The sequence below is a fragment of the Solanum dulcamara genome, chromosome 2 (genome assembly GCF_947179165.1).
Source record: "Solanum dulcamara chromosome 2, daSolDulc1.2, whole genome shotgun sequence".
Classification (NCBI taxonomy): Eukaryota; Viridiplantae; Streptophyta; class Magnoliopsida; order Solanales; family Solanaceae; genus Solanum; species Solanum dulcamara.
The window spans coordinates 30,593,104-30,665,192 of NC_077238.1; the positions used below are offsets into that span (position 1 = coordinate 30,593,104).

At 38.4% G+C, this 72,089-nt stretch overlaps 1 protein-coding gene across 6 annotated transcripts; it reads right to left on the reverse strand.

Moving 5' to 3' along the window:
* Nucleotides 1–13,717: 13,717 nt before the first annotated feature.
* LOC129880485 (protein phosphatase 2C and cyclic nucleotide-binding/kinase domain-containing protein) lies at nucleotides 13,718–54,659 on the reverse strand. 6 transcript variants are annotated; one of them, XM_055954535.1, is made up of 17 exons: nucleotides 54,421–54,655; nucleotides 52,759–53,953; nucleotides 35,927–36,058; nucleotides 35,600–35,773; nucleotides 35,338–35,463; nucleotides 35,041–35,103; nucleotides 34,775–34,857; nucleotides 34,071–34,302; nucleotides 33,646–33,959; nucleotides 33,388–33,475; nucleotides 33,235–33,301; nucleotides 32,736–33,013; nucleotides 32,587–32,652; nucleotides 19,529–19,615; nucleotides 16,839–16,969; nucleotides 14,811–14,964; nucleotides 13,718–14,590 (listed from the first exon to the last, which is right to left on the reverse strand). In XM_055954535.1, the coding sequence occupies exons 2-17, from the start codon at nucleotides 53,788–53,790 to the stop codon at nucleotides 14,345–14,347; spliced, it is 3,273 nt and encodes a 1,090-aa protein (XP_055810510.1). In that variant the 5' UTR covers nucleotides 53,791–53,953; nucleotides 54,421–54,655; the 3' UTR covers nucleotides 13,718–14,344. The 6 variants fall into 6 exon arrangements, 5 of the variants coding, with proteins under 5 accessions (XP_055810510.1, XP_055810508.1, XP_055810511.1 ...); XM_055954533.1 differs by having other exon boundaries at nucleotides 35,600–35,830; nucleotides 54,421–54,654; XM_055954536.1 differs by lacking the exon at nucleotides 19,529–19,615 and having other exon boundaries at nucleotides 35,600–35,830; nucleotides 54,421–54,653.
* Nucleotides 54,660–72,089: the final 17,430 nt, after the last annotated feature.

Below are 72,089 nucleotides of genomic sequence, written 5' to 3' on the forward strand. Positions count from 1 at the left end.
CACGAGTCAATAGGCTCTACATATATTACCTTTTATCCTATAGAAGCCTTAAAAAGGCAATAGCTCAACTATTACAGGAGTTCTACCATTACGAAGTGGATAAGAATTATGGATTGTACTCAGAGCTTTACGAATGGAACTATCCCCAAGTTCCATATACAAACAATTCATAACTTATATATAAGACATGCCAAAATAAAGAAGAATAGCTTTACCTACTTATGCCAAAAACATGCCAAGAGAAGGGATAAGCTTTACATACTTATTCCAAAAACATGCCAAAAGAAAGCTTCACATACCTCTTATGGCTCTTTATCTCATTCGTCTTGTCGTCCTATGAACCTAAGTAATATAAAAAGCAACATGAATATTAATAACCCTTGGCTTTCCAGCATCTTAGGTTACGTATGAGTATTCATAGAACTCAACTCTTCGCTTGCCTCCTCGATTAGTTCTTTAACTAGTTTAAAGAGTTACTGAAAATTGGGCAGCATCTCCTCTATAATATGCCCTATCCAAATTCCCAATTACATACCTAATTACTACAGCCACCCAACAACAACAACCTGCAGCTCATATACAAGTAAATCATGGCAACATTACACAATATAAACTCCACCCAGCTTGTTGAAAATTGTAATACCAAAATAGGGTTTCTAGTCTTTGTTTCGCAAAACCTTAATTATACGAAATGAGGGGTCGTGTGAATTCAACCAGAAGCACCCACACCCCTTTTAAAATACATTTAGTCCCTGCAACACATCACCACACACCTGCAGAAGCACCCCACACGCACAATACCCTATTTCATCTATAATTTAACTACGACCACTATACTTTCGATTGTTTCTATCATCAAGCATCTCCACGACTTTTTTTATACTTACAGCAGTACAAAAGGTATATAATACACTACATAAAAACCTCATAAAGTCAAAATTTAAAGGAGAAGTCTTACCTTACCCAAAATTAGCCACAACACACCAAAACTCACCTCAGAACTTCTCCAGTCGCGCTGAAACTGGGTGGACTGTTTGCTGTCCTTTTTGGCTGCAACAAGTCATGATGTTATACTTCTAATACCTCCATATCATCGCGGTATATGCTGGATAATTAATTTACAGAACGAAATTGGGACTTACCTATTTTCTCCTCCTAGCCGCCACACTTTTCTCTCTTAGCTTAGGGTTTTCATTTCTTTGTGTTGCTGGAGATTTTGGTGATTTGCTGCAGGTTTTTGGATAATTAACTGAAGCTAAGAGTCATTTTAACATGTATATATGGGCTGCCTTGGAGGTAACACATGTCATCCCCTTAGGGTGACACGTGTCGAGCCATAATTGGCCACCGTATCATGCTGTCAACTAGGGGCTGCCACATGGCAGTAGGGTCCACCCCCCAAGTAGCTACATCACCTACTTGACCCTAAGTAGGTGCATCACTTGCTTGCTTGAGGTGCTGCCACGTGTTGCTCCTCCATTGGCTGCCACGTATCGCTCCTCCATTGGCTGCCACATGTCGTCTTTTTCCCTTCCTCGTGGGTTCGTAATCTCGTCTTATTTTAGGAGACTATGGAATCCATGCTACGTAAGCTTGGTATATCCTTAATCAACTCAAGTGTATAAGACTTCTAAATTAGTAGCTTATGTAGGTAAATCGAGTCCTACGACTCATTACTTGGCCTCCAATTCCTTCCGGATTCTTATGACTCTATTTCCAACCTTCTCTACTATAGGGTAGCACATTCTCCTTTCCTTAGAGTCATTTGATAGTGTCATAGCTTATCCGTCTCACATGATGACTTCTAAGAACCTTAAGAGCCTTCCCAGAACTTAGGAAGCTTACGAAGCATTCCAAGGTACCAAAGTATGGGGTGTAACATCCTTCCCCCATTGAGAATATTCGTCCTTGAATGTAAACCAAAACCTTTATCCGGAACTTATACCGATTATACGGAGAGGTTCTCTACCTCATTGCCATAATATATACTTTTATTGAGCAATCAATATCAGAGCTCCAGGGGTTAGGATTATTTGTAGACGTAGGAAATAGGTACGGATACTTGTGTTTCATGTTCTCTTCAGCTTCCCAGGCCATTTCTTCACGATTCTCATTCTACCACAGCACCTTGACAGAAGCTACGTCCTTAGTTCACAACCTTTTACTCTACCGATCCAATTTAGTGATAGGTTGCGCCTCGTAGGATAACTTTCCTTTCATGTAGACCTCACCCACGAAGAATATTTTGGGAGGGTTGCTTATATATTCGTGGAGTATCGATCTGTGAAAACGGAATGTATTGCTTCAAATCGAATGGTAGATCCAACTCATAGGCAGCTTTATCTATCTTATGAATGACCTGAGAAGGACTAATGTATCCCCTTCTTGCCGACTCTAGGCTGTTAATCGATAGCTTGTCCCTGAATAAGCTTCACTTTATCGATAATTTAGTGGATCACATCTGGGCCTATCCATTTATAAGTCAGAATTTCTATCTCCTGTAATTGGTCATTCAACTTTTGATACTTGATCTTGTTCAAGCTACTTCACAATTTCTCTTACGCCAACTTGTAATACTCTAGGTATATTCCACTGTGCCTTTACTCAAATCTTCTTTCTAGTTTTATTACCATGCATTATATTATAATCCTTACACAACGTGTGTAGGTACTTAGAGCAATTTAGAAAATGCCTAAACATCGCTATACTAGCGGCTTACCCCCCTTCAGTCGAGGTTAGGGCTCCGCCATGGCTTTTGTCCTTAATACCGATTAGATCTTAATAGTTCTGCCTTAAACCATCTTATACTTTTCTTGCATAAATTCTAAGTATGGCAATCACATTGCTATTACTGACTTCTTTTTATCGAGTAATCACTTGCTCTTACTCTTAGTATGCCAATGCTCGTAGGCTGCACAATTATTCTTGTGCCATTTGCACGAGGTGCGTTCAGATTTAGTCATAATCTTTTCTTCTCTTGGCTTACTCTGTTCCATATGTTCCATTGCACTAACACGCACTTACAATCTCTTTTTGTCATACTGGTTTCGTTCCCTTTTTCACTTTCCAGGGGGTCACCCATCCTAGCACTACTCTTACCCAAGAATGCTTAAATTTGGAGTTTTGACGGAATCTAGTGCATTAGTGCGGGTATAATTGCGTCCATCCCTTATGGCTCATTTGAAGTTTAAGCGTTCCTATTTATATACGATAGCGTCAGTTTATTTTCTCTTACGCTTGTACTTCTCTTGTCCACTTCCCCCCTTTTAGGGTGTATCCATGTCATCCTCTATTTATTTTCAGCTATTCACATGTGAATGATTCTACTCCAACCTATTTAACGTGCCACATCATAGCTACATTTTCTGTTAAATCATCCATACGTTAGGTTGCCTTTATAGGAAACCCTAGCACAACTATAGGGTGCTTTAGTATTCAGAATATATCCTATAAAATCTCATCTAATGGTTGATACTCGAGTAATATCCATCATGTAGCAGTGCATTCAAAACCACATTCCATTCATCCCAACCAGTAATTAGCCCGTGCTCATAATTGGTTCAAATTCTCCATTCGAGAGTACTCATACTTTGATGGTCCATGTTTCAAGCTTCGTCATTATACTAACTTTATTCCAGTGGGTACCACCTATCCATCTAATAATCTCGTAATGTAGCAATTGTTCTGCAAATCTTTCAACTATAACTTGTCATAGTTTATCCCTATGTATCAATTCAGGCGATGCCTTACTATATTGTTTTATCCCGATCAATCAGTCTTCTCTAAGTCGTCTTCTTTGGTCTATAGGTCCTTCCCAACTTCGTTCTATTATACCTATATCGACCTTCTAGTTTTTATTGCCATTAATTCGGCAATTAACTCATTTCTCGAGGTCAGCCATACTCTTTAGTCAAATATCATCATTGTTGTGAGCACAACCTTTCAAGACATACTACAGCCCTGCATCTCATTCTCTTGTTATTTCTGGGAAAATTTGGGCAGAGTTTCCTCTGTATTTCTTACTATCTCAACACCTGCACACAGAAAATAACAACAATGTCTCACAGGGCCAACATATACATTCACATCATATCATATCGCAGCCACACAGGGCTCCCAATATCAATGCACATATATTCCAGAAGAAAATTGATAATATACCTGTGACCACATTTAATGATGCCTCCTTATCCCGTCTGCTGGTTAAGGAGTAAACGCGATTCAAAGGAACGCTAGAACTAGAAGTTCTACCACGGCCTCTATCATGGCCTGCTGGCGTCTGAATACTCTGTCCCACAGGGCGCATAGACACGAATGAAGATAAACTAGCAACTGGCCCAGTAGGCTGAACTGCACTTCCTAGGCTACCCCTGTATGGACAATCCCTCATAACGTGGCCCTGATGGCTGCATGTAAAACAAGTATTTGTCCCAAAATGACATTTCCCAGAATGAGCCTTATCACAACGAGGACAATGAGGCAAGGGTGGCCTCGACTGATGTGAACTGCTTTTCATCTGTGAGTCTGAAGCCCTACAGCTCTGACCAGCTCCTGAATACCATGTGCTATAAAACCTCCTACCTACGACCTGTGAGGGTGCACTCTAGGCTGGCTGGGAAGGGTATCCACTATACTGTTGAGGCTGCCCGCCTCGAAAGTCACCATAATAACCAGCTAATTTAGTCCTCTTATGTTGGCCTCTGTCAAAATCTCTCTCAAGTTGATGTCCCCTGTGCCAATCCTCCACTCCTTGTGCATACGCTTGTACCCGAGAAATATCCATGTCTTGCTGAGAAGCCATGGCCATATAGCTATCAACCAAGTGATGATCTAGCCCCATCACATATCGATGCACCTTATCAGCCATATCGGCCACAATAGTGGGTGCATATCTCGCCAATGAGTCAAACTCGAGGCTATAGTCTTTAACGCTTCTACCATTCTGCCTCAGCTGCAGGAATTTATCAACTCTAGCTCATTTAATTTCTGGAGGTAGAAAATGGCCAAGGAAGGCTTCCACAAACTCATCCCAGACTGCTGGAGGAGCACCCTCGCCCCTTGATAATTCCCAGGACTCATACCAGTTAACGGCTACGTCATGCAGCCGATATGAAGCCAACTCAACAAATTCAACCTCAGAAGCCCCGAGTACTCTTAATGTGCATTGCATCTATTGAATAAACTCCTGCGGGTCGTCTGCAGGCCTCGACCCATAAAACTCTACAGGGTTACAAGTTAAGAAGTCACGAACCCTCAAACTAGTATGTCTATCAACATTATCCGCTCCTAACCCACACTTTTGAGCCTACTCTGCCATTATTCTGGTCAGCAACTGCACGACATCTCTCATAGCCTTATCTTCCGAATCGGGCAGTGGGGCTGGAGGCTCAAGTACTGGAGCTTCAAGACTTGTAGTTATTGCTGTTCTAGGCTCCTCTGAAGGTGGCGACATAGTAGAGCTCGTCGATTGCCGCACAATCCCTGGCATAGATTGGGAATGCGCCCTAGTAACTCTCGGGGTCTGACTAGTTTCCCCTACTACAGACTGGCCCTTTTGGGCAGTTTTCGCTTTTCTTGGAGGCATCACTGTAACCATGAGGATATGTTAGTGAGAGACCATCCTAATAACATAGCTCTATCGCACGATGTGAGATACAGAAGAACGACAACATCTTAAATGTCCTATAGCCTCTTGTTTATAGATGTGGTGTACAACACACCGATAAACAAGCCTCTACTAGACACGGTCTGTAGACACTCCAAGGACGAACCACTCTGATACCACTTCTGTCATGACCCAACCCCGTAGGCCGCAACTGGGGTCCAACCTAGACCCCTCCTATGCGTATCTATCAGCTACACCTAAGTTGAATCGTGTGTGATGTCAAACTATACCCAAAAGCCTCAATAGTTGAAATTTTTTTCATGTACATATAGCCTCTTTCATTCGTATCATATCATAAAAGGGCATGCAAGCCGACGAGGCTGTCATAAAATAAAAACATTTACAACCTGCCATATAGGCACAGTCTAGACAACTTATAAACAACCCATATATACATATATCTACAGACCTCTAAGAATAGTAGCAACAACATATGGCAGGACAGGGCCCCCGTCGTACCCCTGGACAATTAAATACATACATATTACATGACTCGTATCAAAAGTTAGGTTTCGAAACAGTAGAGCACTCCTAATATAGCTGATGGAAACCCTAAGCTGGTGGATCTCCAAACTGAACATCTATACCTGCGGGCATGAAATGCAGCCCTCCGAAGAACGAGGGGTCAGTACGATATATGTATTGAGTATATAAAGCATAAAAATACATAACTGAGCTGACAACTGAAGTAGGGATGCAGGAAACAAATATAACAGTTAACGAATTTCTCTACCTGTATCTTATGACATGAGGGCATGTATACCTTCCTTACATACCATACCTGGCCCGCTATGGGACTTGGTGCTATAAGTGTGTCACTATATTTCCACATGCATGCCTACAGACTATATCTGACCCTTCAGTAAGGGACTCAATGAAGATGTCATTTCATCATTTATCATGTTCGGCCCTTCATGGGACGCGGTGAATGATCATTGCATCATATATCATGCCCGGCCCTTCATGGGATGCGGTGAATAATCATTTCATCATATATCATGCCCGGCCCTTCATGGGATGTGGTGAATTTATTTTATCATATATCATGCCCAGCCCTTCATGGGACGCGGGAAATTTATCATGTCCGGCCCTTCATGGGACACAGAGAATTTATCATGCCCGGTCCTTCATAAGATGCGGTGAATTTATCATGTCCGGCCTTTTATGGGACGCGGTGAATTTATCATGACCGGCCCTTCATGGGATGTGGTAAATTTATCATGCCCGGCCCTTCATGGGATGCGGTGAGTTTATCCTGCCCGGCTCTTCATGGGATGCGGTGAGTGACATATTAACAACCTGCACGAGTAAAGTAATGAGGAACCATATGCAATTAGTTCATCCTCTGAGATTCGGTATAACAATCGTCATGGATTATCATTTGAGGATCAAAACTATCATCGCCTCACGTATCCTCTAACTTCCATTAGTGGCCACATCGATGGAGTCTCAGGATTCCTAGGCTTTTATTAAGGTAATACCAAACAGCTTATACAATCAGAGACACTTGTCATTATAGAGTTCTTAGGCATGAGAGCTCACACATTTAATTAGTATTCATCATATAGGGACTCGAGGGTAGCAGTTCAACTACTTTAAGAACTTCGATATTAAGAAATGAATAGGAGTTATAGTTCATGCTTCCCATGCATTCGGTTACTATTTTATGTATAGAAGGCTTGAGGGTGATAGCTCAGCTACCTTAAGAGCCTTAGCATTTAGAAGTGAACACGAGTCAATAGGCTCTACATATATTACCTTTTATCCTATAGAAGCCTTAAAAAGGCAATAGCTCAACTATTACAGGAGTTCTACCATTACGAAGTGGATAAGAATTATGGACTGTACTCGAAGCTTTATGAATGGAACTATCCCCAAGTTCCATATACAAACCATTCATAACTTATATATAAGACATGCCAAAATAAAGAAGAATAGCTTTACCTACTTATGCCAAAAACATGCCAAGAGAAGGGATAAGCTTTACATACTTATTCCAAAAACATGCCAAAAGAAAGATTCACATACCTCTTACGGCTCTTTATCTCATTCGTCTCGTCATCCTCTGAACCTAAGTAATATAAAAGCAACATGAATATTAATAACCCTTGTCTTTTCAGCATCTTAGGTTACGTATGAGTATTCATAGAACTCAACTTTTTGCTCGCCTCCTCGATTAGTTCTTTAACTAGTTTAAAAAGTTACCGGAAATTGGGCAGCATCTCCCCTATAATATGCCCTATCCAAATTCCCAATTACATACCTAATTACTACAGCCAACCAAAAACAACAACCTGCAGCTCATATACAAGTAAAACATGGCAACATTACACAATATAAACTCCATCCAACTTGCTGAAAATTGTAATACCAAAATAGGGTTTCTAGTCTTTGTTTCGCAAAACCTTTAATTATATGAAATGAGGGGTCATGTGAATTCAACCAGAAGCATCCACACCCCTTTTAAAATAAATTTAGGCCCTGTAACACATCACCACACACCTGCAGCAGCACCCCACATGCACAACACCCTATTTCGTCTACAATTTAACTACGATAACTTCACTTTCGATTGTTTATATCGTCAAGCATATCCATGACTTTTTTATACTTCCATCCATACAAAAGGTATATAATACACTACATAACAACCTCATAAAGTCCAAATTTAAAGGAGAAGTCTTACCTTACCCGAAATTAGCCAAAATAGACCAAAACTCACCTCGGAACTTCTCTAGTCGCGCTGAAACTGTGTGGACTATTTGTTGTCTATTTTGGATGCACCAAGACATGATTTTATACTTATAATACCTCAATATCATCACGGTATATGCTGTATAATTAATTTATGGAACGAAATTGGGAATTACCTATTTTTTCCTCCTAGCCGCCACACTTTTCTCTCTTAGCTTAGGGTTTTTATTTCTTTGTGTTGCTGAAGTTTTTGGTGCTTTGCTGCAGGTTTTTGGATAATTAACTGAAGCTAAGAGTCATTTTAACATGTATATATGGGCTGACTTGGAGGTGACACGTGTAAGGCCCTTAGGGTGACATGTGTCTTGCCATAATTGGCCACAGTATCATGCTGCCAACTAGGGGCTGCCACATGGCAGTGGGGTCCACCCCCCAAGAAGCTACATCACCTACTTGACCCTAAGTAGGTGCATCACCTGCTTGCTTGAGGTGCTGCCACATGTCACTCCTCCATTGGCTGCCACGTGTCATCTTTTTCCCTTCCTTGTGGGTTCGTAATCTCGTCTTATTTTAGGAGCCTATGTAATCCATGCTACGTAAGCTTGGTATGTCCTTAAGAAACTCAAGTGTATAAGACTTCTAAATTAGTAGCTTACGTAGGTAAATCGAGTCCTACGACTCATTACTTGGCCTCCAATTCCTTCCTGATTCTTATGACTCTATTTCCAACCTTCTCTACTATAAGGTATCACATTCTCTTTTCCTTGGAGTTGTTTGATAGTGTCGTAGCTTATCCGGCTCATATGATGACTTCTAAGAACCTTAAGAGACTTCCCAGAACATAGGAAGCTTACGAAGCATTCCAAGGTACCAAAGTACGGGGTGTAACAACCCTTCTTCATGAGATGGCTAAATGGTTGGCATCTTCCAACTAGATTTGAGATAAACCTCCTAAAGTAGGCTAACTTTCATTGGAGACTTTTTAGCTCATGAATGTTTCGAGGCTCGGGCATATTCGAAATAGCATCAACTTTATCTTGATCAATCTCAATTCCTTGATGTCGCACAATAAAGCAAAGACACTTTCTAGAAATCCAAAGGCACGTTACAATGGATTCGTCTTCAATTGGTAAATTCAAAGCAACTCAAACACTATGCTTAAGTCTTTCAAATGGTCGCTCCTCTTTCTTGACTTCACCACAAAGTCATCAACATAACATTCAACATTTTTGTGGAGCAAGTTATCAAATATATATATTTTGCATAGATCTTTGATATGTGGCGCCAACATTCTTTAAACCAAAAGGCATCACCTTGTAGCAATGCAGATTTGGTTGTATTCGAATGAACCATTCGTGAAAGAAATCACCTCTTAGCTAATCGTAGCATCAATCATCAGCTCTAGAATGGGAAGCGGAAACTCATCCTTTGGGCATGCATTAGTGAGATCTCTAAAGTCAACACAAACTCGAATTTGGACATTCTTCTTCCTCTCGGGAATAATACTTGAAATCTATGTAGGGTATTTGACTTCACAAATGAAGCCTGCTTTAATGAGTTTATTAACTTCAATCTCAATCAGTGGAACCAAGTCTAGCCTAAACCGTCTTTGGTACTGCTTAACAGGGCGAGCACCATTCTTTACTGCCAACTGATAGATTTCTACTCTAGGATTCAAGCTAGGCATTTCTTTATAACTCTAAGCAAAGATGTCCCTATATTCTCTTATTATGTTCATATAAGTAATTTCTTCATCAGCTTCTAGAAAGGCACTTAGGTAAGTTGGCCTTGGATCGTCATTGGTGCAAATTTTAACTTCCTTTAAGGGATTTATTGTGGTCTTCACTCCTACTTTAAGTTCGGGTGGATCATCTCCAACATCTTCCTTTTATTGAGGATTTCCATCTCCAAGTTTAACTCAGACGTAGCTTCCTTCTTTTTTTGGAGAGGGGGTGTCATTGTCATTGACAGATATATGATAGCATTAGGCAATATCTCCCAACTCTCCATCAATCTTTATTTAAGGCGAGGTATTATGCTCACTCTAGAATGTAAAATGATATGAGGAGCCTACATTTTTTTTATCTTCCTCATGCTGCTTGGTGTAAACCACAGTGTGAGTCTTCACCTTCAACTCCTCTTTACATAAAATCAATTTATGAAGTCAATAATTGGTTCATCCTTTCTTTGACGGGTATTCGTGAGTTCTATCATTCTTACCGTACGCCTTGTGCTATAGAAATAATTAAGGAACTCATGCTCTAGTTGCTCCCAACTATCAACAGATTTGGGCTCGATATTTGTGTACCAATCAAAGGCATTTTCTTATAGTGATCGTATGAACTATTTGACATGATAGTCTCCATAGGTCTCAAGATTATTATATGTCTCCACAAAGTGTGCAACATGTTGCTTTGGATTTCCTTTGCCCTCAAATTGTTGAAATTTGGGAGGTTGATAATCGGCAAGCATTTTAAAGCTATCAATCCTTGTAGTGTATGGCTTGGCATACATATGTGAAGACTTGGTGAAGACTTCATACTTATTTTTGATGGTACCTTCGATGAACTCCTTCAATTGATCGAGTGGTATCATACCTTTAGAAGAAACTAGCATCTCCTTGACTGGCGGTGCTTGCTTCACAGGATTTTCAATATGTTGAACTTCTATACACTTTTCAAGTGCATGGCTAAATTCTTCATCCAGTAAGCCATCTATTTTGTTCATCAACTTATTGATTTGAGACTCTTGGTTTTGATATTCTTGGTTAATCCTTCAACCATATTTGCCAAGTTCGCAAGTTGTTCTTCCATAGATAAAGCGTTAGTTACCATTGCTTGCATGATCATTAGGGATGTAGAAGAGTAACATGGATTTTCGTGCAAGTTAATCTTCAAAGGGTTCGCATCACGCGACATATGTGAAGAGGATTCTTTGGTTGAATCATAGTATTTCTTTGCAGAAAAGTTCTTGGAACCATAGAGTTCAAGTAGCTACAGTCTTCTTGATCCTTTCAGCAATAGTACTTCCTCCTTTTAAAGCATTTATAGAGGAACCTTCACCTTTTGGAGTTAAAAGACCCAAAAATAGGAGTCGATATGGACGACACTTGAAGTGTTTTTTGTCCCAGCATAGTGGTCTTACTCCTCGTAACATCTCAAAAACTTCCAAAGGTAACACCAAGGATTCTTTCTACATCAACAGAGAACTTGGAATCAACAACCTTGGAGGAAGTTAATTGGGAGTTGATCTTTTTGGAAGCCATTTCGATATTGTTTGATGCTTAGAAAGTTGAGATCAGAGGTAGAGATTATCCCACTAGGCATGCCATAATTTGTAGACGGTAAAATTCACGTCGAAAAAATAATAATCAAGACTAGAAAAGTATCGCAATAATCATAATATTTAATTTTAAAATATGAGTGTTACAATCTCTATGAATCCTCTGATTCATCTTTCCAAATATAAATTCAAGGGCTTGTAAGCTTGATCTTGAATTTGGTTGAACTTTATGGATTTGATCTTGACTTATACTTGAATTCAAGGGCTTTTGGGCTTGATCTTGATTTGTGGATTTGATGAACTTGATATGGACTTGTTCTTGAACTTGATCTTGATCTTGACTTGTACTTGAATTCAAGGGCTTTTGATCTTATTTTTGAATCTGGTGGTCTTGATCTCGAGTTGTTCTTGAACTTGAATGCTTAAGTGCTTGAATTCTTGAACTTGTAGCTTGTAGAGAAAGCTGCAGTGGTTGATCCATGAGTTCTCTCTGGCTTCTTGTTAGAATTTTGGTGTTATTTCTGAATTATGAGGACCCCTATTTATAGTTATGGAATAAAAGATTTGTGATAAGAAAGGTTTTCCTTCGGCCAATTAAATTTAAGTGACATGACATATTGGACTTTAGCAAAGTGGGCTTGTCATTTTGACACATGACATGATCCTATAGACTTCTTTGTTTGACTTGGCATGCTACATCATTTGACACGTGACACCCAAAATGGGCCTCTAGGAGGAGATGATATTGAATTTAGTAAAGTGGGCTCATCTATTGTAGCCCAAATCAATAGACTAGCCCAATAAAATCAGACTTTAATTAAATCTGTATTTATTGAACTTAAATAATTAATCCAATTATATTAATCCATCATATTTTTTGGACTAATATATCTTGAATTTAAAATAATTTAAATAATTTTATAATTTTATACTTGATAAATTCTAAACGATTACAATAACTTTTAAAATTCTACAGATATGTTATTAGAATGAGGTTAACTGTCATTAATTTGATTAATATGGCTGATTTTTTATAATTGATATATTAATTAAGAAGAGGAATAAGTCATCAAATTGAACGTTAAATTTCATCACAACTAATGCCTAAAGGATATATACATGAAGACAATGCATCACGAAACATTATTGTATATACATTAATTTAAGAAGTTAATTTAGTAATTACAACCACTAATGGAAAATGCCGAAAACTAATACTTCCTCCGTTCCAGAATAGTTGATCACTTTTCATTTTGTGTAGTGCTTAATAAATTATAAATAAGAAGATAATTTTATTAATTCACCCCTTAAACCTTCTTCGAAACTTTACAAATAAATGTGAACACTTTCAAAAAGAATTAATTACAAGGGTAACATAAAAATAATTAATTAATGCTTTCTTGATTTAATAAGGTGGACAACTAATATAAGACAACTATTTTTAGTACAATGATCAACTAATATGAAACGGATGGAGTACTTATTATAATGTGGAATATGGATCAACTTTCTGAAATGAGACAATGGATGTTGGAAAGTTAATACCACGTATCAAATTTAGTTTAATTAAATAATTTTGATAGGTTAAGTTTTTATTTTTGATATATGATGAAATAATATGATGATTAGTGTTTGTATAATAGTATAATAATTTGATATAATTACTATTTAATATTTAATTTATTAGATGTTTTATAATTTTTTAATTTAGTATAAGCATAAAACGACAATTGAACTTTGCACTTTGAAGCTTCCCACCTTTAATAAGATATGATGATTAGAGAAACAAGTCATCCTAGTCTGATTATGAAGTCTGGTGAAAAGTAGGCAACCCAAATCAGGCAGAGGTGGTAATAATATTTCCCCATAACCTTAGCTTAGCAACAGAAGTAGGGTTACAGCAAGAGTACAACTACTATAACTAAATCTGCATCATGCTAATATGGGCTATTTTGCAAACAATAACTCATTGCATTTACAATAGCTTCTAGTGATATAGCAAAAGTTAGCTGAGCTAAAGAATATGCCCATCAATCCATTTGTAGTTGGTTCTCTCAGCCAACGAAATTCCATCAGTACATCAAAGTGAAATTTGTCGATTGCCCATATCACGCTTTTGGTGGCCCAAGACAAGTTAAATCAGCATTACTTAATACAAGGCACAGGAAACCTCAAATAACTAGAACAATAGGTTCAAAAACAAAGCAACACAGCTCCAATTTGGAGAAAATTTACAGAACAAAAAGCTCTTCATTTTTTTTTCCAAATATAAGACCTAAAATCTCATAAACTGGTGCAACATAGCTTCTGGATGGGAAGCTTAACACTCCAGAAGCTTTAAGTGATACATCTGTTTTCTTTTTCCTTTCTTTTTCTTTTTTGATGGGGTGGGATGGGAAGACTGGTAGGATGCGTTAAATTCATGTTTTCTGTTTGATTTACGTATTACGTATTTACATAGGCATGGTAAATTTTCAAAAAGAACACAAGTATGAACCTTATAATCCAAGAAAAGCAGCTAGACATTTTCTCTTTAGGAGAGCCACATGGTTGATGAACACGAAAACATGATCTAAATGCACCACCTCACTCAGTTCATTTGAATTGAGTCTCCAAAAGGGGCAGTTATGAAACAATAAGCTGGTCAATTTTGCAGGTAGCATCATCCTGGAATTTGATGGGCAGAACTACAATAAACACGTGCTACCAGTCTTGAAGCCATTCTGGAGTGTTAAGCTCCTCCAAGTCATGAATAGGGGAATGTAGGGAAGCTATGTTCTCATCACCATGGTTTTCCAAGCGTTGACTTATACGAGAGAGAATCTCTGCAGGAACAGGACTTCGATGAGCTGCTATTGCTTTCCAATCAACATCAAGAAACCAGGGATGACTTTTGATAGAGTCAACACCTTGGCTTCCGAGTCTTAGCTTTTCGTCAACTTGAAGTAACTGGAACAAAATTTATGTTAAGATACTGGGAAAGATACCAAGAAATTGGAGAATCTGTATAATAAAAAAGATAAAGAACCAATAGCCTTCTGTAGGTTTGAAGGACAAAAAAATGGATAAGAAAGTAATGCATTTCTAAGTCATAATGTATAATGAGTCATTTTTTCCAATTCCAATCCTCTATGTATAAAGCAATAAACTCCTTTAGACCTGGTGATACCTTCGTAATGAGATCAACAGCTTCTGGGCTGAATGTATGTGGAAGTGTCAATTGTCCTTTAGCAATCCTTGCAAATGTAAGTTCACTCTCTCTCCATGATCCAAATGGCATTTCCCCTTGTAGCATGAAGTAGATCAATGTTCCCAACGCCCACCTGCCGATTTCAACTAGCAAATGTCAGTCAAGAAAACAAATTGGAGAAATAGCTTGTGCCACAAAATAAGCACTCACGGCATTCTGAGAAAACTATATGTAGCTGAAGACTAGAAGAAGCATGATATCTCATAAAGTTGCATCCTCAAAAAAGAAGTGTATCCAGTGAAACAACTAAAGACACTTCCGAAGACATGATAGTCAATGCAAGTGTTAGAAGACTTTCCAGTTCTCTTCCGGAGAGGAGGACGGGGGGGGGGGGGGGGGGGGGGGGGTAAAGCACTAGGAAATTTGATTTACTCTTGAAGAAGAAAGACACAGAGGGAAAGTAGGAAATGCTCGAGTAGGTGGCCTTACAAGTCACTCATCATTTTCTTCCGGTTAACTTCATTTGCAGCAGCTTCTCCCTTCACAAACTAACCAACCTGAGACATTTGTTCCTTCAAGGGTTTTGAGAATTAAGTTACTGTTAAATTAGGTCTTTGGCCTAACTCACCCCAAAAGCTAGCTCTTGAGGGAAGGATAGTCCAAGTCCATATAAGGAGACCAATTTCCCAACCCTTTTCCGATGTGGGACTTCTTAACACTCCCCCACATGCCCAAACCTCATTAACTGGAGCATGGACAATATAATATGAGGGCCCAACATTGGTGAACAAAGAATTGGGATGGGCCTAGCTCTGACAACATGTAAAGATGGATCTTGGGCCTAACTCACACCCCAAAAGCTAGCTCTTGAGGGGAGGATTGTCCAAGTCTGTATAAGGAGTCCAATTTCCCATCCCTTTTTCGATGTGGGACTTCTTAACAGTTACATTACTTCTATGTGTTTTCACTATACACCTTCATCATTTTGAAGCTTTTGGATTGTTTCTAAATGATTTTCTCCATGAAAGAGCAACCTACCTAACTTCATCATCTCCGCAATGATTTTCAGTTTTTCACCATGAAAGAGCAACCTACCTAACTTCATTATCTCCGCAATGATTTTCACCATGAAAGAGCAACCTACCTTACTTCATTATCTCCTCAATGATTTTCACCATGAAAGAGCAACCTGCTTCACTTCATTTATCTCCTCATTCCAAATCCCATAAAACAAACAAGAGAAGACCATACAGGGCTGGATGCAAGTTTTCCTTCCAAACACTGCTCTAACTCGAGTGAATAATCTCTCGTGAATGAGTAATCTTCATTAGATTAAGAACAATTCTAGAGGCAGTAACGATCCTATTGTGCATGTCTTCATGGTACAGCTCGGTAACTGTAAAGTTAAACTCATACTGCATGACCATGATGTCATGGGTAAGAAAAAATTTACCCCTTACATGTATCACACAAAATATACACATGCACACAAACCACTCACTACATAGAAGATAAAACAAAATGATAGATTCACATTTGTAATCTTACAGTCAGAAGAGACGGGACACTTGTCATTTCAAGATTCACAACTTCCCGATAATTTCCATCTTCTTAAAATAATTACCATAGCATGATAACTATACACGTCTTTACAGTTGATCAATCAGACTAAGAATCTGATGTGGTAGTACGGGATGCATTATTAGCCTATGGTAATTATTTCAAACTATAACCAACTGTATTTTAGACATCACGATAGGCAGAATATCACATGCATCTTTGTAAACCTTCTCTTAAACATTTCAATAATTAGGGCAATTTCAAAACGTTGCACTAATTGCTTTCGATTGCATTTCTCCTCTGTTAAACTAGGTTTCCTCAGAATAGATCCAAGATAACCAATTCTTCATCTCCATAATTGCAAAATCCTTTAATTACTGAATTAACATTTTTCAGTCATATGAAGTACTTGAACAAATTTTGCCTGATATGAGAGTGGGATTTTACCAGTCAACAGCAAAGCCATGGCCTTTCCCTTGGACTATTTCTGGAGCTAGAGAATCTGCCATTCCGCATATGGTAAATGTCCTCTCATCCAACTCAGAAGAAATCTTCTTAGCAAATCTGAATTCCACTAGCTACAAAAAACCAATAGAGGAATATCATTATTGAAGAAAAGTAATTATCTAGCAAAATACTCTCCAGGGTCATTTTTAGATGAAAAAATCCAAATGGTCCCCAATGTACAGTGGTAGGTTTATATTGGTCCTTAATACGTACCACTGAATACAAATCATCCCCTAAGTGGCTAAGTATGTATAACTGACGGAAAACCTCTGAAACTAATGGAGAGAATTGCAAACATTTAACTGAGCAGCAGTAAAAAAGTAAAATAAGCAAACAAACTAGACTTCTTCTCCAATTGACCCGATTCAACTTAAATGTGGGACAATCAAAAGGACCTTAATTTCATAGAACCTAAAGTGAAGTTTACTTTGCTTATCACTAAAGTAAATTTCTTCAGTTGGTCACTATTAGGACACCATTATGTCATGAAGTTGGATGATGATAACTCTTAAGAGATACCTATTATAAGTGTATTTGTATGTATCTAAAATACAACTCTAGTGCTCCGATATAAGTTGTACCACAGAGCTGCGTTATTATCAAACAGAACACAGCTTCTTGACAAACACATATAGCGTATTTCAATATGGTATCAGATGCCGTCATGGCCACTTCTTCTTCCACCTCGCAAACTCCGATCAATGTTTTCTCTCCCTCTGCTCCCACCCCTCTTAGCCATGCTCACCAGTTTATTTCCATCAAGTTAACTTCTACCAATTATTTATTTTGGAAAACTCAATTGTCCCTTTCTCCACGGCCAAAGTTTATTAGGATATGTTGATGGTTCTTTTCCGTGTCCACTATCCCATATCATCATTCAAGGAAAAGATACTCCTGAAATTGATTCCCGTCATGCCCAATGGGTCCAACATGATCAACTTATATTGAGTTTGCTTATATCTTCTCTTTCGGAAGAGACCTTACAAATTGTTATTGGTTTCGCTACCTCCAAACAAGTTTGGGATGCTCTAGAAAAAGCTCTTTCTTCCCCCTCCAATACTCGGATTCTCAATCTCCATATGTCCCTTCAAAATCTCAAACAAGATGATCTTCCCGTCACCCAATATCTTCGAAAGGCTAAACTTATTTCTGATGAATTAGCTGCTGTCGGTAGACCTCTCTGCCTTGCAGTTCTTAATATTTATATTTTCAAGGGTCTTTGTTCTGACTTTTAAGGACCTTGTAACCACTCTTTCTGCAAGGACTGAACCCGTGACATATAGTTTGTTGCTAAATCATGAGTTCATTAATGGAAAAACCTTATTGTCTCTCACTATATCACCCCTACCAAACAGTGATCAACCTGACTCTCACTTCAGTCAATGATCCAACACCAACAATCGTTCTCATAATAATACCTCTAATTATCGTAGGCGTGGAAGAAACTCTAGAGGAAGAGGTGGAAGAGGTGGCCATTTCTCATACTCTCGAAATAATACGAATGGGCAACCCTGGCAGAACTCTTTTGACACCAAACCTCGCTGCCAAATATGAAATGGAAACAATCACTTAGCCGACAAATGCTTTCAGCGTTACAGTCACAGGATTAATCCTTCTGCATATCTCTCGCATCATGCACCTATCCATTGACTCAATCTTGGTTCCCGGACACTGGAGCAACACACCATGTAACACCAGATCTCTCCAACATTCATCAAGCAGTGCCATACAAAGGGGCAGATCAACTACAGGTTGGCAATGGTACTGGTCTACCTATTCATAAGACCATAACACTGGTAATTCTATTTTTTCATTCACCGAATGATAAATCCTTCCGTCTCACTAATAATCTTCATGTTTCATCCATTACTAAACCATTACTTTCTGTTCAACGTTTTGCCTATGATAATAAATCCTTCTTTGATTTCACCCTACCCATTTTCTTGTTAAGGATCAAGCTACCAGGAGGGTTCTTCTTTCCAGTTCGAGAAAAGATGATCTCTACACTCTACTGCTCAAGCTCTCCTCCTCGTTTCCTCCATCTGCATTTCTTTCAGCAAAGGCTTCTCAAAATTGTTGGCATATTCGCTTGGGTCATCCACACAAACGAGTCCTCCATCAAGTTCTACAACAACATGTTTTACCGCTTTCTAGCTCTAAGTTGAATAATATTTGTAGCGGTTGCCAACTTGGCAAGTCACAAAAACTAACTCTTTCTATTAGCAACAATAAAAGCTCCTCATTTTTACAATTATTGTTTGCAGATGTGTGGGGACCTTCTGTCACGACCCATCCCCATTGGCTGAGACTGGGGTCCGACTTGGACCCCCGTATACCTAACTATTAGATATGAGTACAATATACTAGCACCCCAGTGGGTGGTAATACTTTCGTATACATGTAGCCCCTTTCATTTGCATCATACCATGAAAGGGCACGCAGGCCAACAAGGTTGCCATAACATATCAACATTTATAACACATCATTTAGACACAGCTGAAACAAACTGGTAATTAACCCACACACACATCTACAGACCTCTAAGAGTATGAGCGAGAACATATGGCGGGACAGAACCCCCTCCATACCCCTGAATAACAAAACAAATATATACATCAAGGGACCAGTACCAAAACTAGGCTCCGATACAATGGAGCTCCTCCCAACTTGCTGATTGGAGTCCTAAGCTGGTGGGTCTCCAAAATGTGCGTTTGTACCTGCGGGCATGAAACGCAGCCCCCCCTCCCCCCGAGGAAAGAGGGGTCAGTACGATATATGTACTAAGTATACAAAGCATAACGTAGCATAAATGGAAGCATATCTGAAATAGAGGCTCAGGAGATGAGTATGTTACTTAAGAAACTACTGTACCTGTACCTTGTGAATCATAAAAGCATGCATGCTTATATCATACAGTATAGCCGGCCCTTTTTGGGGACTCGGTGAATTATATATCTGTAGGACCATCACAGGGCCCGGCGCCATCATCACCTTATCACACCACATCATCATATATATACATACATACCCGGCCCTCTAGTGAGAGACTCAGTGAGTCAATCATGTCATTGCATTATCATGTTTTCACATGGCGTACCCGGCCCTTTAGTGAGGGACTCGGTGGATAATGTAGTGAACTGTGCACAATTACGTACCCAGCCCGGGACTCGGTGAAAGAAGTGTTACAGTATACACAAGTGGAGTAGTGAGTAACCATATACAATTTAAATCATTATCAGAGACTCGAAAGTATAAGAAGATCAAGCTATCGTTTGAGGACCAGAGTAGTAGTATAGTCATCTCAAGTGCCCTCTAAATGCCATTAGGGGCTATATCAATTAGAATCTCGGGGACCCTAGACATGTACTAAAGTAATGCTAACCGCTTAAGGACTCGGGAGCAAATGGGACGGAGATCTGCCCGAACTTAGTCCAGTCCTATTAAAGATGGGGGCGAATCAAGCAACTCTGATAGATAGATGGGATAGGAAGGAAGAACCGCTGATAGCATTTGCAGTTGAGCACTTGTCTTCACATAGTCCTTACGACTAGGAGCCCGTTATATTCATTATTTCCTTAACATATAGAAGGTTCAAGGAAAGTAGTTCAACTATTATAACAGTTCTGCATCCAGAAGTGAATAAGAGACACTTAGGAATGGAATCACCTCAGCAATCGTATCATCTCTTACTTATACCTAAGAAATGCCAAAAAAGGAGAAAGGATAGGCTTTACATACCTCTTATGGATCGCTCTTAACAACGTTCGCCTCGTCGTCCTTTGAACCTATTTAACACGAAAGCAAATACGACTATCAACAACCCTCGACTTTCCAGCGTCTTACGTTACATTCGAGCATTCATAGAATTCACTTTCTCGCTCGCCTTTCTCGACTAGTCCCTTAATTAGTTAAGCAGTTGACGAAAATCGGGCAGCACTTCCCCTATAACTTGCCCTATCCGAACTTCCAATTACATCCTCAATTACTACAACCAACCAACAACAACAATCAACAGCTTATACACAAGTAAACTATTTCAACATTACACAATACAAACTCCAAACAACTCGCTTAAAACTACGATACCAAAATAGGATTTTTAATCTCTATTTCGTAAAACCTTTCATCACACGAACGGAGGGTCGTGTGGCTGCAACCAGCAGCACCCACACCCTTTTTAGAACACTTTCTAGCCCTGCAACACACAACCAAACACCTCCCATCCGCAGCACCACAATCACAACACACTACTCGACTTCGATTTAACTAAAACGGCTTCAATTTAGTTTGTTTCTAACGCCAAGCATACTGATGCATTTTTCTTACTCCCAGCTTCATTTAAGACATGTAATACAGTCCATAACAACATTATTAACTCCACTTTGAAAGGGAAGACCTTACCTTGTCCAAAACTTGCCAAAATTCACCTCGGAAATCCTCTTAACGCGGCTGAAACTTTGTGGTTGTTTGTTATCCTTTTGGTGCTGCTCCAAACCATAAATTTACATTACTAACACCTTCATTCCATCGTAGTACACCGTGGATAATTACTTCACGGAACGAAATCGGAGAACTTACCTTTCTAGGCCAAATTCGTAGCTCTCTCTCTAGGGTTCTAGTTCTTCTTTTCCTTTGTTCTCTTTAAATTTGTTCCAAGTGTAGAGGCTGAACTTAAGGAATTAGTCATCACACATGTATATATACACCTCCTTAGGAGGTGACACGTGTCAACCATCCCCCATTGGGCCAACGCATCTATGCAGCCAATCCGGGACTGCCATGTGGCAGGTGGGTCACCTACTTGACCCCAAGCAGATGCATCACCTTCTGCCACATGTCAGCTTCCCTTTCTGCCATGTGTCGCCTTCTCTAGCTGCCACGTGTCGCCCTCTCTTGCTGCCATATGTACCTCTCACGTGCTGCCATGTGTCAAGTAGATGCATCACCTACTTAGTCCAAGTAGGTGCATCACTTGCTTACTTCTTCTTTGTGGTTCGTAATCTCGTCTTACTTTAAGAACCTATGTAATCCTTGCTACGTAAGGTCGGCGTGTACTCAAGTAGCTTAAGTACGTAAGACCTCCGACGTGATAGCTTACACAAGTAAGTCGAGTCCTACGACTCGTTGCTTGGCCTCCAACTTCTTCCGAATTCTCATAACCCTATTTCCAATCTTCCCTATTATGGGGTATCTCATCCTCCTTTCCTTAGAGTTATTTGATAGCGTGGTAGATAATCTAGATCACCTGGCACTTTTCAAGAGACGTAGGACAATGCCCCACGGTGCGAAAGTACGGGGTATAACACCATCTCCTTTCTTTCTTCAGAAGGTCACCGTTACTTTCTTGTTTTTGTGGATGACTAAAGCAGTATAGTTTGGGGTTTTCATTGTTTAAGAAATCAGATGTTTCACATATTTTTCTTCAGTTTAAGTCACTTGTTGAAATCAATTCAATACAACCATAAAAGCTATCCAAACAGATGATGGTGGTGAATTTCGTGCGCTTACTCCAATCTTAAATAAACACGGGATAGTTCATTGCCTTTCATGTCCCCATACTCATGAACAAGAAGGAAAAGTAGAACGAAAGCATCATCACATAGTTGAAACGGGTCTTAGTCTAATGGCGCATAGCTCTACTCCGTTAAAATATTGGCAATTTGCTTTTGAGACTATTGTTTATTTATTTTATTTTTTGATGACCATGGTGTGTGGGCCAGCTTTCGCGCACCTCGACTAATTCCATAGAATACCTACCACCTCCTATCAGTAACAAATATCAGGTAACTTTGTCTACCAAGGCTAGGACAGATGGGAAGAATCACCTAGTGTTTTTTTGTCTCGGCTGAGTTTTGAACTGGAGACCTCAGGGTTCTTAACTACTTCATTGACCACTAGGCCACACCCTTGGGTGCCAAACGGATAAGACTCTTGTTTATCTAATCAATCGTCTTCCTTCTCAGCCTAATAATGGTTTTTCTCCATTCACATTAGTTCACAAATATCTGCCTGACTATCGCTTTCTTAAGGCATTCGGGTGTCTTTGTTTTTCCCATCTACATCCTTATAACAAACATAAGTTTGAATTTCATACAACGCCTTGTGTTTTTCTGGGCTACAATACGAGATATTTTGGTTATAGATGCGTTGATCCAAAGTTAGGTAGATTGTATTTGGCCCGTCATGTGCGCTTCGACGAGGACCAATTCCCTTTCTTCTCAAACTCACTACTGGGTTCACCTCCAAGGCACACAGGCCAGCCCAAATCTCCTTGGCTCTCAACTCCCATTCAAATTCCTATTTTTTCTCCCACATCCCCTGCTCCTAAATTACCCAACGTGTATGAATCAACCTCAAACTCAGTGTCTCCAACTTCCTCTCATAATCAAGCCATTATTCTAGTCCAAACTGTCCGGTCGTCCTCCGCCCCTATTGATTCCAAAATAGTTGCGTCTCTTCCCTCCATACCACTGGTTGTTGATCTCTCCGCAATTCCATCTCTTACTTCTCACCCTATAACTATTGCTTCGCACACCGCCAAACCTAAATAGGACTCACACCATGCAACTACGCACTATGCCACCATCCACCAACCTTGTTGTTGCAACGTCCTCAATAGTTCCTCCAACCAATGAACCAACATGCTTCACCACTATTAACAAGTTTCTAGGGTGGCATGATGCCACTTGCATAACAAAACATGGTCTCTTGTTCCTCGCAGCCCTTCGATGAATGTTTTGGGGTGCAAATGGTTTTTTCAAATCAAGTTCCGCTGGCATTATTGAACGCTATAAGGCCAGGTTAATGGCCAAAGGATTTAATCAACAAGAGGGGAACGATTTCTTTAAGACGTTTAGTCTAGTCGTCAAATACACCACAATTTGAGTTATCCTAACCATTGCTTCCTCTTATGACTGGCCTTTGCGACAACTTGGCATCCAAAACGCTTTCCTTCACGGTGACCTTTGCGAAGAGGTATATATGGCCCACCCTCCCAGTTTTATTCACCCTCATCTCCCTGATCGTTTTTGCAAGTTGCACAAGTCTTTATAAGGACTCAAACAAGCCCCTTGTGCATGGCGTTTAAAGCTTCATAGATTACTGTTGGACATGGGTTTCTCCAGCTCAAAGTCTGATGCCTCTCTTTTTGTCTATAATTCTAACGGAATCAAGGCCTACATGGTTGTGTATGTAGATGATATAATATTTAGTGAGAGTGATTCCACATTCTTGGAGAATATTATTCTAAGACTGGGTTCTGCCTTCTCCATCAGAGATCTTGGACCCTTGAGTGTCCTTGGCATCCAAGTTGCACATACAAAGGCTAGACTCTTGTTTCAGCATCACTATATTTCTAGCTTACTAGCTTACTGGAACGTGCCAAAATGCAGCTATGTAAGCCATTGGTGACACGAATGCCTACATCTACGAAGCTTCACAAAAATTACAGCCCTTCTTTTCATGATCCGTCTCTATACCGACACATTGTGGGAGCTCTTCAGTACCTCACTCTCACCCATCTAGATCTCTCTTTTGTAGTGAATAAAGTATGTCAATATCAATGTTATCAAAGGCAAAAAGCGCAAAATAGCTCTAAAGTCCGTTGGGGCTTTAAGCACAAAGTGCAAATAAGGCATGGGCTTTAATTAAAAAAGGTGCAAAAGGAGAAAAAATACAAATATATATGTTTAGTCCAACATTGATGATTATAAACATGAATGACAAAAATATGACAAATGAAATTGAAAAAAAACATGCTAAAGTGAAATATCAATTGTTTAGTGTCACTTCTTCAAAAGAAGACTCATTGGCAAGGAAATGTTTGCCTTAGAACCTTGACGACGACACTAAAGCGCACATAAAGCAAGGCAAAGTACTCAACACGTTTTGAGCATCGTTTCAAGGTTTAAGTTCGCTTAAAGTGCGTCTTGGACTACACTGGTCAATATATGCATAATCCTTCCATATGTTAGAATAGGAATAGGTGTACACAATCCTACTTAGAATAGCAATAGAAATAGGAATAGTTTATAGTATCTTACTTGAAAAAGAATTGTTTTATAGTATATAAATAAGGTCTTTGTGTAATATTGTTCTTACACAATTCAATAATATTTTTCTCAAATATTTCTTACATGGTATCAGAACATTGGTGAGAAAATTCAAAGGTAGAAACAAGTCACCGTGCGTCAATTTCTGGTGTTGTAAGGATTGATTTGTGTCATCTTTTGTTCTATGGGTGTTGTGCGAAAACCATAGGGACACTGTGATCCATGCCCAGCCAATTGGTTCCAGAGGTGAGGACCACAAAGGGGGGTCGCATGGGCAATGCGCACATGGCACCGTCGGGGTTTCATGGGCGATGCGCGCCCCCGGCAGCGCCCAATCACCTCTAAATTGAAAGAGAATTCATATCTCAAAGTGATCACATAACTGAAAGTTTGAACCCAGGAATAGCCCTCAAGTATTGCAAAAGCGAACACCTAATGGTCGCGGCTGGGACTACAAGACTTCCCCCTTTTGAACTAGCGATAGCTTAACAAGTTTTGACTTTTCTGAGTGGATTGGTCGGGTCTAGAGCCATTCTCATAGTGTCAGCTGAGTGTCGAACTGTTCAACCTCTATATCTAGCTCCAGCACTGGTGTTGTGCCCTGAGCTTTGCCCCGACCTCTGTGTCGACCACGATCCCATGTGAACGGCACTTGCACATGGGTTAGTCAATCCTAAGGGTTGGGGGAACCCCGATAGATAGCGTGTCTGTCGCGACCCACTCCGTAGGCCTTGACTAGTGTCCGAGCTGGGCACCCATACGTACCCTTAGCCCCACTTAGCATGTTAGCAGAAGAAACAAATGTAGAAATCAAAAGAGGTCGCTAAGGAGCACATGAAAGCAGATGTAGCACACGAAGGCCGTCACGGAACATAAAAGTCTAGAACACATATACAGGACCCACAGAACATATACATAACCCACAACATAAGTCTACAGACCTCTACAGAACGATAGTCTAATCATAGGACGGGACAGGGCCCCATTGTACCCCTGACCAACGTATACATATAGGCTACAAAAAGGTCAGTACCAAAATATGGGCCCCGAACAAAGGAGCACTGTCAAACAGCAGAGTGGATATCCTAAGCAAGCGGATCGACAACTCAAATGTCTGTACGTGCGGGCATATAACGCAACCCCCGAGGAAAAGGGATCAGTACGGAAAATGTACTGAATATGTAAAGCATGGACTGTAATAAATAAAGTCATAACCAGAACAGAATGTGCAGAAAATGAGCGAAATATCCAGAATGCCAAAATACTTATCACAAACACAGATAATGCATGCAGAAAAACATGTCATATCCGGCCCCATTACGGGACGCGGTGAACAAAACGTGGTCGCCGTCCCGTCACCGGCGCCACAGTACAGCATACCTCTAGAGTAGGATTTTCTTAATGAAAGATCGTTCTGAGTTATTTTCTATATTCAAAAGTTTCTTTGCTGAAATATAAAATCATTTTGGTGTTTCTATTCGTACTTTTCATAGTGATAATGCCTTAGAATACTTATCCTCCCAATTTCAGGAGTTTATGACTCACCATGAAATTATTCACCAAACATCTTGTTCGTACACCACTCAACAAAATGGTGTAGCAGAAAAGAAGAATAGGCATCTCATTGAGACCGCTCACACTCTCCTTATTGAATCTCATGTTCCGTTGTGTTTTTGGGGAGATGCAGTCCTTGCGTCTTGTTATTTAATTAATAGAATGCCCTCATCCTCTATTCAGAATCAGGTTCCACCTTCCATACTATTTCCTCAGTCACATCTTTACTTTATCCCCCTGTCTTTGGGAGCACATGTTTTGTTCATAACTTAGCCCCAGGGAAAGATAAATTAACCCCTTGTGCCCTATAATGTGTCTTTCTTGGTTACTCTCGAGGTCAAAAAGGGTATCATTGTTATTCACCTGAACTTCATCGATACCTTATTTCCGTCAATGTCATATTCTTTTAATCTCAACCTTACTATACATCTTCTGATCATCCTGATGTATCTGAGGTCTTACCCATCCTCAGGTCTTATCTGTACCGACATTTGAGGAATCTACGGTCTCTCCTACATCTCTAGTTGTAGTACCACCACTCCTGACTTATCATCATCGTCCGCGTCCAGTTGTAGTCCAGATGATTCATGTCATGTGACGGACCCTGTTCCTATTGCGGACTTGCTTCCTACTAGCCAACCAATTGCACTTCAAAAAGGTATATGATCCACTCGAAATGCTAACCCACATTATACTTTCTTGAACTATCATCGCCTATCCTCACCATATTATGCACTTGTATCATCTTTGCCTCTATTTCCATTCCTAAGACTATAGGTGAAGCACTTTCTCATTCTGGATGGAGGCAGGCTATGATTGATGAGATGTCTGCTTTGCATACTAGTGGTACTTGGGAGCTTGTTTCCCTTCCTGTAGGTAAACCAACTATTGGTTGGCATTGGGTTTATGCAGTCAAAATTGGCCCAGACGGTCAGATGGATCGACTGAAGGCTCGCCTTGTTGCCAAAGGGTATACTCAGATATTTGGGCTATATTATAACGACGCTTTCGCTCCCATGGCTAAAATAGCATATGTCCTTCTTTTTCTATCTATGGCCGTCGTTCGTCATTGTACTCTTCATCAGTTGGACATTAAGAATGTTTTTTTGCATGGTGATCTTGAGGAAGAAGTCTATATAATGCAACTGCCTGATTTTGTTGCTCAGGGGGAGTCTAGTACCTTTGTATATCGATTGCGTAGGTCACTCTATGGTCTGAAACAGTCTCCTCGAGCCTGGTTTGGGAAGTTCAGCACAGTAATTCAGCAGTTTGGTATGACCCGCACTAGAGCTGATCACTCTATCTTTTATTGGCATTTTGCACTTAATCTGTGTATTTATTTAGTTGTTTACGTTGATGATATCATTATCAACGGCAATGATCAAGATGGAATAACTAATTTGAAGCAACTTCTCTTTCAGCATTTTCAGACTAAAGACCTCGACAGACTGAAGTATTTTCTAAGTATTGAGGATGCTCCATCTAGATCAGGTACTGTTATTTCTCAACGCAAGTATGCCTTAAACATTCTTGAGGAGACAGGAATGACAGGATGTAGACCCATTGACACTCCTATGGTTCCGAATGTTAAACTCCTTCCAAGATAGGGGAGCCACTCAGTAATCTTGAAAGGTATAGACGGTTGGTCGGAAAGTTGAATTATCTCACAGTGACTAGACTTAATATCTCTTTTCATGTTAGTGTTGTAAGTCAGTTTATGACTTCACATTGCGATAGTCATTGGGATGCAGTTATTCGTATTCTGCACTATATAAAGTCAGCTTCCGGTAAAGGACTACTTTTCAAGGATCATGGCCATGAGCACCGGATATACAAATGTTGATTGGGCAGGATCACCCTCGGATAAACGTTCTACATCCGGATATTGCGTTTTAGTAGGAGGTAATTTGGTGTCGTGGAAGAGTAAGAAACAGAGTGTGGTTACTCGATCTAGTGTAGAAGCAGAATATCGAGCAATGGCTGTGGCAACTTGTGAGCTAGTTTGGATCAAACAGTTGCTGACAAAACTAAAATTTGGAGAAACCGGTTATATGGAACTTGTGTGTAATAATCAAGCGGCCCTTCATATTGTATCAAATCCAGTGTTTCATGAAAGGACTAAGCACATTGAGATTGATTGTCACTTTGTCAGAGAAAAGATACTCTCAGGAGATATTGTCACAAAATTTGTGAAGTCAAGTGATCAACTTGCAGATATCTTCACCAAGTCCCTCACGGGTACTCGTATTAATTATATTTGTAACAAGCTAGGTACATATGATTTGTATGCACCAGCTTGAGGGGGAATGTTAGAATAGGAATAGTGTACACAATCCTACTTAGAATAGGAATAGAAATAGGAATAGCTTATAGTATCCTACTAGGAAAATGATTGCTTTATAGTGTCTATAAATACGGTCTTTGTGTAATGTTGTTCTTACACATTTCAATAATATTTTTCTCCTATATTTCTCATACCATAAATCAGTGGGCTGCTGTCAAAAGGATATTCCGATACTTGCAGCACACTAAGGACATGTATCTCCTCATTCCCAAGTCTGACACTCAGTTACTTCAAGCCTTTACGGATGCTGATTGGGCTGGTTCATTGGATGATCGAAAATCCATGGGTGGATATGCTATCTTCATAGGATCTGCTTTAGTGTCTTGGTCATCAAAGAAGCAACATACAGTCACTAGGTCTTCAACTGAATCAGAATATAAAGCTTAAGCCGATGCCGTTGCGGCGCTAACTTGGATTCAATCACTCTTATTTGAACTTGGCGTTTCTCTGCCTAAAGCTCCTATCTTATGGTGCGACAACATTGGTGCTGCATAATTTTCTGTTAATCGTATATTCCATGCTCATACCAAACATGTGGAAATTGATTTCCATTTTGTAAGACATAAAGTGGCGAGGAAAGACCTACTTGTGCAATTTATCTCTTCCAAAGATCAGCTAGTTGATGTCTTCACCAAACCGTTGCCATCAGCCCAAGTTCAATTGTTAAGGGACTTGGTTACCCACCTTCCATTTACAAGGGGAGTATTAGGACACCATTATGTGATGAAGTTGGATAATGATACAACTCTAAGAGATACCTATTATAAGTGTATTTGTATGTATCTAAAATACAACTCTAGTGCTCCCATATAGGTTGTACTGCAGAGCTGCGTCATTATCAAACAGAAGAGAGCTTCTTGACAAACACATATTGTGTATTTCAATAGTCACAAAATTAAACAAAACATAGAACTATCTGTAGTATAAGTGCTTCTCTTTCCCTGTATATAAAACGAGCCTGTAAGCTATTCTTGCCGGCAAACTGCTTGGTGAAATTGTTTCTTGACTGGCAGCGTAATAAGTTCGAGTTATTTTTGTTGATGCTCATCAAAAGGGCTACTCTGCAGTGAGGGTGTCAAGTGAGCCCCAGTGTCCTGGTCCCACTTCGACGGGAAGGTAGGGGGATCAGGGTGGGATGAGGAATTGGAACTGGGAAGACCGGTCTCGGTTAGCCCATCAGAATTCCGGTCCTGTTATAAAAGGAATTCTATTTTAAATCTGACAAAAACAGTTGTTACCCACCAGCCCTTCAGAAGATATATCTGTTGGAAACGGCCCCCAACCCCCGCAAACACCCCCCAAAAACCCCTAAAATTTATTTTAAATCCACAAGTTAAAAGAATTACACTTTTCCTTTATTCTCAACAATAAATACTCCGTTTTCATTTCACACAAATCTTCCTACTGTCTCTCTAATCTCTCTCAAAAATTGCCATAGTATTGAAAATTTACTATGTAATTTGCAACTTCCTACTCCGTATTGAAATATTATATATGCTATTAATTATTTGGAAATTGAGAGTGAAATTGGCAACTAGCTTGGGGAATGAACAAGTTTCAACTATCAACCTCAATTATACGTCAGCGTTTGGTACACTGGTTCCATCTCGAAAAGCAAAGACACTCGTTGGCGGGGAACAACTTAGACATTGCAGTCTTATTCAGAGATTGAATCAAAGCGGAGAGTAGAAACTTTGGCCACCTAGAGGTTAATGATGAAGACGACACAATTTATAATGAGATCCTACCAATAGGAAGCTGCGACGGTGAATGCGAGGAATTTCACAAAGATATTTCAATTTTAATGGAAGAGCCTCATGAAACAATAGCACAATTGGAAGGAGTCTCTAAAGTTATGTAATTTTCTTTCAATGCAAATTTTACAGTGTAATTTGCAACTTTTGTGCTTAAAATACAATGTTGCAAATTAGAAATTGTATTAAAAAATATAAAGTTCAAATTTTATAAATTGTCAAATAAAATTAGAAGCTCTTTTTTAAATTAAAATACGGGTCAAGCCCATTAATTAAAAACAAATTAAAAATTAGAGGCTTTTAACCTTCGAATTATTTCACTCTTGTTCAAATATTCCCATATTTATATACAATTTTTTTAAGTTAAAAAAGATTACCCCAGATCCCCTGTCCTGCCCAGTCCCAACCCACCCCATCACATCCAGATACAACCCGGCCCACCAGGCACTGGGATGTGGGCCGGTGCGGCCCGTTATACTCAATCTTGCCTTTTCCCCTACCATGTCCTTTCCTATCCCGATCCCCCTTACTCATCCTGTTCCATTCTGTCCCACCTAACAGCCCTACTCTGCGGCATTCCAAAGGATTACCTTTATCTGGTTCCAGCAGGGAATTCAAGAGATGAGCAGAGGTATTACTGCTACAGGATGGATCTGCTATGGCAGTAGGCTAGTAAGAGGTCCTATTGGAGCTCTCATTATTATTTTTGAGCTGCAAATCACTAATCTCACCAACAACTCATTCTTTGAATGCTCCTCACTATGCTAGCACAACCGTCAGCTTAACTAAATACGTCAGTATGTCATTGTTCTTCCTCCATTGAATCCATTATGATTGACATAAAACATTTTTAGCTGTAAAACATAAGTTTTTCTCCCTATCTTTATATCTTGGAACGTTGGTTGGCTCAAGTATGATGGCAAAGAAGTTCAGGGTGGTGTATCAGGCAACACCATTGTTGGAGAAGAAGATTTTTTTTCTTTTATTTATTTTGGTTTTCACTTTAGATTTATTGAGCCGAGGGTCTTTCGGAAACATTCGTCCTACCTTGGTAGGAGTAAGGTCTGCGTACACTTTACCCTCCCCACTAAAATTGTCCACTTTTTACATATATAAAGGACATTATATTCACAAGTATACGTTAAAGAATGAAAAAAGTCCCTCATTGGCGGTCAATAAGATGGGTGATCTCCTTATAAGGCTTGGGCAATCCCCCTACCTTTGAGCTAGCTTTTGGGGTGTGCGTTAGGCCCAAGACCTAAATTTTATAGTATATATGAAAGACCAAAATAAACCTACCACTATAACTAGGGACCATTTGGAGTTTTCACCCGTTGTTTCACGAAATAGTTATGTAGGTATTATATGTTGGAGTTATGTGGTTCAGCAGCGAATAACAAAGCATGTATCATTATGCGATGACAAAATACACAACAATTGTTATGAAATGAAAAAAAAACATAGATTCTTGTGCAAAGATTGTAATACCAAAGTGAAGATCTAGCTTTATCCTAGTATTGATAATTCACACATTTCTTGCTCAATTTTAACTCCCAAATAAAATAATACAAAAATCTCCAGATGTTATGCAAGTAGTAGTAATACATAATTTATACCGGAAAAGCAAAGGCTATAATCGTCATGCAATATTGGAAGCCTATTAAAAATATAAAGATTTAAAAAGGACAACGCGGTGCAGGAAGCATCCTGCATTCACACAGAATCAGGAGAAGGATCACATCCCAAGGAGTTATCATGTAGGTAGTCTACCCTGACACTAGCATCAGTGGTTGATTCCACGGCTCGAACCCGTGGACCTATCGATACAAAGAAAGGTTCCCCTTCATAATGAAAAGATCTAGATTGGTATTGATTTTTCTTATACAACAAACCATGCAAGCCTAGATTATAATAGAACCTTGCCATTTATAATCATCTACATAAGAAAAACTCTGAAGGCAATACACTATAAGAGCAATATTTACCTGAATATGGCCAGTTTGGTCTAACATTAGTACATCAGGAGAAACACCTCTATAAAGTATGCCATTCTGATAATGGAAGGAAAAAGGAAAAGAGTTAAATTTTGAAATTACCACGTGCTTATAATAACTAGGACCAGGAGTCAACTGACATTGTGCAAGTCTTCCAGAGCAATGACAACTGATGCAGCACAGAAACGTGCTGACTCCTCATCAAGGGGGTTGTGAAGTATTGCTACCACAGAGCAAGCCAGGCATGTGTCCAGAACTATGCCAGCATGAATTTCATCAGCACAAGTACATAAAACTTGAGGTACTGAAGCTACTGTATTCATTTGCTTCAATAGATTCTTCTCTTTTAATACTTGTGCTTCTTTCCCAAGCATTTTAATTTTTTTCTTTGAAAACCTCTTCAAGCTAAGAAGTTTATCTGCAGAAAGACGAGAAAAATTTTCATTCCTTAACTGAATACAATCATCAAGAATCTAGTATGTCCACAAAATGTTGCTAATAGGTATTACTGGTCAGACAAAAAATAAAACCAAGAGAGAAAAGGCCCCCAAAGGAATGTGTTCTGCATGTATCAGCATTAAAAACAAAGAGTACTAATGAGGTCATAACAAAACAACAGATGAAATGCAGAAAAACAACCTGAGTCTCTTAGACGAACTAGGCCAATCTCACTGCAGTCCATTGAATATAAGCAAGTCTGCCATTCCTGGACAAATAGCTAATAAATTCAAACATCTGTCTAATAACAGGTTTTCAGAAATACATTAGGAAGAAGTAAAAAGAATCCCTCACCAAATCAGCAAGCTGCAAATTTTCAAGCGTCAAAGTGTCGAAGCTTTGGACAGATTCTGAAGAGAGAATTGTTTGGTGGCCCTTTGCCCTACATAAATGTTAGCAAAAACATTTTTTAGTCATAGATACAAAGAAAAAGTAAAGCCTGAAATCACTTTACGTCATACATCTATCAGAGCCAAAATGTAAAACAAAGAATGTAGAAGCGCTTTTTCTTTTGCTTTGGTAACTTTCTGTTTCGCTAGATTTTTGCCATACCTAAGATTATCCTGTGAGAGCCTTGCCAAAGGACCCACAACTGAATCAAACTTCTCCTTAGTTAAGATAGCACATACCACATCACCCACAGCAATGACACTCAAAGAGGCAATGTGTTCCCCAAGAAGTGTCCATTCCCCAAAGTAGCTCCCTTCACTCTTTCCGACTGTTATGCTTTTTTTGTTCTGTATATCATCCTGCTTTTGGTTTTCACACATGAGACTTGATGCATTTTCAAATTTCACTAAATCCATGTCAAATGTAATTTTTACAACCCCTTTCTGGATAATATATAGGCCCAAAGGTTCCTGTTTCTGCAAACAAATCCAAATCATCTGTAAGAGAAAGTCGCAAGCAGAGGGCAGTTGTCATAATTAAATGGAGTAAACTGTAAGCAGGCAAGGGAAGAAATTTAAAATAGGTACCTCATTTACTATTGTCTGTCCATCAGAAAAGGGAACTTCTGAAACCATATCTGCAATATGACTTAGTTGTAAAATTGTCAATCTTGATAGAAGATCTACAGAACGCAGAAGCTTCAATGAAGACAAATTAGAAAACTCTGACACGAGAATTCCTCTAAAATCTTCTCGTTTAAGTTCCCACAAAATTCCATTGGTGACAGCACGAACAGAAGCTTGGAGTGGTTTATTGTACCTGTAGTAAAACTGAATTCAGCACAAAACAGAGATAGCCAAAATAATTCTACAGATGATTCAAAGAGCGGAGAGATTAATCAGCTGTAACTAATAAACCAGTACTATGGTCTTACAATATTTATGAACCACACAAGAAAGATATAATGACCAAACAAGTAAGTCGGTGATAGGACACAGCACTTCATTTGAAAAAGAGAAGGGACATATTGCCATTGCTACTTCAGATTGTGAGAGGATACAAAAAGAACTAAGAAAACTAATATATCGGTGCAAAGCTCCAACATAGCATAAACTTCAAGGTACCACATTATTTGTTCAGTACCATACGGCTTTCTCTGGGAGTGAAAACTAGAGGGGAATATATAACAGTTCTGCAAATAGACGCTCTAGCTCGGTATTTCATTTTACCCTCAAGAAAAGATTTCAAATTTGAATTTTAATGAATCCAATGGAAAGAACAGATATCTTACATCAGAGCCAGCTCCCCAAAGGATGACAGCTTATCAGCTGTGTACTGCTGAAGAACCCTAGGAACTTCTCCGTTTTTCTCATCCTGGCATTTGCAATGCAAAATTGAAGGCTTCAAATTATATCTGACGGACATTAATTGGGACAAGCTTCTTTTCATGATAAAAATGAATCTGATGATTTCAAGATTTGGCCAGAGACTATGGTGAACTATGCACAGTCAGTTTGATGCCATTTAAACAAAATCAAGTGGAAAAACAACTCCCACCTGTGTTGCTAAGACCTCAAATTCCCCACTTCCAATGACATAGAAAGAGTCACATTCTCCACCCTGCAAAATATTGATCGTTTGGTACTACTGAGAAATATCGGAGTGTCAGAATTTAGTGCACTAGAAATTGTAAGTCTAAGATCACATGTTTCTTCCTCAAACATGAAATACGAAAAATTGAAATCCTCTAAGAACAATAATACAGGACAATTTATAAGAAAACTGTGCTTTTGATTTTGGAGCTTCTTTAACAATATTATATTGCTATATCAAAACTCTATTAAGAGGATTTACCTGTTTGACTACAATGTCTCCAACTTGAACTTCAACTCTTTGCATACAATCCAACAAAACTTGACACTGAGAATCGGTAAGCTTTCTAAAAAGAAAATGATCATGCAAAACCCGTTCAATCTGTGCCTGTGAAGCAGAGATATGATTTTCTTTTCAACCATGAGATCAATTAAAATGATAACAATTGAGGAAGTGGGTTATAAGATTCTTTCTTTTCCAGAACAGCACATCAAACGGAAATAGATAAAGAAAGAATGGTTACTTCTTCTTCCCATGTCTTCCTATGGGCTGGAGATGGGGGGACCCATATCTGCCCATTCTCTAAGGAACTCTCAATAGCACGCAGTCGTGCCCGTGATATATCTTGCCTGGCACGTTGAATCCCAGAATTCCAGTTCATAACTGATGGAGATTCTGATCCAGATAATTCTACAACCTGAGGCAATGGTGGTCGTAAAACAACATCAGAACTTATTGATTGACCAACCGCAACCTGACAATAAAATAAATGTAATAAGTGAACATTTAAATTACAGAAAGTACAAATGATTCCGAAAGAGAGAATATCAAAGGAAAGAAAATATCTTACATTAGTCAATCCATTTACTTGTACAACTATCACAGTAATATCATCTGTACGAGTTTCATACTGTAGCCAAAGACGGTATGACTCAGCAACAATTGCAGCACAAGCGTCACGTGGATCCTTATACTTCGCGACCTACAAGGTCATTGAGAGAATTTGGATTATTAACAGGAAAAACGCAAAAACAGAGAAAACACTGTGCTTGTATCATGTAGGCATTCTCAACTGATCTTAGGAGACTTGTTGAGGTGGAGCACATGGAAATATTACAGACAGAGAAAGCATACATGAGAGCAAACTGGTGTTATACAACAGAAAGAACAATATCGAAAAATGATGATTAACAAGCCTACGAGTATATAACTAAAATTGTCAGTTAAACACCACGTGTACCCACGGTAAGGCCTAGTGGCCAATGAAGTGGCTAGGGAACCATGAGGTCTTTAATTCAAATCCCAAAAGGCAAAAATCTCTAGGTGATTTCTTCCTATCACCCCAAGCGTTGGTGGATAGAGTTACCCAGTATAGTCGAGGTGCAGGCAAGTTGGCCCATACACCACCTTATAAAAACATATAGACACAGGATACCTCAAAGGAAAGCCTGTGGGATCCAAAAGATCTTTTTTCTCTTAAGAAAATTATCTTAGCAGTTTTTTGGTTTAAACATCAATAAACTGTTGTCAGAACTGTGTTAGTTCAATTTTTTTGAGTAGCACAAACAACTGCTTCTGGACCTCTTAAGATAAAAGTTATATCATTCCTTTAGTAACAGCAAAGCAGTAGTATCCCCAGCTATGTATTACTTTTTGTTAAAGGTAAAGTTTTATATATATGTATCTTCTTGATGCTGTTATTAATACCACTTACTTTATTAAAAAAAATGTATCAGCAGTAATAGTATGCTTATATAGATCACTGAGTAGACCAAACGTAGCTCTCACAAATTGTGTAGAGAGCTAATGAAATCAACTGCTCCTTCTATTTCATCTTTACTCCAAAAAGAAAGTAAAGAAATACATAGAGATATCTACATAATTAAGTACGAAACTCCTGTTCTGCAGACTTTTGCATAGATTAAGGTAAATTTTCGCTTCTGCAACTTTAGCAGAAATATCCTTCTAATAAATGTTATTCCTACCAAAAATGACCACATGATTATGATTACACTACATCTAGTGTTGTCGAAGGAGAAATGCCTATAAAAGTAGCAGCTTTGCTGCCGTTTTAAGTGCAAAACTAAAACGCGAGCTTTAGTGAAGAAATATAAAGTAATGCCTGGGAAAAAAGTATAAACTGTGAGAAATATAGGAGAAAAATATTATTGAATTGTGTAAGAACAAGATTACATAAAGACCCTATTTATAGACACTATAAACCAATCATTTTCCAAGTAGGATACTATAAACTATTCCTATTTTTGTTCCTATTCTAAGTAGGATTGTGTACACACATTCCTATTCTAACACTACCCTTCAAGTTGGTGCACACAAATCAAATGTACCTAACTTGTTACAAATATAATTAATTCGAATTCCAGTGAGGGACTTGGTGAAGATATCTGCAAGTTGATCATTTGACTTCACAAACTTTATAACAATATCTCCTGGGTATCTTTTCTCTGACAAAGTGACAATAAATCTCAATGTGTTTAGTCTTCTCATGAAACACTGGATTTGATGCAATATGAAGGGCTGCTTGATTATCACACACAAGTTCCATATGATCGGTTTCTCCAAATTTTAGTTCTGTCAGCAACTGTTTGATCCAAACTAGCTCACAAGTTGCCACAACCATTGCTCGATATTCTGCTTCTACACTAGATCGAGCAACCGCACTCTGTTTCTTACTCTTCCACGACACCAAATTACCTCCTACTAAAACACAATACCCGAAAGTAGAACGTCTATCAGAGAGTGATCCTGCCCAATCAGCATCTGTATATCCGGTGATATGTTCATGGCTGTGATCCTCAAAGAATAGTCCTTTACTGGGAGCTAACTTTATATATCGCAGAATACGAATAGCTGCATCCCAATGACTATCACAAGGAAAAGTCATAAACTGACTTTCAAAACTCACAAGAAAAGAGATGTCAGGTCGAGTCACTAGGAGATAATTCAACTTTCCAACCAACCGTCAATACCTTTTAGGATTACTGAGTGGCTCCCCCAGTCCCGGAAGGAGTTTAACATTCGGATCCATAGGAGTGTCAATGGGTCTACATCCCATCATTCCTGTCTCCTCAAGAATGTCTAAGGCATACTTGCATTGAGAAATAACAATACCTGATCTAGACCGAGCAACTTCAATACCTACAAAATATTTTAGTCTACTGAGGTCTTTAGTCTGTAAATGATGAAAGAGATGTTGCTTCAAATTAGTGATACCATCTCGATCTTTGCCGGTGATAACGATATCATCAACGTAAACAACTAAATAAATACAACGATTTGGTGCAGAATGCCAATAAAAGATTGAGTGACCAGCTCCACTACAAGTCAGGCCAAACTGTTGAATTACTGTTCTAAACTTCCCAAATCAGGCTCGAGGAGACTGTTTCAGACCATAGAGTGACCTATGCAATAGATATACAAGGGTATTAGACTCCCCCTGAGCAACAAAACCAGGTGGTTGCTCCGTATAGACTTCTTCCTCAAGATCACCATGCAAAAAAGCATTCTTAATATCCAACTGATGAAGAGGCCAATGACAAACAGCAGCCATAGATTGAAAAAGATGGAGAGATGCTATTTTAGCCACGGGAGCGAAAGTGTCACTATAATCTAGCCCAAAAATCTGAGTATACCCTTTGGCAACAAGGCGAGCCTTTGTCGATCCACCTGACCGTCTGGGCCAATTTTGACTGCATAAAACCAATAGTTGATTTACCTGCAGGAAGGGAAACAAGCTCCCAAGTACCATTTGTATGTAAAGCAAACATCTCATCAATCATAGCCTGCCTCCATCCAGAATGAGAAAGTGCTTCACCTGTAGTCTTAGGAATGGAAATAGAAGACAAAGATAATACAAAGGCATAATGTGGTGAGGATAGACGATGATAACTCAAGAAAGTATAATGTGGGTTAGCATTTCGAGTGGAAGGTATATCTTTTTGAAGTACAATCGGTTGGCTATAAGGAGGCAAGTCCGCAGTAGGAGCAGGGTCTGGCACATGACATGAATCATCTGGGACTACAACTGGGCGCGGACGACAATGATAAGTCAGGAGTGGTGGCACTACAACTGGAGATGTAGGAGAGACCGTAGATTCCTCAAAAGTTGTTAGATAAGACATGAGGTATGGGTAAGACCTCAAATACATCAGGATGATCAGAAAATGTATAGTAAGGTTAAGACTCAAAGAATGTGACATCGGCGGACATAAGGTATCGATGAAGTTCAGGTGAATAACAACGATACCCTTTATGAACTCGGGAGTAACCAAGGAAGACACATTTGAGGGCACGAGGTGTTAAATTATCTTTCCCTAGGGCTAAGTTATGAACAAAGCATCTGCTTCCAAAGACACGAGGGCGGATAGAGTAAAGACGTGACTGAGGAAACAGTATGGAATGTGGAACATGATTCCAAATAGAGGATAAGGGCATTCTATTAATTAAATAACAAGACGCAAGGACTGCATCTCCCCAAAAGCGCAACGAAACATGAGATTCAATGAGAAGAGTGTGAACGGTCTCAATGAGATGCTTATTCTTCCTTTCTGCTACACCATTTTGTTGAGGGGTGTACGGACAAGATGTTTGGTGACATGACTCACAGTCTAAACTAGACAAACTAGGCACCATCTTTTGCAGCTTGGATAGACTCGAATATCCAAAACGTTTGTGAATTAGGTCTGAAGGATCTGTAATGGAGCATGTTGTAAAGGAGTTTGAAGATGTAAGATAGTAAAGGCCTTGTGATTCATGCCTTGTGCCAATCGTCAATCCCGTACTGCAGTCTTGCATGAGAAAAAAATCATCAAAAAAGAATATGCCACAATGTAAGGCACGTGTCAAACGACTAACGGATACCAGATTCAAAGGAGAGCTAGGGACATAAAGAACAGAGTCTAGAGTAACAGAAGATAAGGGTTTGGTTTGCCAACCCCTTTTGGTTTTGTTTGGATTCCATTAGCTAAAGTAATAGCCGGAAGAGATTGTGAATAAACAATATCAGACAAAAGTGATTTATTACCAGAGATATGATCGGAAGCGCTTGAGTCCATGACCCATGAACCAAGAGTACTAGATTGTGAAACACAAGTGAAAGAATTACCAGCAACAGAAACATCAGGTTGTGAAATCGAAGCTACTTGTGGTGATGTTTGCTTATTTGCTCGATACTTAAGGAACTCATCATATTCTGTATAAGCAATATGAGCATTATTGGATGATTGATTAGGTTGAGCCACAGATGCTACTTGTGGAGATGTCTACTCACTAGCACGATTTCAAAGGAACTCATTATATTCCTTTAGAGCAATAGGATCATAACTGGGTGGTGGACCATGCAAAATATAACATATGTCACGAGTGTGCCCAAGTTTATGACAATGACTACACTTGGATCGAGGTTTTCCAAAACGCCCTCCTGCTCGCTGATTCTTCATAGATTGATATGTTCGTTTTTCTATGGTTTGAGATGCAAGAGCAAAGAAGTCAATGGTGGGTGATGAGGTTACTTTGTGATTGGGAGGCCCGGCAAGACGAAGTAGATGAGAGAATAACTCATCAATTGTAGGAACTACAGGACTAGCTAGAATCTGATCACGCATTGAATCATGGTCAGTAGGAAGTCCAGCAAGTGTAAGAACTAGAAACAACGTCTGTCTGTGCACTTGTTGTTTTCCACATTCGTAGTAACTAGCATCAACATTTCAAATTCCTCCATGACTGCTTGTACCTGTCCCAAGTAAGTAGACATATCGGAATCTTGTTCCTTTAAGTTGGTCATTCGAGATATCACATCATAGAATCAAGCTATGTCATTAGTGTATAAAGCACGAGCCTTTTCCCAAACTGAATAACACGTCTGGGATGGGCGAAACAAGGGCATTAACTTGAAATCGATAGATCGCCATAGGAGACTACATAATTGAACATCAACCTTCACCTATTGTGCTTTGACTTTTGCATCTTCCTCACTAGCCTTGGCCTTTTCATCTACCTTACAAACATTATTGGTTAAGTGATCTTGGACGCCTGGACCTTTACACCACAGCTCAACTGAGGAAGCCCAAGCTATATAGTTTGAGCTTCCCATTAATTGTTCCGAAGTAATCATAGGGCTTGAACTTTCTATATTTTTAGAGCCAAAAATATCAATCCCAAAAGACATTATGAAATATATAAATATATATAGGAATTTGGAAAAAACATTTGGAGAAAGTTCATTCGTCGAAAATCGGAAAGACAGATCTAACTTCCGAAATCTGGTCTGGAAACCCTGATTTCACCGGAAACTCAACGGAAACTGGTTGAAAAATTGCTAGAACCCTAATTTTAGGACTTGGATCTGGACAAAACTTGCTAGGGTTTGATCGGAATGACTAGACGACCCCAATCGAGAAAAAAATTCAAAAATAACTGATCGAAGAAGCCTCACGCACCAATGAGTAAACAAAATCTCGCCGGAAAATTTCACCTTCGAACAGCACGTGAGGTGTTGTTTTCCGATGGTTATGGCTGGGGTTTGGTCGCCTGAGCTTTCCGATCTTTATAATGATGTTGGTTTTCTCACAACACCCATAGAACAAAAAACTGACAAAATTCAGCCCCATCGCGGGAAAAATAATTGACACATAGTGACTTAAAGTTTCTGACCAACGCTCTGATACCATGTGAGAAATATAGAAGAAAAATATTATTGAATTGTGTAAGAACAATATTACATAAAGACCCTATTTATAGACACTATAAACCAATCTTTTTTCAAATAGGATACTATAAACTATTCCTATTTCTATTCATATTCTAAGTAGCATTGTGTACACCTATTCCTATTCTAACATAAACAAACAACAATTTTTAGGAACGGAATTGTAGAACTACAGTTAACATTAAAATTGTGTCATTACGTTTAAATACCTTCTAAAGTTTTTATTCAGATGAAAAGATGCAGCTTCTAATTTGACTTTATTTATAATCGAGAAATCTATTATTTATAGTTTCAAAACTCGGCGGATAGTTGGCCCTCATCTTCATTCTCCACTTGTATATTAGTCATGGTTCACCAGCAGAATTCAAACTAGTGAGGTGTATCTACCACACATACAACATTGTACCTTTACCATTAATCCAAAACCTTAGGGCAGCTTTTAGTTCCAATCTAATGACAATATTCTTATGGTATAATTTTCTAGTCTTAATCAACAAACATATCTAACATATATTTAAAGGGTCGATTGGTTGGGAACAAGTTATTCCGAAATTAATTATCCCAGGATAAGTTATCTCGAGATAAGATATTCCACCATATATATGGGATAACTTATCCCATCACTAAGGTATAACTGGTGGGATAAATAATTTCAGAACTACCTAATACCTCCAACCAAACGCAGGATAAATAGTCCTGCATTTTATCCCTTGGATTATTATACCTTAAACCTCACACCAAATGACTCCTAACAGTTAACATATCAATTCGCAAGCTATATTTATTGATTATTAATGTCTCTTCAAGATAGAGAGTGTAGTGATGAGTGGTGCCTCTTGGTGCCTATATGGAAATGTTGGTTGAGCGAGCCCCCATTTTGCACAGCACCTAAATTTAGGTCTTATGCACCAATGTAATCCAAGAAGAAAAGCGAAAAATAGAAGTGTTGAGGTCTACTGGAGCTTTAAGCCCAAAGCACAAATAAACCATGAACTTCAATGTAGTAAGTTGCAACTGAAGGGAATGATAAAGAATATATATATGTGCAGTTCAAGAAAATAATAATTACAAACCCAAACAAGCAATAATATGGACAAAACAATGAAAAACTACAATTAGGTGAAAGATTTATCGTTTAGTTCTCCTATGTTCAAGACAGAGTTCATGAACTTAGAGGTGCACTTTAGTACCTCGGTAAAGCTTTGCTTAAGCGAGGTGTTGCACACAAATTTTGCATAAAAATATAGGCTTAAACGTGCCTTGAGCGAGACATGACAACAATATTAAGTAACCTTCAAAATATGAGCCTTTTAGCAACACTAATTATGTCATCCTTTTTTTGAACAGGAAAAAGAAAAAGACTGCATCTTTTCCTCTCTAAGAAGTCCACATTTTCAAGACTAGGACCTCCTTTGATCATTGCCGTTGCTAACTGAACGATGAACTAACAAATGCAAGAAACTACTTCCAGATCTAGAGAGATAGAGCTGATTGGAAATCCATTATATATGAATGAAAAAGAAGTCGTAAATATTGTTAATAACAATTTCTTTGCATGACCCAAGAAGGAATTGCTTGGACGAGAATGGGAAAAACAACATTCAAATCATGTTTTGACTCCCAGCCGAGGCAATAAAATGTGAATAATTCTTATCTATCTAATTTTTTATGGACAAAGTTATCGGGTACCTTCGATGATGGGAGATAGCAGATGTGCGAAAGCTAGTTTGGGCACTACCAATTTATATACAAACACACAAATGAAGACATTTTTTTTATGACAAAGGAAACCCGCAACCGCTACATTTTGGGTGCGCATAGGGTAAAACACCTGCTCATATGCAATAGCTTGCAAACCACATAGGAGAGGTAACCCGCACTAGGCAAACCCGGTGCGATGAGCTCAACCTAGAAGGAAACCCCTTGCTTTCGCTGGCAAGGGATTTCGAACTTGAGACCTCCAATACGAAAGTCCCAAGCCCAAACCACTGGGCCACCCTGAAGGGTCACACATATGAAGACATGTATGTGTGTGTATACATATGTGTCTTTGTGTGTGTTCACACACACAACAAATATATGTAGCCCCTAGAAAATTTCGAACATGTTTAAACACACTTTACACGTGGTTAGCTGCTACAACAACAACATACACAGTGAAATTCTACTAAGTGGGGTCTGAGAAGGATAGAGTGTGCACAAACCTTACCACTACCTTGTAGAGGTAGAAGGATGTTTCCGAAAGACCTTCGGCTCAAGTACATCAAACTCAAGTAAAGGAAGAAGAAAACAATGAAAAAAGAATGTAAAATGGCAAGACCTACAAGGGTACGACTAGTATTACGACAGGCACTAACAAGCCTAAACAGTCACAAGGCAAGACAACACTCTACCCTACCAACCTTCGACCCTACAATAAATAACTGATAATGTGTTATAACGATGAAAGTATGATTGGTAGATGATTGGAATGTAATGGAAGTGTTTTGGAGCTAATCAGGAAGTTCAAGAACAAGAGTTAATGGAAGAGGTAAGAAAGTCTTAGCAATTGAAACAAGACATGACTTTAAATACATCTCATGATATATGAATTTGCCATGATTTTGGAAGAAAAATCATAGTCCCAGAAGACTAATTTCCAATGGCTTAAGTGTATCGTCATTTTGAATTTTCTAGACAAAGTTATGAGAGTTCTACCGAAGGGTGTCCCTTATTACATGCCTTCCTTTATTACAATGAGTGCAATGTAAGCGGAATAACTGATGTTCCCCTCTTAAATGTCCTCTCTTATTACAATGAGTGCAATGTTTATTGTTCCTCCATTTTCCTTTCCAGTATCCACCTTAAAAATTGTTAGTTTGGACAACCATAATAGATGCATCATAGGAATTTACATGTGGTGGTGCAAATGTGATGCGTAGTAATCTTGCAAATACTTTTGGACAGCCATAATAGATGCATCATAGGAATTTACATGTGGTGGTCCAGATGTGATGCGTAGTAATCTTGCAAATACTTCTTCCAAAGTAGGAACAAATGGGCTAGAAAGGATTTGGTCACAAACTGAGGTTAGGCCTGCTCGCAACCCAATCAAAGCAAAGACCATAAAGAACTCGTCTCTGTGTCTCTTGATCATCCAATTTGTCAGTAGAAGGCATAAGAGAATATAATTTATCCTTTAAGGATCCTACCTGACCCAAATAACTTGCCATGTCTTGTTGATTCTGTTGTAGATGAACAATATCTGACACAACTTTGTATGTGTTGTATATCATTTGTATACAAAGTTTGGCTTTGTTCCACACTTTACAACAAGTCTTAGAAGACTGAAGCAAATTTAACAACTTAAAATTAACTGAATTCCACAGTAAGACTACACAATTGTGCATCTATTTTAACCCATGCAGGTCTATTAGCTATCGAATATTACTACTGTTTTTGAGCAAGTGATCTTCAAATCCTTGACCTATAAACCACAAGTCAACAGAGGTTGCCCAAGAGGTGTAATACCATTACCATCTAACTTTACTGTAGTAATTGCAAGTGATGCTATAGAGGAAAGAATTGACTTATCAATTTGATGATCAGTTTGGTTGAACCTTTTTTTTGTCACAAAAAGAAGTCCCAATGAAACAAAGAAGTAAAAGTCTTTAACAAATCTGGGAGATTGATATGTGAGAAAGAAAGAAGTAAACAACCAGATGTACGAAAAAATATTTTTTTCTTCTAGACGAATATACGAAGATTCAGAGAAACCAAAGAGAATCAATTGAATCAGAATAAGAGGAGAAAAGGAAAGAAAGAAATTTAGAAAGAATTTAAATGACCTGGAGAAAGAGAGAGGTGAGACTTAACAGTGTTCTAATATGGTAGATTCAGCAAACAGTTATTCAATCCCTCCCTCTTTTTTTTTTAATTTCAGTTTTTGTTACTGAAAAAAATGAACATTCAAAGAAAGGGCTAAAAAATCCGGTGGCTCTGATACCATGAAAATTTAGGAAAAGAAGAGGAGATATTGGGAATTGAATTGATTGACTATTCCCTCATGTTAATGGGATTAAATAGTTGTTACAAATAATGTAAACAAGGAAAGAAACTAATAAAATATTACATAATTATAGGAATTAGGGAATATTCTCATATCTACACTATCTAATTATACCATATCTTAACATTCTCATATCAATATTATCCAATTATACCATATTTAACAATTACTTATTTCATATATGATGAGATTGATGAGCTAAAATTATGTTTTATTACTACCTTTGTCCCAATTTATGTGATATAGTTTGATTTGATACGGAGTTTAAGAAAGAAAGAAAGACTTTTGAAACTTGTGGCTTAAAATAAGTCATAGATGTTCGTGTGACTACAAATCATTTCATTAAGGATAGAATTGACATTTCAAAGTTAAATTGTTACTAGAAGTGTCATTCTTTTTGGGACTGACTAAAAAAGAAAGTGAGCCATATAAATTGGAACTGTGGGAGTACTTAATAAAGTTGTATAAATTATTGCATGGGATGCATGGTATCGTTGGTGCGCTAGCTGCAGGCTTATGGCATCAGGTATTGATCACACGGCCCTAAAGTTTTTGTGTGTAAAAAATTTATGTGTGTTATATATATGAGCGCATGGCCCCTAAGGTAAAACTCATGGAAAATGTAACACACCGTATCTCCAAAACAAGATTTAACCCATCAGACGTATGTACAAAAGTGTGGTGACCAACTAAGGATATTAAGGTCAAAACATAATTAAAAGAATTAGGATGAGTGTGGAAGTACTTTGGAAAAAAGGATAAAGTTCTGAAATGATTCAAGACTTTAAAGTGTGATAACGACAATTAGAAATAATGCTTTAAGTAACAAAAGAGGTTATGAACTAGAACTATATTGCACTGGCATGATCACAAGTATAGGCGGTGTATTGGAAGTGATTTAAGGGCTAAGGGAACTCGAGAACACAAGTCGAGTTTGGAAGTTTTTCTACGAGTTAAGTTTGCGAATGAGCTCGCACAAGATCCAACTTCAAACATCTCCCGGGATATAAGGAGTTAAGAGTTGAGTTACCTATCAAATTAAAGGTCTACTAGTCTAGTTTCCAAGTATCAAACCGTTCGTCAATCCGACCTCAGTACAAAAAGTTATACACATTTTACTACAATCATGCGCAGTGCCCAAGTGCATGCAATGGACAGGTGGCACATCCATGGTGCCTATAATCAAATCCCAAAAATCGACTTTTTATTCATGTTTCTTCATCTTCTTCACCTTGATATGAACCCTAGCAGACCTAAATACCTCCTCATCCATATCTTCAAGTAAGTTTATCTTCCATGGAATCAAGTATCTTTCTCATCCTAGCTCATGAAAACATACCTTAGATATGTGGAGTTCTTGAAGGTTAATTAGTTTCCCACAGTGATTTGAAGTATTTTGACCTGGATTTATTCTAGTGGCCTTTTGACAATAGTTTATGGGCAAGACTTACGAGATGGTGATCAGAAGTTGCGAGTCAGAGTTTTGCCATTTTTGGTAAATTGAATTATTGAGATTGATATATGTATTGGTTGTTACAAGGTTGGAGGGAGGATGAATGGCCTTGTAGGAGGTGGTTGAGCCATTATTGTTAATGAGATAGCTTAAATATGAAAAACGTCATGAATTGAGAATTTTGCGAGCTTGCCGATCATAGAGTGTCGTTATCTTGTATTTATGTGGCAAAGTTTCTTGGTTAGATACTAATGTTAGATTATTATCTATCATTCTTGTAGATTAACATATTAAAGGGAGGTCGATCCTTCATAAGTTGTTCTTAATCAAGAATTGAGGTATGTAATGACTAAATCCTTTCTTCGCCGCTAAGACACAACCCCCATATCATACTTCCCCTCTTATATGAATCGATGAGGTCTTATATGCAAAACGACATAAGCCACTAGAGTTACAGTCAAATCTCTTTATAGTGGCAGCATTTGCCTGAAAGTTTCATGGTTTCTATTGTTATACCCCGCACTTTTGATACATGGGAACATCTATTTGGCTTCTCCAGAGCTACCATGTGATCCATGACGTGATCAAATAATCCTAAGGAAGGGAGGATGAGGTCGTCCCAAATTTTGCATAAGCTAGCTCTATGTGAGTAGTGATGGTTGGAAATAGGCTTGGAAGGATTGGAAAGGAGTTGGAGGCCAAGTAGTGAGTCGTGGTAATCGACCTACTTGCGTAAGCTACCGACTTGGATGTCTTGCATAATTAAGCTACTTGAGTACATGTCGAGCTTAAGTAGCAAGGATTACATAAGTTCTTAAAGTGAGACGAGATTACGAACCTATGGAAAAAAAAGTAAGTAGGTTATGCACCTACTACAAGTAGGTGATGCACCTACTTAGAAAGTGGGCCCTACCAAGCCACGTGGTAGCAGCAGGTTGGAGCATGGAGGGGACGGACCTATAGGAGTTGGACACGTGTCACCCTTAGGGTTGGACACGTGTAGGGGCTGGATATGTGTCACCCTTAGGGGCTGACACGTGTCACTCTTGAAAAGGGTGTATATAAGCTTGAATTGATGACTAACTTGTTCATAAGTTATCATTTTCTCATCTTCCACTTACAAACCCTAGAGAGAAATAAAGAGAAGAAGAAGAGAGTTCAAAGCCATGGCAAGGTTCGGCCATGGCTAAGGCAAGGTAGGGTCTCCTTTCTTATCTCCTTCTAACTTAGAACCCTAAAGAGAAAAGGAAGAGAGGGCCACGGCCAATGGCTGCAGTAAGCTTGAGCCAAGAAGTTTGCTCCAAAAATTATTCTCTAAGGTAATTTCGACCCATTGGAAGGTGATTAGCTATGTGGGTTTCATTTCTCATCGTCACACTTGAAGAATTTTGGAGAGAAAAGAGAAGAGAGCTACGACAAGAGCTAGCAGCAAGGTAAGGCTCGAATTTTGATCCGTGAATTAATTACCTAAAGTATTCTTCGATTAAGTAACGGTGTTTAATAGCGTAAACTAATTATTGGGGAAGCAAGGAGGTCAACGTGAACCTACAACTTTCGACAAGTTTCGGAAGCTCGGTTGCTAAGGTACGGTTTGATTCCCTCTTCACACGTTTTAGTAAGGGTTTAAACATGTCGTGGGTGTGTAAATATGGACTGGAAATATGAAATTGTACCTGTTACTGTTGAAGGGTGTCGAAGCCATGTAGGGGGCTGTTTTGAAGCTATTCTAACGGGTTAAAGTTTGGCTAGTGTTGTCGTTAGTATGGTGTTGTATTTGGAGGTGGTTTGTATATGTTGCAGGGCTGGAAACGTGGTTAAATATGGGTATAAGTGCTGCTGGTTGCAGCCGTTGTGCTCCTTTCCGTAAGGTTGTGATTTTACGAAATAAAGATTGAAAACCGTATTTTGGTGTCGTGATTTTGGGCGAGCTGTTCGGAACTTGTATTGCGTAATGTTGAAGTGGTTTAATTGTATGTGGCTGCCGGTTATTGTTGTTGGTGTGGCTGTACCAATCGGAGGTTAAATTGGAAGTTTGGATAGGGCAAGTTATAGGGGAGATGCTGCCCGATTTCCGTTAACTTCTTAACGAGTCAATACACTAGTCGAGAAATGTGAGCGAGGGAATGATTCCTATAGATAATTGCTTATAGATTTACAAGATGGAAAGTCGAAGTCTATTCATAATAGTATTACTTTCGTATTAAATAGGGTGAAGAGGTAACAAGACGAGCTTGGTTATGGTTGATCCACAAGAGGTATGTAAAGCTATCCTTCTCTTCTAAGGCATGTCTTAGCCATAAGTGGTTTGTATATGAAATGTGGGGATAATTCCATTTCTAAAGTCCGAGTATGCTTCATGACTTTTATCCACTTCTTGATGTTAGAATTCTTACAATAATTGAGTTATTGCCTCTCAAGTCTTCTATATGATAGAGAGTAGTAAGTATGTAAAGCCTATCCCTTCTTTTCTTTCGGCATGTCTTAGATATAAGTGAAATGTGATATGAGCTTTGAGGGTAACTCCATTCATAAGCTCCGAGTATAACTCGTGACTCTTATTCACTTCTGAATGTTAAAGGTCTTAAAGTAGTTGAACTACTACCCTCGAGCCTTCTATATGTTGAGTAGTAATTGGATGTGTAAGCTCCTATTCCTAAGGGCTCTATGATGACAAATGTCCCTGATTGCATAAGCTGTGTACCATTATCTTGATGCACGTCTATGATGCCTGAGGCTCCACTTGATATGATCCCTAATGACCTTTAGAGGGTACTTAAGACAATTACTACCCTGATCTTCAAGTGACGGTTCACTTGACTATTTCATGGAGTCTCAGATGATGGTTTAACTTGCATATGGTTACTCACTACTCTGCTCGTGAATGTTGTTAATATACATCTTCCACCGAGTCCCATAATGGGCTGGGTATGTTAATCGTGCACAGCTTCCCTACATTTTCACCGAGTCCCGGGCCGGGTATGATATATGTATACGATGGTATGAAGATATGATTATTCACCGAGTCCCTTACTAGAGGGTCGGGTACGGTATATGACAGATTCACCGAGTCCCTCACTAGAGGGCCGGGTACGGTATGATATATATGATGATATGATATGATGACATGATGATATGATGATGGCACCGAGTCCCATGATGGGCCGGGTATGATATAAATGTACACTACTCTCTTCACCAAGTCCCTCACTAAAGGGTCGGATACAGTATATAGACATGCTTATGAAAATATAGTGATTCATTTGCAATACTGAGTCCCACAACGGGCCGAGTACGGTATGTGACAATGATGTACATGACTCCATTTTATAAGATGCAGGTACAGTGATTTATTAATCGTTATACTTGTCCCCTGCATCCCTATGTCAGCTGTAATCTCCTTATGATGTTTTATGCTTTACATACTCAGTACATATGTCGTACTGACCCCCTCTTTTCAAAAGGGGTTGCGTTTCATGCCCGCAAGTACAGATACGCGTTGTGGGGATCTGCCGGCTTAGGATTTCCGGTCAGCGATTGTGGGAAGAGCTCCATTGTGTCGGAGCCTAGCTAGTTGGTACTGATCTTTTGGTATATATGTTCGTTTATTCAGGAGTACGGTGTGGGCCCTGTCCCGCCATATGATACAGTTGATATTCTTAGAGGTCTGTAGACATGTGTGTGGGTTGTATGCGTAAGTTCTGTTCAGCTGTGTCTACATGATGTATTGTAAATGTTAATATTGTATGGCAGCCTTGTCGACTGGCACGCCCTTTCATAATATGACTAGTTAACTCCTCAGGAGACCAATGAAAGAGGCTACATGTATATGAAAATGTTATGACCCATTGGAGTCCTCATGTATTGTATCACATGGTTCATAGTTAGACTAGCCTACAGCTGATTTATATGTACACGAGGCTCCAGGTCGAACCCCAATCACGGCCTACGGGGTTGGGTCGTGACATCTATAGTGAGGTATTGTTATATATGTATATTGGCATTTGACGTTTAACTGCTATAGTGACGTTTAGCCTACCACCAACCAATGTCTCACCAAATGCCTCTACCAAATAAACACGCTCATATTGAAGTTGAGCTGCTATTTTCTGAGATAGAACTTTGAAATTCATTTCTCGAATGTTCATTTCTTTATCTTTAAGCCAGAATACTTCAAGTAGTGGATATTTGCAAATCTTTAAACATCTAGGCGGTGGTTCGTCCTCTAGGCTAAGGTGTGGTGATTGCTGGTTTCCAATCAATCTTTCACCTTTCTTAAGAAATTCCCATCTCTTATACAATTTCATCCATCTTAACATTCAACATTCGGAACTTGTTTTGCAGTCATTCTTTGCTTGTTTTGAACAAGTAATTATTTGTTAGTTTAGAATCTCATCTTTCTCCTCGTTCTGGAATCACTTGATTTTGAGTTCTACATCCTTTGTTGTTCTTGAAATCAGACAATCTATGCATTAGTTTCTCTTGAAGAACTTAATCCTGGTCGATTGGTTCTTGTCAACTCAAAAAATCACATCAATTTGACATGTATTATTTATTTGTACCAACAAAAAACTACAATATCACTCAATCAATCAATTACGTCTCAATTGGGTCAAGAAATTACAATATAAGGCATGAAATGATCTGGAAGTACTGAAATTTCCAGAGCTACATTTTCTTTTCTCTATCTTCGGGAAAGCAGTTCAAGAGGATGTTACCCAAAAGTGAGAATGAGTCACTGCTTTTATTCTTCTGGATTGAAAATCTATTAAAACATGTGTAGTCTCAAAATCGCTCTATAATTTTGTTTCCCACTGGCATCCTAAACTAATCAACAGGGCTCAATTAATTCGCCCCAACACTGATCTTATGTAGAGTTGAAATACGCACACAACTAAGAGATTGTATTGGATGTAAAAGACAATCATTGCAGTAATTGTGGAGTCAGGTGCACAATTGTGAATAACGTATAGATCTCATCAAATTTCAAATGCTCCAAAAAGAAAAGATATTCCATTATAAGGAAAACATAAGAGTACTTTATGGTAAGCTATTTGTTTTCGTCAGATATTTCCTTTTGTCAAAAGATAGTTTTGCCCTGTACTGTTCCAAAATAGGTTGGGGAATTGATCTGTACTGAAGGTTTAGATGACAATCCTTTTGTGGTCAGTCCATAAAATATAGTTTCGCACAGAGTTATTTCTTCCCATATTATGGGTGTAAAAACTGGTCAATGGTCTTATGGCAGCTTCTAACTAATTTCCAACAGTCTGCACATTTCCTTAACAGTAATTCAGAAATGACCAAATAATCACACATGTCAAGCAAATAGACAAAGTCCTCAAAAGTCCATAGCACTTTATTTACCAGTACTAAATAACAGAATAATTTTAAGTCCACTTGTTGAATAAATACCTACAGATATAGGAAGTAGAAAGAGAGAGAAGAATTTATTACCATGTCCACCACAGTTTGGCTGGAAAGAAACTCAAATACCCCATCACTGGCAATCACAAAGAAAGGATGATCTGAGGTGAGCTCCAAAACAACAATTTCAGGATTTGCAACAACACCAATTGTCTCAGCAACAGAATCACCTATACTTCTTGTAAAAGCCGTACCAGGATACATCCCATTTTGCACCCACAACCTAGGAGGATCACCATCATCACCTTCTTCAGTGTCCCAACATTGCACATCCGGATTCTTCAATCCTTCAATCTGATCCAGTGTAAGAACTCTTGCTCCACAGAGCTTAACCCGCTCAATCTCATCAGGCCTAAATGGTGTTTGGTCGATTGAAAGGTCAACAGCCACGACTTCGTTACCCCGTCTCTCGGCTATAACAGCTCTTGAATCACCGCTATTAGCAACATAAAGTGTCGTACCTCGTACGAGTATAGTAATTGCAGTTGTTCCGCTCATGCTATCATCCATAGCATCAGCGTGCAACTGCGAGTTGGTCATCAAGAATGCCGCATGACATGCCTCCACAGCATCTAAATGAAATTTACTGTTCCTAAGCAAATTTTCACATATTTTATTTTTTGCAAACTGGGAGCATTGAGCTCCATACTCTCCATGGCCATCAAAAACACCAAAGAAATGATCATCTGGACTTGTTCCAAATGGAGTGTGAATGCAAAAACTATCTTGATTAGCCTTTTCAAGGGCATCAGGATAGTATCCTCTTTGAGATAGAAATGAACATCGTAGTTCATAATTCCCTGATGGAACTTTTACAACCCGTGAACCATCAGGTGGTAAAAATTGTGCAGAGACTCTTGACAGTCTGGTTATACCAATGTCATTGTCCCTAGATAGACTTAACTGATTAATTTGATCTCTAATTTCTCCATCTTCCCCATCTGATGAGGCAGGTGAAAATACAGCAATTTCAGCAGCTTTCACATTTTCAGGTTCTTTAACATCCGCATTCCTTGGTGCACAAATCTCCCCAATGCAAGCTCTTGAATAAACACAACCCATAACTATAAACAGCAAACTGAGACAAACCCACACCCCAAAACTACCAAATAATTCATCACCAACTTTTTACCTTCAAATAACCGACCAAAATTTTCAGAAGCCCCTATTCCTAACTTCCGCAAAAATTAGCAGCACCTTGTCAATGACAGTAGTAAAGTTGAATCTGAAAAATAGAGAAAAGCACTGTCAAACATTCAAGTATACAAAAATTCAACCTCTCCAAAAGTAAAAGAAAAGAAACCCAGAATTGCATTGATAAAAAACATAAAATTGGGAGGAACCAGTCACCATTGGTATAAATTATACATGGAGATTACAAATAAGCATAATTGGAAGATTGAAAGAAGAAGAAATTTGTGTGTCTATGTTTCTACTGTTCCCTCGAATCAAATTTGTTGGGTATTGAGAGTAAGAATGAGAAAGGAGTAGTTTATATGGTTAAATTGAAGTGCAAAACTACATGAATATTTTACTAGTATAAACTGCAATTCTCTTCATATTAAAATGTTAGGTAGTAATATACTATAAGCTATTCATCAAAGTTATAAATCTCAAGAAGGAAAAGATGTCAAATATTTCTAGACAGACAACAATAATTGAGAAAGTAGAATGGAGATGAAAAGAACATACTTGAACAGCAATTTAGAGTGTATTGTAAATGCAATTCAACAAAATGGGTTTCCTCCTTCTTTCTCAAATAGATGGACACTGCAAGTAGTGAGAGAGAGAGCGTGTGTTTGTGTGCGAGCGTAAACAGTGCATGTGTGGAAGGGCTTGGCCTCTATCTCTTTTTCGCTTCTAGTTGGAAGTACTATCACAAACCACGCGCTTTGCTTGACACGCGACTCTTTCTGTGGCTGTTTCAGTTCCCTCGGAATGAAGCGAGCGTGGCCTAAATTTTTGTTTCCAGTTTGGTTTATTTTATTCCAACCAACATTTAATATTTTTCCAAAAAATAAAGTACTATTCCGTAATCATCTAAACCCAAAAAAATCATGAAATACTGATTATACATGATGATATAATCAAAAAATTGAATATAGTTTAACTATACATAAAATATATATTGATTATACATGAAGTATACACTTACTATTCAATTCTGACAACTCAAAATCTCCTCTAAGCAGTCCAAATTTTTAGATATGAAATTCTCTCGATGTTTCAAATGTTCTGATATATAATTCCCTAAAACGATTTATATTTGCGGTACGTCAAATTTTTAAATCAAGCTTTGAAATATTAATGGTTGATTGATCATGGAAGAAGAAGGAAGGAAGACTGAAAGCAGTAAAGAGAAGAAGAGAAGAAGGAGGAGGAGGATGTCACACCCAAGCTACACCCTAGACGTAACACGGCGAATAGGATCTCGAAAGACTCTAAACAAGCCTCTTAGCATAAGTATGATTTAAATAACAAGATAATCGAAAGAAATGAAATGCGGAAGACAAATCTCCAAAATAACAATCTCAACATAAGGGAAAAATATGAGTATAACATCTGACAATGCGTAAGAATATACTAAGTCTGACATAGCCTCTACTCGCATAGATGGGGCATAGGACAAGGCCTAGCTCACCAAAATAATCTGAAACTGAAATAAGTCTGAAAAGAAAAGGCATAAAAGAACTCATAACATGGTTGTGCCTTCGAAGCATGAGGACTCACCAAAACAGGGCTACGTAGATAGGATCCAATACTAACCGCGAACCGAATGGGGAGCATCGTGACCTATATTATAAAACAATATAGGCAAAAAAAGTATTCGGTCAGTACTATAGAATGTACTGAGTATGGAGAATGTGCAATGCATTACATAAAATATGATAATGCAATGAACAAGATAAAACATGACATAATCGTTTAAAACATCATTAGAAAAATAAAACATGGTCAATGCAATATTCATAAGAAAATCATAAGATTAATATAACGTATCTGAGAGATACCGTTAACCGACATAAATCATAGAAGCTATAACATGGAGTCTGATTTCATACCTCCCACACTAAAAAGAGATTGTCCTACTTGTCAAGGTAAGGACCATTAACATAAGCTATTGTGGATACACTAACTAGCGTCAATTAAGACTAAGTCCTATAGGAGCACATAGTTATGGGACAAGGGGGTTGCTACTAGAGACCCAACCTCTACTAATGGGAGAGCCTACATTCCAATATTCACTCGTTGCTAGGTAAATTCTCAACAAAAATAGTCATAAACATAACATAGTCTTCAAAAATAGTAATGAGCTTATAAGACCAAATTCATCATAAATACTTAAAAATCATAAAAATAGCTCCTTTAACAAATTTATGATATCATAGCATGCATCAAAAATCATGATAAGCGTGTTCAAAGAAAATCATCAAAATCCTTCATGATAAGGATATTTCCTTTCGAAGCAACCCTGATTTCATAAAATTCACATTGATACTTTATCTAAAAGCATCCTTAAAATCATGGTTCATAAATTCATGATGTGTGTATAATTCTCAAACATAGTTTATAATCATAAAATAGGCATAATGAATGGGTTCACGAGAAATTCATCAAAAATATGAAAGATCAGTAGGAGTGAAATAAACCATAATTAATTGAACCCAATGCAAGATCATCCAAACCTAGGGTTTAGGAAGAAATTATAAAGAGAATTTTAAGATGTTCTGGGGCTCCATTGATCAAATGGGATCCATGGATGAAGTTCCCACAAACCTTGATGATCCTTAGCTATAAAATAAAAAAGTAGACTTGAGTTCTTGAAACCCTAGCTTGATGGAGAAGAAAACCTTGGGAGAGAAATCCTTGACAGCCTTAGAGAATTTTAGGTGAATGAGAGAGAATGGAGGAAATTTGAAGGAATTGAGTAGTTATAGGTGTTGGGGAATAGTCCAAATAACGTAGCTTAAGTGTTAAAAGAATGAGAATTCTCCAAAACAACCCTGGGTAAAACTTGTCGATGTGGCCCTATGGACCCTACCTATAGATAGGTCATTTATTGGTCGTCAAAAAAGTTTGTGGAATCAGAGTAAACATTCAGGCTTCTGAATTTCACTCTACGACTCTATCCTAAGGGTCGTAGGGGGGTCTACAATTCGTAGACCTCATTTGTCTTACAAACCCCAAAATCCAACTCTCTGATTCTCTAACTACGAGACCACCTACAGCCCGTAACTTTTCTTATGGCCTGTAGGAACCCTTCGTCCTGATCATTTAGAAACATAGTGCCTCTAAATCTCTACCTACAAGCTCTTTCATAGTCTGTATCACTTTCTACGGTCCGTCTTGTGGTCTCGTCCAAAAATATTTGAGACTTTGAAAATTTATTGAACTTTAGGACCTCATGTACGACATCCTCCTATGAGCTATAGGTCCTTAGATGGTCCGTAGGTAGGTCCATCTGAACTGGCACCAATAAAGATTTTTGGAACTTTTTCTTCCAATCACATTTTCTGACTTTTGAAGAGTTACAATATCTCCCCTTTGGGAACATTCTTCCTCGAATGAGACTCAAGATAACATGAATATAGTAGGAAAATAGATCTAACAACCAACATGAAATGCAAAACATATCAAAATACATAAAACCATGGAGTAACATGAGTTTAAAAATCAATTTCATAAACATGCATGCATATGGAAACATGAGAATAGCTGAGATGCATAATTTGAAAGAGTAAATATAAAGAATTAATACCTCAAGCTGAAACTGGAGCAGAGGGAAAGAGATGAGGATAACGGGAGTCACGACCCAAACTAGGGGCTTAGATGTGACACGACAATTAGAATTCCCAAAGAAACCCCGACCAAGCCTCTTAACATATCATAAGAATATATAACATAAACAATAAGCGAAAACTCATAAAAGTCCAAGAATATAGCATAACTAGAGAGAGAATCAACACAACATAGACTTCTTACACATATGCCTAACATGTCTCTACATGACTACATAGGCGGAGACTAGGACATGTTCCTAGATCACCCTCAAGAAAGTAATAACATGACATAGGATAGTCTCAAAACATCAACATAGTCTAGAAATGATAATAAAAGAAAGAATGACTCGGTTTATCTTTAAAGCATAAGGACTCACCACAAACTCTTCAAATGGATCACCGACTAGCCATAAGAATAAGATAAAGCGTCCGTTCCTACATTGTGATATAATGTTGGCAATAAAGTATGTATTAGTATGTTTGAGTGTACTAAGTACATAGGCAATGCAATGCATAATTAAAATAACATTGTGTAAATTACCATTTCAAATAGAATGATGAAAGAAGTAGTGAAATCATAAGTAGGCATAAGAAATATCAATGTACAATAAATCATAAGAGTATCATATAAAAGTAAAGATAGGAATAGTCTTGTAAAACATCATAATGACCATACATATGTGGGAGATAATTGTAACCGATATTAAGACCATGCAAACTATTACATGGAATCCCGATGTAACTCACACATCGAGGAAGAGGGAGGCTACTTGCCAAGGTAGACTCCGTATTATGAACATATGCTATATGTGGATCCACTAGCTAGGTCATAAAGGTAAACCTACGGTGGAAACGTAGTTAAGGGACTAGAGTTTGCAACTAAGGACTCCTAAGGTGGAATCCCCACCTCAAAGCTCTCTCGGTGCTAAGTCAACATTCCCAGAATATCATACATTGTATATCATAAGCTTGTCATAAATCATAATTCATAACCTTGTTCATAAGAATAGCTCATTATTATGTGATTCATGTAATGTGGGCATAGGCCTTTCATCATTACGAATCTTTTTCATAGAAATATCATTAGGGTCTTAAGTCACCCTTATTCATAAAAATTAATTGCATACTTAAACTTCGTGATTATAGCTTATACTTGAAATTAGGATAGAAATATGAATACATGATCAATTGAGTTGGAATTCATGAAATTGGATTGAAAACATGCATGATCATATACTTTATATCAACCCATGCATAATCCATAAAAATAATATCAACTAGAAGCATAATTGAAAATACCCATAATCCATATTATGAACCCTAAATGTCAATAGCATTGGGATCACCAACACACTTTCTCAACATTGATACATGGAACATCGGATGAACCGAGGCTAACTCTAATGGCAATTCAAGTTCATAAGACACCTTACTAATACACTTTAGAATCCTATATGGGACTATATACCGGGGACTAATCCTCCCCTTCTTTCCAAAACGCATTACTCCTTTCATGGAGAAATCTTCAAGTAAACCCAATCTTCCATATCGAACTCAAGTTCTCTCCTTCTAACATCTGAATAGGACTTTTGGTGACTTTGGGCAATCCTTACTCTTTCTCGAATAAGCTTGACCTTTTCCAAGGCCTTAAATACTAACTCGGGTCCTAACAAGGCACCCTCTCCCCCTTCAAACCATCCAATGGGTGATCGACGCCTTCTTCCATACAAGGCTTCAAATGGTGCCATTCCTATACTTGAATGGTATCTATTATTACATGCAAACTCAACTAATGGTAGGTGATTATCCCAACATCTTTTTAAATCAATCACACAAGCCTTTAATATATCATCTAAAGTTTGGATTGTTCTTTTGGCTTGCTCATCAGTTTGAGGGTGAAATGCGATGCTTAGCTTAAATTTTGTGCCAAAATCCCTAAAAGGACCTCCAAAAGTGAGAAATAAATTGAGTACCATGATATGAAATATTGGACAAAGAAACATCATGTAACTTTACCAATTCTCGAATATACATCTTGGCATAATCTTTGGCACTATAAAAAGTCTTAAGCGATGGAAAATGGGTTGACTTGGTCATTCTATCCACTACCACCCAAATCGAATCATGTTGCTTTCAAGTACAATTCAAACCCGTTATGAAGTCCATCTTCATATCTTCTCACTTTCAAGTAGGAATTTTAATATATTGGGCTAGACCTCCCGGTCTTTGATGTTCAACTTTTACTTAGTGGAAATTTGGACATTCCACCACAAACTTTGCTATGTCCTTCCTTATACTATCCCTCCAATACACTTCTCTCAAATTTCTATACATTTTGGTGGAACCCGGATGTATAGATGTCACAATCCGACCTAGGGCCTAATAGTAACACGACGATCAAAACCCCAATAGTGCTCCCACCAAGCCTCTTGACATATCATAACCATGCATAAGGTAAAGTAAATATGGAAAATAACATTCGAAGAGTCCAAACATGAATCATTAAAGAAGAATGTAACTTGACGATATAGACTTAATAACATTTGTCCAACTAATGCCTCTACTAACTAAGAAGGGCGAGGGCTAAGACATATCCTTATCTCACACTCAACATGAAAGAAATAAATGTTTTTGAAAGAAGAAAAAACTTATCACTAGTCCTCGATGGATGAGGACTCACCAAAAACTTCACTAGATAAAGCTCTACTAGCCACATATGGGAATGTGATCCTCAACCCCTACATTATGAAATAATGTAGGCAACAATATGCATTAGTATATTTGAATGTACTAAGTATGAGGGCATGACATGTAATATAAATCATACGATGCAATGATCAATTGAGTACATGATAAAGAGGATAAGCAAAGTCATGAAAAAACCATAATGATCAAAGCATTTAAAAGGCATATTTGAAATCATGAATGAACATAAGAGAGCATGCATATGTGGGATAGAACCATAACATACAATAAGACTATGCGAGCTATAACATGGAATTCTGATGTCTCTCCATACAACAGAAGAAAGGTAAATCTACTTTCCAAAGTAGACTCTACTCTGCTAGGCGGGCATGTATATATGCTATATGTGGATCCACTAGCTAAGCCATAAAGGCAAACCTATAGTGGCACATAGTTTAAGAGACTTGAGGCTACTACTAAGGCTTTTGGTAGGGTCCCGCCTCAAGTCCACTCGGTACTAAGTCAAATCCCATGGAATGCATACCATAGTAGTCATACTTAACATATATAATAACTTATTCATAAACTTCATAATTCGTAGAGTATCTCATTTTCATAACATAATTGCAATGTGGATATTGGCCTTCCATCATTACAAATCATAATTTTATAATTCATGATATTAGGTTCCTTGGTCACTACATAAGCTGATCAAAATACTTTTTACCTGCCAGCTCTAGGTCTAGGTTCAGCTTTCTGATGGCCCAATATACTTGGTGCTCTAGCTCCACTAGAAGGTGACATGCTTTTCCTAACACCATATGGTACGGTGAAGTGCCAATTGATATTTTGTATGAAGTCTGGTAGGCCCAGAGTGTTTCATCTAGCTTAATGGCCTAGTCCTTTCTTGTAGAATTAATGGTTTTCTGAAGGATTTGCTTCACTTCACAATTCGATACTTCAACTTGTCTGCTAGTCTGGGGATGATATGCTATGACGACCTTGTGCCTGACACCAAACTTAGCTAACATATTCTTTATCATTTGGTTTATGAAATGCTTACCTCCATCACTGATGATGGCCTTTGGAGTGCCAAACCTTGTGAAAATATGCTTCTTGAAGAAGCGACTTACCACTTTGGAGTCATTGGTTGGCAAAGAAATAGATTCAACCTATTTAGAAATGTAATCAACCACCACTAGTGTATACTGATTTCCATACGACGATGGGAAGGGACCCATGAAGTCTATTCCTCACACATAAAAGATCTCTACCTCCAGAATGTTATTCAACGACATCTCATGCTTTTTTGATATGGTGCTCATCCGTTGGAATTGCTCACAATGTTTTACAAAACCTATAGCATCTTTAAATAAATTAGGCCAAAAGAAACCAAACTACAATACCTTATGAGTTGTGCATTCACCTCCATGATGTCCACAATATGCAGATAAATGGCAACTTTATAGAACTTGTTAGACCTCGGATTCAGGCACACATCTCCTTATCATCTGATTAATGCCTTGTTTTGTCATGATCCAACCCTGTAGGCCGCAATCGGATTTTGACTTGGACCCCTGTATATATACCTATCAGATATAAGAACTATACATAAGAACCCAAATAGGTCATAACATCTTCTTATATACGTAGCCTCTTTAATTTGTAACCTATCATGCAAGGGTACGCAAGTCGACAAGGCTGGCATAACATAAAATATTTACAACGCGTCTTATAGGCATAATTGAAACAATTTTACAAACAACCCACATACACATGTCTACAAAACTCTAGGAGTATTAACTATATCATATGGTGGGACAGGGCCCCCGCTGTACCCCTGAATAAATAAATATATACATCAAATGACCAGCATCAAAAGCTAGGATCCGGAATAGTGGAGCACTTCCAACATAGCTGAGTGAAAGTCCTATACTGGTAGATCCCCAAAATGAACATCTGTACCTATGGGCATGAAACGCAGCCCCTCCGAAGAAAGAGGGTCAGTATGATACATGTACTGAGTATGTAAGCATAAAACATTATAAAGAAATTACAGTTGAAATAGGGACGCAGGGGGCAAGTATAACAATTAGCCATCTACCGTACCTGCATCTTATAAAATAAAGTCATGCATACTATCATCACATACTGTAATCGGCCCATTTGGGGACTCGATGTAACGACTACCTTATTCTATCATCATAAGCACATATGCACTATTAGCGCCGTGGAACGTATAGCCCGATCTATGTATATAAAAAGTACACGCCGAGGAATGATGGCCCGATCCACATATCGTATAATAATGCCGAGGAACGATGACCCGATCTGTGCCTTATATAATAATACCGAGGTATGATGGCCCGATCTGTATATCATATAATAATACCGAGGTACGATGGCTCGATCCGTATATCGTATAATAATGCTGAGGTACGATGGTCCAATCCATATATCGTATAATAATGCCAAGGTATGACGACCCAATCTGTTTATCATATAATAATGCCGAGGTACGATGGCCTGATCTATATACATACATATCATATAATAATGTCGAGAAATGACGACCCAATCCACATATCACATAATAATGCTGAGAAACGATGGCCCAATCTATGTATCCTATAATAATGTATATACGTGCATGTAAAACTTGGTAACATATCAAACATCCCTCAAATATCATCATAAAGTATGTTCAAGAGCCTCTAGGTATAGGAGCTTACGCATTCAATCACTATTCATCATATAGAAGGCTCGAGGGTTATAGTCCAACTACTTTAAGACCCTTGTCATTCAAAAGTGAGTACAAGTCATGGGTTATACCTGGAACCTATAAATAGAATTACTTCTAACTCATATCATACATCATTCCACTTACATTAAGCCATTTCAAGAGAAGGAAGGGATAGGCTTCACGTATACTACTTTTCATCACGTAAAAGGCTTACAAGACAATAACTCAACTATCGCAGGAGTTCTAACATCAAGAAGTGAATAAGATTTACGAACCATACTCGGGGTTCTATGAATGAAATTATCCCCACAGTACATATACCAACCACTTATGGCTAAGACATGCCAAGAGAAAAAAAGGATAACTCTACATACTCTCCACTTTCCCTCGTGTAGTCATCATATACATATGTGCCGAGAAACGTACGACCCGATTCTTATATAGTAATATATGCCGAGGGATGTTCGGCCTGATCCTTGTGTACACATACCATACCCATACCATCAAGGTACTCGGTACCATAAACATATCATCATAATATTATATTTACGTTAAGGACATATCGAGAGAAAAGAAGGGTAGCTTTGCATACTCATCACTTCCTAACGTATGAAAGGCTTGAGAAGCCCTAGTTCAATTACTGTAAGAGTGATTTAATCAAGAAGTAAATAGGGACCATAAATTACGCTTGGCATTTATGAGTAGATTTACCCTCAAGCTCATATACATATCATTCAGCACTTAACTTGAAGACATGCCAAAAGAAAGGAAGAGATAAGCTTTACATACCCTCTACTTTTCATCATCTAGGAGACAGTGGGAGGCACTAACTTAATTAGCATAGGAGCTCTCACTTCAAGCAGTAGGTAAGGGTCATGAATCATATTCGGAGCTTTATGAGTAGATTTTTCCCCACATTTCATATACACATCATACTTAAGACTAAGACATGCCAAAAGAGAGAAGGGGTAGCTTTACATACTTGTAATAGCTTATTTGTAACCCAGCTTGCTTTATTACTCCTTCAGCATATTTAACATGAAAGTAATACCAAGATTATTAAATTTTCACTTTTCATCTTCCAAATCTACGACCAAGTATCTGTAGGAATCATTCTCTTATTTACTCCTCTTGACTAGTTTATTCGTTAGTTACGAAGTTAACGGAAATTGGGCAGCACCTCCCCTATAACTTGCCCTATCCAAACTTCCAATTACATCCTCAATTACTACAGCTAACCAACAACAATAATCAACAGCTTATATACAAGTAAACCACTTCAACAATACACAATAGAAACCCTAAACAACTTGCTTAAAACTATGATACCAAAATAGGGTTTTTAATCTGTATTTCGTAAAACCTTTAATTATACAAAATAGAGGGTCGTGTGGCTATAACCAGCAGAACCCACACCCCTTCTAGAACACTTTACATCCCTGCAACATGCAACCAACCACCTCCAATCCGCAGCACCACAATCATAACACACTACTCGACTTCGATTTAACTAAAACGACTTCATTTTGGTTTGTTTCTAATGACAAGCATACCTATGCTATTTTCTTACTTCCATATTCATTTAAGACATGTAATAAACTCCATAACAACATTATTAAATCCAGTCTAAAAGGAAAGACCTTACCTTGTCCGAAACTTGCCAAAATTTACCCTGAAAGTCTTCTTAACGCGGCTGAAACTTCGTGGCTATTCAGTATTCTTTTGGTGCTACTCTAAACCATAAATTTATATTAATATTTTATCGTGGTATACCCTAGATAATTAATTCACAGAATAAAATTAGAGAACCCACCTTTTTCTCCCTCTTGGCCGACGCTACTCTCTCTTAGCTTAGGTTTCTTTTCTTTTCTTTTCTCTTGAATTTTTTGGCTGGAAATGAACTTAAGAGTCATAAAACATGTATATATAGGCTGACTTAGGAGGTGACACATGTCATCCCCTTAGAGTGATATGTGTCCAACCCTTATTGGGCCCGTATCTATGCAGCCAATCCAGGGCTGCCAAGCGGTAGGTGAGGGGGGGTCCACCCTAAGCAGGTGGTGTTATACCTCGTACCTTTGTGTTTTGGAACGTCTTCTTAAGCTTCTTGAAAGTCTTCTCATGACCCAAATTATCTATAACATGATTAAATAACTCTAAGGAAGGGAGGACGTGATGCCCCTTAAGAGTGAAGGTTGGAAATAGGTCTATAAGGAATTGAAATGAGTTGGAGGCCAAAATAATAAGTCATAGGACTCGACTTACTTACATAAGCTACCAACTTGGACATTTTACATAACTAAGCTACTGGAGTACATGTTGAGATTACGTAGCAAGGATTACATAGGCTCCTAAAGTAAGACAAATTTATGAACCCAGTGGAGAGGCGAAAGGAGGCATAGCACCTACTCGGAAGCAAGCAGGTGATGCACCTACTCGGAAGCAAGCAGGTGATGCACCTACTTTGAATAAGTAGGTGATGCACCTACTTATACCAAGTAGGTGACACACCTACTTGGGGTGGGTCCCATGCTGCCACGTGGTAGCTTTGGATTGGTTGCATAGGTATAGGTAGCACCCTAGGGGGCTGCCATGTGTCACCCCTAGGGGGCTTCCACGTGGCACCTTCTAAGGTGGTATATATATATATATGTATAAGATGACTAAGAAGTCATTCTTCAGCCATTTTACACTTAGAATTAAAAGAGAACTTAGAGTGAAAGCTAGAGGCAGCCACAGTTTTGGCTAAGATTAAGGTGAGTCCTCCGACTTTCATTCCGTAAATTAATTATTTAGGTTATACTACAATGATATAGAGGTGATTAATAATGAACAACTTCTATTTGGGGAAGCAAAAACGTGACACAAACAGCCCCAAACAATCCGCTAATTTTCAGCATGCTAAGGAACTTTCGAGGCTAGTTTTGAATAAGGTAAAATATTTACCTTCAATTTAGAGATTTTTATTTTGTTATGGAGTGTATTATAAGTCTTTTAAGTGGATGGAAATATGAAAATTTCATAGGGATGCTTGATGTTCGAAATAAACTAAATTGGAGTAGCTATAGTTAAATTAAAGTCGAGTAGGGCATTGCGCTTGTGGTGATGCGACTCTAGGTGGTGTGGTGATGTGTTGTAGGGCCTAAAATTATTCTAAAAAAGGTGTGGTAACTTCTGGTTTCAGCCACACGACCCTCCGTTGCGTACGATTAAAGATTTTACAAAATAAAGATTAAAAACCCTATTTTGGTATCGTAGTTTTAAGCGAGTTGTTTGGAGTTTATTTTGTGTAATATCGAAGTGGTATAATTGTGTGTTGGCTACTGATTGTTGTTTTTGGTTGGCTGTACTAATTTAAGATATGATTGGAAGTTCGGATAGGGCGAGTTATAGAGGAGATGCTGCCCGAATTCCCTTAACTTCTTCACTAGTTAATAGACTAGTCGAGAAAGGCGAATAAGGAGTTGGTTCCTATTGGTTCTTGGTTGTGGACTTAGAAGATGGAAAGTTAAAGGTTACTAATATTAGTATTATCTTCGTGTTAAATAGGTCCAGAGGACGACGAGACAAGCCGGGTTAAAAGTAATTGATAAGAGGTGTGTAGAGCTATCCTTCTTTTCTTTTGGCATGTCTTAGGTATAAGTTATGAATGGTTGGTTTATGAAATGTGGGGATAATTCCAGGTGTAATTCACAGACTTTATTCACTTTGTGATGTTAAGACTCCTGTAATAGTCAAGTTATTGCCTTTTAAGGCTTCTATACGATGAACAGTAGTGTATGTAAAGCCTATCTTTCCTTTCTTTTGGACATGTCTTAGATTTAAGTGACAAATGATATATGTATTAAGCCTGGGGAAATTCTATTCATGAGCTCTGAACCTGATTCAGGATTCATAATTTATGTTCACTTTTGAATGTTAAGACTCTTAAAGTAGTGAAGCTCCCATTCCTCAAGTCTTTTATATGCTGGAAAATAGTGTATGTAAAGTTATTATTTCTTTCTTTTGGCATGTATTCAAGTTAAGTAATGAATGCTATAAGCTGAGGGTAAATCTACTCATAAATGCCAAGCACAATTCACAGTTCTTATGTAGTCCTTGATGAAAGCACTCTTATAGTAATCGAACTAGGGCTTCTCAAGCCTTCCATACGTTATAAAGGGATGGGTATGTGAAGCTACCCCTTCTTCTCTTTTGGAATGACTTAGGTGTAAGTATTATGTATATGAAATTGGAAGTTATTCCGCTCTTAAAACTCTGAGTGTGAGTTAAGACTCTTGTTCACTTCTTATTGATTAGAACTCCTGTAACAAGTTGGGTCATTACTTTTCAAGCCTCCCATGTGATAGAAAGTGGTACATGTAAAGCTTGTCTATCCCTACTTCTAGAAAGACTAGACTATAGGTACCATAGAACATAGTTTTGGAGATAGCTCCATTTATAAATTCTGGATGTAACTCACGACTTGTACCCACTTTTAAATGATAAGGGCCTTGAAGTAGTTGAACTACGACCCTTGAGCCTTGTATATGCTTAATAATGATTGGATATGTAAGCTCTTATACCTAAAGACTCTTTGACACACCTTATGATGATATTCGGGAAATTTTTATTATGCTACCAAGTTTTATGTGCACTTATATGCATTGTTATATTATATAGGGATAGGGACGAATGTTTTTTGGCACTAACGTGTGATATATATAGGGATCGGATCGTATGTTCCTCGGCATTAACGTGTTATATATATAGGGATCGGGCAATACGTTCCTCGGCACTAACCTATTATATATATGGATCAGGCCGAATGCTCCTCGATACTAACCTAATATATATGGATCGGGCTGCACGTTCCACAGCGCTAACAATATACATATGCCTATCATGGTAGATGATGTATTTATAACACCGAGTCCCCGAGCGGACAGGATATGGTACGTGATAATGGTATACAGGACTTTATTTTGTGAGGTACAGGTACAGTACCCTACTAAATGCTATACTCGATTTCTTGTATCCCTATTTTAGTTGTTATCTTAGTTATGTTATGCTTATATACTCAGTACATGTATCGTACTGACCTCTTTTCTTTGGGGGGCTACATTTCATGCCTGCAGGTACATGTACACGTGTTGGGGATCTGTCACCTTAGGATTTTCACTCAGCTATGTTGGAAGTGCTCCACCATTCCGGAGCCTAGATTTTGGTGCTGATCTTTTAAAGTACATATTTGTTTATTCAGGGATACGATGGGGGCTCTGTCCCGCCATATGATATCATTACTATTCTTAGAGGTTTGTAGACATATGTAAGTAGGTTGTTTATGAGTTTATTTTAGTTGTGCCTATATGGCGTGTTGTAAATGTTTTTATATTACAGCAGCCTTGTCGGCTTGCGTGCCCTTTCATGATACGATACGAATGAAGGAGGCTACATGAACATGAAAAAGTTTTAACCCATCAAGCTTTTTGTGAGCAGTATCACATTATACATAGTCCAGTTTGACTATAGTTGATAGGTAGGTACACGGGGGTCCAGGTCGGAACCTAGTCACGACCTACGGGGTTGGGTCGTGATAGGTGGGTCACCTACTTGACCCCAAGCAGGTGCATCACCTACTGCCATGTGTCACTCTCGCTTGCTGCCACGTGTCACTCTCTTTTCCTCCTCGTGGGTTCGTAATCTCATCTTATTTTAAGAACCTATGTAATCCTTGCTCGTAAGTTCAACGTGTACTCAATTAGCTTAGGTATGTAAGACATCCAAGTTGGTAGCTTACGCAAGTAGGTTAAGTACCACGACTCCTTATTTGGCCTCCAACTCCTTCTAGACCTATTTCCAACCGTCACTACTCACGTAGAACTTTATAGATAACATGCATCACATGGCAATCTTTTAGGAAAAAAATATATGCTCTAATGTACAAAGGTGCGGGGTATAACATGTTTGAACAAGTAAGGCTCATCCCATATATAGAACTTTGCTTCATATATTAGCCTCTTCTTTTGTTGGGAGTTTGCTTCGGGGGGAAACACTCCACTCACTATGCATTCACAATATCTGTATACCATGGGATTTGTTTAACCTCTAATGCTAGCAGTTGTTCATATGTAAGCTCTTTCTTTATCGACCTTTGTGCACCCACATGCGATGAATCCTCTAATCTGGATATGTGGTTTGCTATTTGATTTTCGCATCCTTTCCTATTTTTGATTTCTATATCGAATTCTTGGAGTAGCAAGATCCATCTGATTAATCTGAGTTTTGCATCCTTCTTGTTGAACAAGTACTTAAGAGCTTTATGGTCAGTATAAACAATCACTTTTGTACCTATCAGGTAAGAATGGAATTTATCAAATGCATAAACCAATGCAAGCATCTCCTTCTCTGTCACAATGTAATTTCCCTAATCTGAGTCAAGAGTTTTCCCTGCAAGAAATCACAGCTAAGATCAAGTTGTTAATACTAACACAAACAATTAAGAAATGTTGAAAATAAATAATTGCCAAATTTAAAGTCCCCGACAACGGCACCAAAAATTTGTTGCCACCAAAGAACAAATAAATGTACGTGGTCTTAAAGCTATTATGCTTGTGTGGGAGAAAGCACTCATGCTTATCAGAGCCCTTCAAAAGATCTGACAGTAATCAATAACCGCTTGAACGACAATCGGAAGCTCAGAGGCGTTCTCAATTTTGATGATGTCGATGCTGTGGGCTTGGTTAGTGATTCTATAGTTGCCAACAGCCTTTGCCTTCAGAACGGTAACTGCATATCATCACCGCGTGCAGCTGTGAAGACTGAGCAGCCCGAGTCATAATACTGGACAAACTTGCATGTAAATAGGCTTTCGGTTTCTGACATTTCTTTTCCTAGTTTTTAAGGGGGTATCCTAATGGTAGAGAGATGTATAGGGGTGTTGAATGAGCGGTAAGCGAGTGTAAAATGCCCGCCACCAACCCAATGCTTCTTTTTTTCCTGTTGATTTCTGATTCTGGGAATATATATAGATAGATGCTTCTTTTTTTCCTGTTGATTTCTGATTCTGGGAATATATATAGATAGACTTGTTCCTTAAAAAAAAATGTACGTGGTCTTACAAGTAATAAAGTGGCTCCTTTCATAACCATATTGTCAAACCAAAGAACTTTAATTAGGCGTGAGTAATTTCCAATTGACTAAATTATTCGCGTGTATTGCAAAAAGTTGATTTCAATTATTTTATCTACTAAGTTATTAAAACTACTATTAAGAAATAGTTCAAAAGTTTAGTGAGTTATGATCAACTGAGTAAGTAATTCCAGGGTTGTAGCATTGCAGATTTCAGGTCTAACATACTTTTACTCTGGCATTCAATGGGTCTTTCAATTACTGATTTATAGGGTTGATTTTACAATCGTGGTCTCTCGACCTCTAATTGCCTACCTATGTTGACGGCCTAACAACATCATTGAGCGAGGGTAGGCATGAACGCTTTAATCCTATCATCCTATTTATTAACCAAGTGTGGTATATATAGGTATGTGTCACATGCATTCTATACACGAATCATCCTAGGCAATTCTAGAACAAACACACTTCTTATATAGTAGTGTTCTATCTCATTTCTGTCTCTCGAGTTCCAGGTAGACAACTAATATATTTTAATGATGATTAAGCATTAAAATAGTATAAATGAGAATATAAGAGCAATTATAAGAAAGACACCATTTTCAACCAAAGCAAACTATATTAAAACCTTCATCTTGTGGCTACAATCCAAGAACAAGGGATTTTAACCACTCATACTGTTTGAAATAATCCAAAACATAATTAATAGAATAAAGAACCAACTTACAAAATGAAAGAGAAGAAGACATAAAACCCTAGGAGATTTCTCCCCTCATCTTCCTTCGTAAAAATGTCAAATAAAAATTGAATGTTTTAAAATAAAATACAAGTGGACTATTTATAGCCTTAAAAAATGCGAAGTTTCAATCCCTATAGCAAAGTCCACGACGCGGAGGTGTTTTTGCATAATGTAATTTTGCATTTTCTTCTTCGACAAAATTTCTTCTTTCTAGAACAAGTTCCACAACACGAACCTGGCGTATACGCCTCTATTTAGCCAAATAAATGCCAAGTGTTTGAATTAAATGGATGGAACTAAATGCACGACGCCGACACACTCTAGCATGGTGCATTTTCTTCACATTTGTTCCCAACTTCTCCTTTAAGCTCCACTTTTAATTCAATCGTCTTTTGAACATCCATTCTTCCATATTAAGACCTGAAAGTGCCTAATCATGTTGGTTAGCTATATTCACACACAAGTATTCTAAAAAATGAGTTAAACTATAAGAATTTGCTCTCAAACGCTACTATGAACAAGGGTTATTTTTGCTATTGGATTCATAAATGCACCCAAGATCAATCACCAGCACCCAAACAACACGCACAATCACATGCAATAATGACGCCATAAGCACCTTACCTTCTAGAGAATAGAAACAAGGCTAACACATAAAATTGACCTATAACCAAGGCCTGGAGCTCAAATCTACTCCTCCAACTCAACAACAAGGCTTAAAAGGGAGCTCTACCCTAACTAAGTAACAAAGAAGAGGATGCGAGGAAACACGTGCTCAGCTAGTTAATCAATAGCTCTAGATTCAACCAATGTACAATCTCGAGAGTATAAACACAACTAGCTTCGCCAAACGGCCACAAAAAAGCATAGAAGATTCTAACTATTGATCTAGAAATGGGGCCTAACATTAATTCACAAGCCTAATCGGGTGAAAACCACAACACCAAGGCTCCAAAATAGATTCTACAAAAGTGGTTCCCGCCAACAATGGCTACAACAGCTAATGATCAACCCAAACTCAATTCTAAGGCACAATTTTTCCAACCACCATAAACATCGAAATAGCCACCTAAAATAGGCTAATTAAGGCCAAATTAAGGCATAATAAATAATTTTACCAACTAAACTAAAATTCTCATAAAGGCAACCTAGCCTAAGGCTCTAGACAAGGAAGCAAGAAACTAGGAATCGAGCCTAATCCATCTCATATAATTCAAACCACAGGCAATTTATACTAAATAATACCTCATGAAGCTCAATCAAAGGAATGAAGACCGTAGCCTACCTCAAAGCCAAATACGCA

Coding starts and splice junctions, on each gene's coding strand:
- LOC129880485 (XM_055954533.1), bottom strand. CDS start 53,790: ATGGGTTGTGTTTATTCAAGAGCTTGCATTGGGGAGATTTGTGCACCA. Junction 34,858..35,040: donor TTGAGGTCTTAGCAACACAG/GTGGGAGTTGTT, acceptor TGCAAATGCCAG/GATGAGAAAAACGGAGAAGT. Junction 33,014..33,234: donor AGTTCGTCTAAGAGACTCAG/GTTGTTTTTCTG, acceptor GTCTTTCTGCAG/ATAAACTTCTTAGCTTGAAG.